This window comes from Camellia sinensis, chromosome 12, assembly GCF_055761805.1.
Source record: "Camellia sinensis isolate YWXY chromosome 12, ASM5576180v1, whole genome shotgun sequence".
Taxonomy (NCBI): Eukaryota; Viridiplantae; Streptophyta; class Magnoliopsida; order Ericales; family Theaceae; genus Camellia; species Camellia sinensis.
In genome coordinates, this window is record NC_138972.1 from 53,319,036 (window position 1) to 53,391,124 (window position 72,089).

General features: G+C 38.5%; 1 protein-coding gene across 1 annotated transcript; it reads left to right on the top strand.

Moving 5' to 3' along the window:
• Positions 1 to 7,303: 7,303 nt before the first annotated feature.
• LOC114288736 (putative disease resistance protein At4g27220) lies at positions 7,304 to 21,931 on the top strand. The gene is made up of 6 exons (XM_082898609.1): positions 7,304 to 10,265; positions 11,465 to 12,124; positions 12,378 to 13,037; positions 13,150 to 13,689; positions 21,342 to 21,383; positions 21,494 to 21,931. The coding sequence occupies exons 1-6, from the start codon at positions 7,470 to 7,472 to the stop codon at positions 21,509 to 21,511; spliced, it is 4,716 nt and encodes a 1,571-aa protein (XP_082754735.1). The 5' UTR covers positions 7,304 to 7,469; the 3' UTR covers positions 21,512 to 21,931.
• Positions 21,932 to 72,089: the final 50,158 nt, after the last annotated feature.

Here is a 72,089-nt window from a genome sequence, read left to right on the forward strand (position 1 = left end):
ATGTTGTTTCGTTTTCACAAGCCAAGGGTTTTATATTTATGGGTCTAATAACCATTTGTTTGTAACCGAGCCTAAATCTTGAAAATTGTAGTTGTAGGGCAGTAAATTGTGTTTTAAATTTCTATATATTAACCGTCTCACGTGCTATAAATTCATACCTTAGAAAATATTGAATTTGTAATAGCATGTGGATTATTTTGTAAATCTCTGGCATATTATGAATACAAGTATAGAGATTTAACGAGCATACAAATGATGGGAACTTATGATTACCAAATTGTTATGGAACATAATTAATGAGAATTGATACGCAATGTAACAACTATTTTGGGTGACCGCTCGAGCGATCATTTGGTCGTTTGAGCAGAGATTTGTAGCTCCTAGTATCTCGCAGGTTTGTAGCAAGACCGCTTGAGCGAAGGAATGGTCGCTTGAGCGTAAAATGTGAGCTCTCAGTATTTTCACTTTAGTTCTACAAAACTTCTGAGACTTTGCGTTCACCACTCAAGCTGTGGAAAGTTCGCTTGAGCGGCCTCTTTGTATTTTGGCACTTCGCTCGAGCGATGGAAAGTTCGCTCGAGCTGTCTGGTCAAGGGAGCAGGGTTATATTGTGATCAAAACACTTTTCTAAGTTATTTTTCTCACACTTCTTCTCTCTCTAACAACCTTCTTTCCAAAACCCTAGCTAGAACACCCTAGATTTCATCTAGTAAGAGAAATAATCGATAATCGATCTTTGGGCCTTCATTAAAGTTGTTATCCTTGTCAAGAGCTAGGGTTTAAACCGATTAGATCGTGGTATTTCGAAAGCTCATTGCGTGGACCTTCATATCTCTTCATGCAACCTTGAGGTAGGAATACTTTTACCCTTGTACATTTATATTTTGCGTAAATGTGAGTGAATCTTAAAGTGTGTTGAACTATTGAGATGGATGTGGTATATATACATATGTGTATATATATATATATATATATGGGCTTTGTGTTGATGAAGTGTTTGTGTGAAATTGATGGTGGATTGTCGAATCAATTATGAAATAATGAGTAAATATACTTGAATCAAGGAAAATAAATAGTTGAAAGAAAATGTCCCAAATTTTCATTTGTAACCCTGAGGGTTGTTTTCGATTTTGACTTAATGGTTAATGGATAAGTAAAATTGGGGAGTCCTTGTGATTATTTGTATTGTGTTTAAAATGTTAATGTTTTGAAATGTGTTTGAGGTGCCCACTTGCCCGGTTCTCGTGAAGGCGGCGAATGTGGGGATGTTGTGAGATGTTCACTAGTCGGTTCGTGTGAGGACGACGAAAGTGAAAGGTTTGTGGTGTCCACTAGCCATCCATGTGAGGATTGAAAAATGTAGAGATTAAATAGTGAATTGTGTGTAGTGTAATAATTTTGAACCAATGGAAATTCATGGACATTAATCATACATATTTAAGCCAAATGTTTATAAATTTTGTTAACGTTATTCTCTATTGGACAATTACTCATTCATATTTACTAACATTTCAGGAAATGAAGAGCCCCACAGCCATCAATGAAGAAGAAGAAAATGACTACCTCTTTTGAAAAATCTAAATTTTTGTGAACTTGAAGTTGTAATGTAATTGTGGAACTCCTTTTCTACTTTTATTTTGAATTTTGTGTTTTTGTATTAAATGTCACAATGTAATTAGTAACTTAAGATGTGTTGAACTATTGAGATGGATGTGGTATATATACATGTGTGTATATATATATATATATATAGGCTTTGTGTCGATGAAGTGTTTGTGTGAAATTGATGGTGGATTGTGGAATCAATTATGAAATAATGAGTAAATATACTTGAATCAAGGAAAATAAATAGTTAAAAGGAAAGGCACCAAATTTTCATATGTAACCCTAAGGGTTGTTTTTATTTTGAACTTAACGGTTAATGGATAAGTAAAATTGGGGGAGTCCTTGTGATTATTTGTGTTGTGCTTAAAATGTTAATATTTTGGAATGTGTTTGAGGTGCCCACTTGCCTGGTTCACGTGAGGGCGATGAATGTGGGGATGTTGTGAGGTGTGCACTGGCTGATTCTTGCGAGGACGAAGAAAGTGGAAGGTTTGAGGTGTCCACTTGTTATCCGTGTAAGGACGGAAAAATGTGGAGATTGAATGGTGAAGTGTGTGTTGTGTAATAATTTCTAAACCAATGGAAATTCATGGGCATTAATAAAGGTCATGCATATTTAAACCAAATGTTTATAAACTTTGTTAAAGTTCTTCTCTACTGGGAAATTACTTATTCTTATTTACTAATATTTCAGGAAATGAAGAGCCCCACAACCGTCAATGAAGAAGAAGAAAATGACTACCTCTTTTAAAAAATCTAAATTTTTGTGAACTTGAAGTTGTAATGTAATTGTGGAACTCCTTTTCTACTTTTATTTTGAATTTTGTGTTTTTGTATTAAATGTCACAATGTAATTAGTAACTTCGAGGACAATGTAATTGTTTTGTAATATTCTCTAGCTTACTGAATCGAGATAAGTTTTTTGTAATTTTGTAAATAAAATCTGTTGTTCAATGAGAAAGAGAAACATTTGCATGAGATTGTGTCATGTGTTTATGTGGAGAATGTTATTTTAATTGTTTATTGGAAATTATATGTGTGGGGTGTTACATGCGTTGATGAGTTAATCTTGATTATCAAATGTTAATTATTTCGGGATGTTACATGTTAATTAATCGGCAACATAGGTTCGAGTAAGGAAATTTGATACGCTTTGAAGGGGAAAAAAAAAAAAGAAGAGCTAACCTTGGCTACGAACGATATCTTCAGCTCTAGAATCGAAATCCCTAATTATAGAAGAGAGCATAGAAGAGAGGCCCTTGGCCACCGAAGAAGAAGAAGAAAAAGAAGAACAATTGTGAAATAAGAATTCAATTATATGCAAATAAATTAAATTTACCAAAAAGGTAAATCAAAGAGGTCCTTTTCATTTGAGAAACTTGTTTTTTGTCCACTATAAGAGAGAATGTGTGTGATCGACGGGGCTTTTCATTAGGTTTTTGTCTTAACTTTTAGGGTTTTGGGAGATAATGATTTTTAGGGGTATGGAGGTGTACATTTTAGCAGGTGTGAAATTTTCGCAAGGATAATTTTGATATAATTTTGGGAGAAGAAATAAATTTTAAGAATTTTAAAATTTATAAATAAAGGTCTAAAGAAATAGAATTCCAAAATAATAAATAAGAAGCTAATAACATTACTCTTATTTTTTTTACGAGCTGTGATTGGGAGCTCGAATGTGGGAGCCCCGAATGCCCCTAATATACAAAAACGTCATCGTTTTTGTATTTTTGTATTTTTTTTTTCAGCAGAAGAAGGAAGAAGACGAAGAAGAGAAGGAGGGGGAGCGGGCCAACAAACTTTGGGCTGAGGCAGGGGGCGGAGGCGGGGACGGCGAGGCAGAGGCGAAGCTGTGACAGCGGGCCTGCTGCGACGAGCTGGAGCTGCTGCGACGAGCGACGGCGGGCGACGATCGTGCGGCTGCTACGACGGGCCGCGAGGCGACGAGCTGCGGTCCTCTTCCCCTCTCTTCTCTCTCTCTCTCTCTCTTTTGAATTTCGGGGCATTCGGGGCGGAGAAAATCGGGGCAAAAAACATTTCTCTTTTTTTACACACATTAGGATTTACTCTTTCATAGATAAAGGAGAAAGAAAAATAAGATCACCCACAATGCCCCCATATGTTTACTGAATTCATAACCTCGATTATAAGAATTGAAGAAGATACCAAAATCACACAAGGGGCGTGTGTTGATTCGCTGGATTAAGGGGGGGACTATCCACTATTTGGATTGTAATCCAAATAGTGCTCCTTATCCGCCGTTTGATTTTTTTTTAGTCCGCCGGACTCCATGTCCGGCCGGACTCCTTATCCCCCATATGGGGGATTCCACTGTCCGGGGGGGGGGGGGTGGGATAATTTTGGTAGGATTATTCACTGTTTGGATTAGAGGGGTGAGATGACCATTTGCCCTCATAATATATATTTTGTGTCCTCTGTAATTGTGAGAGCACAGATCATACAGAGTAAAATTTTACTTTCATACAGAGTAAAATTTTACTTTAGTTTCAAAGTGTAAAATTTTACTTTCATACAGAGTAAAATTTTACTTTCATACAGAGTAAAATTTTACTTTAGTTTCAGAGTGTAAAATTTTACTTTCATACAGACTAAATTTTACTTTCATACAACCTCATCATTTTTCTTCTCCACTTCCAATTGAGCCATCTCCACCACACTCCGAATCTCCCCCATCTGCTCCGAAACCCTAGCTTTCAAATTTTTGTTCATTTATACATTGTTGGTGTGTTATGTTGGACATTTATGGAGTGGTGGAGTATATAATTTTTGTTCATTTATGGAGTGCTGTTGTGTTGGATATAAGACCATGAAGTGCTGGTGTGTTGTGTTGGAGAAATAATTTTTTTGTGTTGGATAAAAATTAGAAGGGACATGGTCTTATTTATATTTAAAAAATGTGACCATTAAAAAATATAAATATTGGAAAAATATATGTTTCAAACTTTGAAAAAAAAACAATGGTTCGAAAAAAAAAAACATTGAAAAAATTAAATAATTAATTGTGGTCCACTAATCAATTATAAATAAAGATTACATTTAAAGACAGATTTAATATTGTTATTTAGTAAACACTTGAAAAAGGGTAAAATAGTCTTTTGTTCATTTATTCTATCCAGTCATCTAATCCCATGAAAAAACAAACATTGGATTCACTGAAAATAGTCCTATCCAGACATCTAATCCCATGAAAAAATAAACACAGGATACATATCTAATCCGACCAAATAGTCCGGGGGATTCACAGTCCCAGGACTCAAGTCCGATGGATTCTAATCCCCCATTTTCCAGTCCGTCCAATCAAACACACCCAAGGATTATTCCTCAAAATGGATGGATATGATCAAATGAAATAATAATTTAGGGGTTAAACGTGGATGGCATAATTTACATCTGCTGTGGTTATTTAGTATAATTTATTTATGCTAGTAATAATGTTTTGGTAAATTATAAATATATTATTTGAGATTTGCTTAAAATACAGATTGGTTCGTGATTCTACATCTCACCCTCTCAAGTTTCTAATTAAATAACAAATGTTCTATTTTATTAATAAATTATTAAGTTAGTTAATTATTTTTAATGATGTCATAAATATATTTAAATTAATAATTCATATAATTTTATTATTGTTTAAAAAAATATTTAATAATTTTATTTTTCTATAAATTTTGTTAAATTAAATTTTTTTGAGAAAATGAGGTAATTGCAATTCCAAACCTATAAGGGTAATTCTGTATTTTTTTATTCTAAAAAACTGTGCAAGACTGTTTAATAAGCTGATTTTAAACGACAATGTTACGTAACTCAAATTTTGTGACTCAAAAGTGGCTCAAATGACCAAAACGACGTCGTTTTGAGTACAAAACAACATAAAAATGGCCAAAACGACGTCGTTTTGGCCATTTGAGCCACTTTTGAGCCACAAAATTTGAGTTACGAGACATTTTCCGATTTTAAATAAGGTTATTTTTAAAAGCTATTGAGAAATACTTTTGAGGGTTGTTTGGAGTGATTACTTTAGATTTTCTTTTTATCATTTTATCTTATTTGAATCATATTATTTCTTTATTAAATTATAAAAATTTTCATAAAAAATAAGAAAACATATTTATTTAAATTATTCCAACCAACCACTTAAATTTGAATCGTCAACTTTTAGCCTCCGTTTGGTGGAGTTTTCAAAATCTAGTTCCACACTCACTTTTGAGTGCGGTGTTTGTTTAGGATTTTCAAATCATAATTCTACACTCATTTCTCAAAACTCAATTCAAAACATAATCATTACTTTTCAAAACTCATAACCAAACACATAATTCAAAACTCTTTTCAAAACTCCATTCAAATCAATATTTTAAAAATATTTTAATTTTGTTAAGATTTTAAATATTTTAATATTTAAATATGTTACGAATTTTTTAATTTTTTAAATTTTTAAATTTTTTGAATATTTTTAAATATTACGATTTTAATTTTTTAAATTTTAAAATATTTTATAAAAATAAATTCAAACTCTATTTTATAAAAATATTTTTAAATATTTTAATTTTTTTGTTATATATTTGGTTACGATTTGAGTGTAGAGTTGTGAAAGTAGTATGGAGTTTCGAGTTATGTGTTTGGTTATGAGTTTTAAAAATAATTTTGTAATTGAGTTTTGTTTTATGTGTTTGGTTACGATTTGAGTGTAGAGTTGTTTTTAAATTTAAAATATTAAAATTTAAAATTATTTTAATTTTTTAAATATTTAAATTATTTAAATTTTTACGATTTAAAATTTTGAATATTTATTTTAATTTTTTACTTATTAAATTTTTTAGATTATTTAAATTATTTAAATATTTATGATTTAAATTTTTTGAATATTTATTTTGAAAAAAAATTATTTCCTTTGTAGTATTTTCAATTAAAAAATTGATTAATGTTATTTTTTGTTAATAATAAATTTTTTTAATTGAATTTTAAAAAGAGTTTGGTTATGAGTGTTGATCAAAATTTTCAATAATGTGAAAGTAATGTGTTTTATTATGAGTTATAACAATTTGAATTAAGTTTTGAAAACTCTTTTCAAAACTCATAAACAAACAAATTTTCTTATTTCACATGTCAAATCAAACTTTTAAAACTCAATTCTACACTCAATTCCACACTCAATTCAACACTTTATTCAAAAATCATAACCAAACAAATTTTTTACACTCAAATTATAATTCTAAAATACACAAACTCAAAATACAACTCATATTCTCAAATCATAATTACAAAGCTCTACCAAACGGAGCCTTAATAACTTCACCAAACAGCACAAATATATCGCACCAATTGATTAACTGATAAAATTTCAGAATAAATAAATAAATAAAAGAGGTCTTTTTTTAATATTATTTTCGAATGCGACTATAAGGGAGGTCCAACTGATCATTTCTACGTTGACCAACTTGGGACGTTGGTGATTAGTTTCCTCTCTCTCTCTCTCTCTCTCTCAAACCAGTGTGACTGCTGAAATTTGCTTGGGTGAAGGCTCTATACCTCCGGTGAAATTTGCTTCTAGTGTGTACGCTTTTTCAGATCTCCCTCTTCATCTTCCAGACCAAGCAAGGTAACTGAACTTGAAAACAGAGCTTTCATTTACTTTCTCACCTCCATTTCCCTTTTATTCCGGCTGTACTGTTTTGCTTTCATTCTTGCCGTCTCCTTTTGATTCTTGTACTCCCTTTGCTTCTTTGCTTTCATTCTTGTTTTTTTTTTTTTTTTTGGCCTTTTGATCTTGTGTTTCCTTTTAATTTCTTAAAAAAAAAAAAAGTCCAGAAAAAAGCCCAAAAATTAAAAAGAGAAAAAAGTGAGAAATGGCTGAAGGAGTTGGTTTCTCCTTTTTGGGGAAAGCTCTGGGGGGAATTGGAGAGTACTTGGTTGCTCCGATCGGCAGACAGTTTGGTTATCTGTTTTGCTTCAACACCAACATTCAAAATCTTGAGACTCAATTGGACAGCCTAAAAGTGACAAGAGAAGGGGTTCAACTAGGGGTGGATGAAACACGCAACAATGTCAGAACCGTTGGACCTCATCTTGAGGCATGGCTGACTAAAGCAAATGACAACACAGCAGAGGCAGAGACAATTATTAAAGACAAGGCCCAAGTTCAAAAGGGGTGTTTCAATGGGTGGTGTCCAAATCTCAAGTTGCGTTACTCACTGGGCAGGAAAGCTGTGAAGAAGACTCAGGAACTTGCTCTTCTCCATGCTGAGGGTAGCAACTACATTCAGTCGTCCTACAATCCACCACCACCAAGCATAGAACCTATACCTACAACAACAAAATTCCAGGGGTTTGATTCTCGAATTCTGGTCATGAACGAGATCATTGAGGCTTTGAAAGATGATGGGATCCACTTGATTGGGATATGCGGGATGGGTGGAATAGGCAAGACAACAATGGCAAAAGAAGTTGCAAAAAGAACCAAAAATCTCTTCAATGAATTTCCAATGGCAGTTGTCAGCCAAGAGCCAAACTTAAAACAGGTTCAAAGTTGTATTGCAGAAATGTTGGGTTTACAACTTGACATGGAGAACCCAATAGTACGATCAAGTCGGCTACGTGAGAGACTTCTACAGAACGATAAGAAAATTCTAGTCATATTGGATGACATTTGGGAAGAATTTGATCTAGAGGAGTTGGGATTTCCTTTGGAAGGAGGTAGCAACAAGAGTTGTAAGATCCTTTTCACTTCACGAAATCGAAATTTGTGGAAAGGAATACAAAATAAAAGGTATATCCAACTTGAAGTCCTAGTGGGTGAAGAACCATGGCATCTCTTTAGAGAGAAGGTAGGCGATTGTGCTGACGACCTTGATCTGCTACCACTAGCAAAACAGATTGTAAATGAATGTGGAGGTTTACCACTTGCCCTCATAACTATCGGAAGGGCTCTTACAAACGAACACAACCAACATCATTGGAATAATGCACTTCAACAACTAAGAACCCCTTGTTCAGAAAGTTTGTCATCAGAAGTGCCTGCAAAAGTGTATCAAGCTCTATATTTTAGTTACAATTTTCTACAAGATGAGAGAGCCAAGAAGCTGTTTCTACTCTGTTGCTTGTTTCCAGAAGACTATGAAATTCCTATTGAACATTTGGTTAGATATGGAATCGGATTGCGGTGGTTTGAAGGCATCGACAAAGTGGATGAAGTAAGAGATCGAGTGAATGTCTTAGTTGATCAACTTAGAAGTTGTTATTTATTGTTGGATGGTGCTAGCGAGTTGCTAATAAAACTGCACGATGTAGTGCGCGATGTCGCCATATCAATTGCAGCTAAAGATAAGCATGGTTTTATGATAATGCATGGTGCGAAATTGAGAGAGTGGCCAAAGAAGCCGACATATGAGCTTAACACTTCCATTTCGGTGATATCAAATGAAATTGAAGAGTTTCCAGGAGGATTGAGATGCTCAAAACTTGAGTTTTTACTAATACGATGCGAGAATAGTTTGCTGAAAATACCAAGCAATTTTTTTGAGGGCATGGGGGAACTCAAAGTTTTGGACCTGAGAATCACGGAAGACATCTTGATACTGCTGTCATCACTGCAATTCTTGACAAACTTGTTGACATTGCATCTTGATTACAGTCAGAAGTTCGATAATATATCTGTAATTGGAAAGCTATTGAATCTGGAAATCCTCAGCTTTCGTTACTCCAACATTGAGGAGTTAACTGAGGAAATAGCAGGACTGGTTAATTTAAAGTTGTTAGATCTGACAAGATGTGGTAAACTTAAAAGAATAGCACCTGGTGTCATATCAGCCCTTGTCCAATTACAAGAGTTGTACATGGGTGGCTGCGAAATCATTTGGGAACGAGAAGGCAAGGAAGGAGGAGAAAATGCGAGCTTAAGAGAGTTTGAATCCTTGTCCAATTTGAATACTTTAGAGATTAATATAAAAGATGTCATGTGTTTGCCAAGAATCCCATTGTTTAGCAAATTGACAAAATACTCAATTTTGATAGGTTATTGTGCCAACCCCACTTTTGGTAAAGAATACATAACAAGGATCCGAAAGCTTTTTAGTCTCAGACTTTGTGACACGTGTACTATCCCGTTAGAATGTGGTGGGATCAATTCGTTGTTAAGGAGTAGTGCACTTGTAGAGTTATCAGGGGAGGGTTCGGGGGATGCAGTGCAAGAGTTGTTTCGAGAGGGAGTTGAAGCACTCCAACACTTGAAGGAGCTAGAAATTGATGATTGTGCTACACCAGAATGTTTTGTCAATACAATGGAATGGGTCCCGCGTACACCTAATGCTATTCCTCCTATTTTTCCTATCTTGGAGGAATTAAGGCTCTATAATCTACCCGTTTTAAGAAAGATATGTCACTGCCAACTTCCAACCGGCTCTTTTGCAAAACTAAAACATCTTGAAATCGATAATTGTGATAGAATGGAAGAAGTTATTTGGAAGGAAAAAGGAGAAGATGATGCAACAAACAGAGGGACTGACGAGATTGAGTTCCCTCAATTGAAGATATTGCGTCTTCGGAAACTACCACAACTCAAGTGGCTCTTCCTCAATAGCAGTAATCCGTTTTCAGAGTCAATGGAACACCACAATGCTACCTTCCTATCTCTTTGCCCCCACAAGGTATGTCCACACGGCTTCCTCAATAGGTACATCTATTCTGGATGCATCTAAAAAGTAAATATTTATGAAAAAATCTTTTAAAAAATTAACTAAAGACAAAAAAAATACAAAAATATACCGGTTTTTTCTCATCTTGAGTGAATTTTTAAAAAATATTTCACAAATATTTACATTTTAGGTGCATCTAAAATTTTTAATTTTCTTACTAAATTTTCTAACCAAGGATGGATCTAGGGTGCGGGTTGGGGGCAGTCGCACCCCAGAAGTTTTTAAAAATTACAGCAAATTATCAATAGGTCTTGATAATTAGAATTAATTCTCATCAAGTCCTATTTAAAATAAATCCGAATAAAATCATCATTAAAAATAATTTTTTGTGATGATTTTTTGCTTGTCGCTAAAATTTGACAATTAGTGACTTTTTTTTTACAATTTTTATAAATTGCCGTTAAAATTTATAATTAGTGATGTTTTTCTGTGATGAATTTTTTAAACTGTCGCTGAAAGTTAAAAATTAGCTACTTTTTTTGTGACAAAATTTTCAAACTGTTGCTGAAAATTAACAATTAGTGACTTTTTTTTTAATAGTATTTGATAAAAAAATGCCATTAATTCTCACAGGATCTAGTGGATAATAAGTTCACCTATTAAGACCTACAAGTAAATCTCCTTAAAAATCATATATATTGTACTAGTAATTAGGATGATAATTATAAGTTGAATACTTCACATTTACAAAATTTCAATAGTTTGCACCATCCAAATTATTTACATTACAAAATTTTAAAAATAGTTTTAAATTGAATTTTATCAAATATTGATCTATTCTATTTGTTATCTGTATTATTTGTTATGTTTCAATTTGTTACTATTCATGGTCATGGATGGAAATTTACTATTAGAACGTGGCTTATTCTATTGTTAGTTTCTTTAGTTGAATGGCACAATCATTTGTTTCTCTTCTCTCTCTTTTCATTGTCAAGGATTAGTATTTTTATTTTTATTTATTTATTTATTTTTATCTCAATAACCAAATGAAAAAAAGGCAATCATATCTTTTTTCATTCATTTAAACGTTTTGGCTGTAAAAATTATTGGTCATATATGGAGACTACAAGAGGAGAGACAGAGATAGAGTGATATTCCATAACCATTCCTACAAATGTTATAACTACCATTGACAAGAGTTTTATTTTCAGGTTGCATTACCTGGTTTGGAGGAGCTAGAACTCAAGGATCTTAACAATCTGGAAGGGCTGGAACACATTCCAATCTCAGTGGGTTCCTTTTCTAAACTTAAAAAAGTACACGTAGAACTCTGTGGCAAATGGCTCTGTGTTTTTCCATCACAATTTCTTACGAGGCTGCGAAATCTTGAAGATCTAACTGTAGAAAATTGCAGTTTACTAGAGAAGGTGTTTGAATTGGAAATGAGGGACTGTAAGGAACAAGAATCAGAGATGGTCTCGCTCTTGAAATCTCTAAAATTAAAACGTCTACCCCAACTGAATTATATTTCAAAGAGAGATCCCATTGGATTTACGTACATTTCACAATTAAATATTCTACATGTCCATGACTGTGATAACTTGGGATATCTATTCCCACATTCCATAATGAAGTGTATGTTACAACTCCAAGAATTGGACATAAGGAGATGTAAAATGATGTCAATGATTGTTGCAGACGAGAAAGGGCAAGGCAAAAGCTCGGTGGATAAAATTGAGTTCACTCAATTGAAAATTTTGCGGCTTTATGATCTACCGATCCTTGTGAGTTTCTTTCCCAAAGTGATTGCTACTTCGGCTGCATCAGCAGAATGCCTCCAAAATGTCAAGCAAACTCTATTCAATGAGAAGGTACAATGAAGAAGTAGAATGCTGGTGAAACCAAAGCTACTTAACTTTTACAATGATTTGTATGATTTTTTTTTTTTAATTTTTGTTTTGGTTCAAGTAACAAAATGAAATGGGCTACCATATCTTATTCCAATAATTTGAAATTCACGGTTAAAAAAGTTCTAGGTAACACATACAAAGTACAGAGAGCTGTATATCTCATAACCATTCCTACTATCATTATACTACAACTAAAAGAATGAGTTCTTTTCAGGTCGTATTCCCCACTTTGCATGTGCTAGAACTTGAGCATCTTGACAATTTGGAAGGGTTGGGACACTGTCCACCTTCATTGATGTCCTTGTCCAAACTTAGATATGTACATGTACGACACTGCAGCAAATTGCCCAAAGTTTTTCAAGTACAATTGCTTAAGAGGCTGCAAAATCTTGAAGAACTATCTATCAAGGATTGCAGTTTGCTGGAGAAAGTGTTTGAATTGGAAGTGGTTGACTGTACGGAACACAACTCAAAGATATTCCTGTTATTGAAATCTCTCAAATTAAAAAGTCTACCCCAATTGAACCATATTTCAAAGAGAGATCCCATTGGATTTATGTACATTCCACGATTAAGTATTCTACATATTGATGATTTTGACAACTTGAGATTTCTGTTCTCACAGTCCATGACACAGTGTATCCTACAACTACAAGAATTGAAAATAAGGGGATGTAAAATGATGTCAACAATTTTTTGGGAGGAGGATAGCCATGGTGAAATTTTGGTGGATAATATTGAGTTCACTCAATTAAAAATTCTGCAACTTTATGATCTGCAAAACCTTGTGAGTATCTTCCCCAAAGTGACTACTGCTGCGGCGACATCATTTGAACACATCCAGAACCCGGGACAAAGTCTCTTCAATGAAAAGGTGAATGGTAGAAGTTGAATACTCCAATGACACTAGAGCAGTAAATCTCCTTTTTAAACATTTTATATTACTTTTAGTAGTATGGTTGTTAATGCAATTGTTTGGTTTGCAGGTTGCATTCCCTAGCTTGGAGGAATTGGAACTCCATGGATTTCAGAGCATGAACGAAATATGGTGCAATCAACTTCAGACCGGCTCATTCAACAAACTAATTAAACTATCTGTCTCAGATTGTGGCAGTTTGAAAAATCTGTTCTCTCTTTTTGTGGCCAGATATCTTGTGCATCTAAAAGAGCTAGTCATAAATAAATGCTCGATGATGGAAGAAGTAGTTGCAAAGGAGGAAGATGAAGAAGAAGGAAGGATAAACAGAACTCCATTGCCTAAATTGGAGTATTTGAAACTCGAAGATCTACCAGAGCTCAAGAGTTTTTGCCACATTACTCATGTTTGGGAATTGCCACTGGTAGAAAACATCACTGTCCTCAATTGCCCTGAAATGAAGACCTTCTCTCCTGGAATCATACGCACCCCAAAGTTGCAATGTGTATTTATGAAGAAGGGAAGGTTCAACTGGTTCCCAGGAGAAGAAGGAGAAGACTGGCTATGGATAAGCGACCTCAATCAAACCATACTGCGCCTAATTGAAAAGGTATGTTGTTTAGCTGAATACTTTTGTTTTTCTCTCTCTTTTTCTTCCATTAAGTGCATAAGTCACATTTTAACTTCCAAGTATCCAAAAAGGAAAACAAGCTTCAGACAATTGAGAAATAAGTATTTTAAAACTATCAAATCATGATTTTTTCAAAAATTAAAATTTTGTTTACTATATTGCTAAATTTGCAATTAAAAGAAGTATTAAATTAATATATCTGAAGTACATTTTACATAAAATTGTCTTCCTTTCAGTTATAAAAGATCAAAAGTTCGTTCTTTCTAAAGTATGAAGGTTTCTTTTAAGCTGTGTTTGGATCATAAACTTTGATGAAGATTTAAAAAAAAAAGAAGAGAAACTATATGTGACAAAATATAACTACATTTTACACACTTTTTCTTTTTTCCTTTCTCAATCCATATTCAAATCTATCATTCAATCACAACCGTAAAAATTCAAAAAAATTGGATTTACTGCACAGGGCTATTAATTCTTGTGCTATTTAATATATTACTTGTGAGAATTAATCTTGAAATTATTATTTAAATTCATGATTAATAATGATATAGCACACCTGAAATGTACCCAAAAATTCACTCTCTCCTTTTTAGTTACCAACTAATACACTATCCTGTATAAACTTTAAGATCTACTTGCTTATCAAAGCATTGAACTTGTATAATTCTTTATAATAAAAGTAGAATAATTTTTCATATACTAACAATGTTATTAAAAATTTTATTAAAAATATAAGAAAGAAAATATAATTGATTGTTAAAAAAGTAATGATACTTAAAAATCCAATAATGTCGTGACATGTACGTTTTTAGTAAGATTGTTAGTACGAATTTAAGTATATATAACATTGCTCACAAAGATAACTACATGGCCTCAAGTAGGAGTATTGGTTGTTAATGCCTATCCAAGTACAAGACTTTCTAAACTTAAATCTTAGAATATTGGGATATATCCAAAAGTTATGTGGACATGTCAAAATGCATATATATAGATATATATTTCATATTATAATGAGAAACATTATTGGGGAATTTATTAGAAAATCCTCTTTCAAATATTTGTATTTCAGTTAGTCCATAAGATATTATTGTATTCTAATAAGACTTATTATTTTGAATATTTGATCTACCAAATCCTAATTCTTATATTTACGGTGTTCTATTGTTATTTTATGAGAAACTCGCATCACAATTAATCTTCATGGAGCCAGGAACTAGGCAACTCCACTTAGGACAACTAGCTGAGGAGGCTGGATCTCCTTGGTTGGACTCTATGATGGGGTTGAGAGCCCGATTAAACTCCCTCCAGTAGGCAGAGACTTGATTGACGACTAAGGATGGATCAATCCATGCTTGATTGAAGACCCAACAATTTCGAGCTCTCCAAATATACCACCCCACAGTGGCAATCTTCCCCAACAAATTCTTCCTCTCCTTCACATTAGGACATCCCTCCAGCATGGACATAGTCCACTGCAACGCTGAATCAGTGAGTCCATCCCAGCGCGAAAACCCAAATCACACCCAATCCAAATAGCACGAGTCCAATTGCACTGAAACAGGAGATGTTTGATGGATTCCAAATGGGCAAGACAGATGGGGCACAATTTTGAAACAGTACAATAACGTCTAAACAAATTCTTCTTTGTGGCTAGTTTATTGCAACAAACTCTCCACCAAAAATTCCTAATCTTAGGAGGGACCGGAAGAGACCAAATTAGCTTCCTGAAGCCCTTCGGAGGCATGTTGGAGAAGGACGCCATTGTATTGGTAGCATTATGTTGTTCCATAAGCGCTACCTAGTACCCACTCTTGACCTCAAACTCACCTTTGCTAGTATGGTGCCAAACCAGGGAATCAGATTTGCCTTCCGAAGATATAGGAACAGTGAGAATTTTATAAACATCTTCCTATGCAACTATGGCCTGAAGAGCAGTTTGATACTACTTTGCTCGAGACTGAGTTATGACCTCCGTGACCTTTTGCACAGGACAACCTGGGGGCTTGAGGGACTGAAGCTTAAAATCTGCGGATAAGGGAACCCACTTGTCCTCCCAGAAATTAATAGAAGTGACATTACCGACCTGCCATCGAAGCCCCTTTATAAGAAGGTCCCTGCCCTGCATAATACTAGACCAAGCCCACGAGGCCCGTCTACCCCTACTAGCTGAAAGAATGTTGTAATGTGGGTGATAAACACCTTTCAAGATCCGAGCACAAAAGGAAGTATTCTTTATACTTGCTTCGCAAGGAGAGCAAGATTAAAAGCCTTAAAGTCCCGAAAACCCATCCCGCCCTGAGATTTAGTAATAGATAGTCTCTCCCAACTGGCCTAATGAATTACATTTTCTTCTGGATCCCCTCCTCACCAAAACTTGCTCATATACGAGTTGAGTTTATCGCTGAATTTTTTTAGAAGAGCAAAACAGGACAGAGCATAGGCCGGGATAGCTTGCACAACCGACTTAAGAAGGACTTCACGGCCAGCTTGAGATTACGAATTGTGTTTCCAACATTGCATCTTGTGAAGCGTTCTATCAATTAGGTAGGAATACGTATCAGGTTTGGACCTACCTCAGCAAAAGGAAAGGGTGAGATAATGCACCGGGCAGAGTTGGAGAGATGCCCAGAAGAGTGCAAGCATTAAGCCTCTACTACTCAGGCATATTAGATGAAAAAACAATGCCTGATTTCTCATAATTGACAAGCTGACCTGAGGCTTTACAGTAGGTATTCCAAAACACATTGCAGCACTTGGCATTCCCATCTACTCACTTAAGCAAATAGAAGGACATCATCCGCAAAGAAAAGGTGTGATAAAGTGGGGCAGCCCCGCCGCAGAACTAACCCCTCAAGATGGTTTCCATGATTTCCACTTGAAAGAGCGAGAGAAAGGGCATCAGCAATACGAACAAAAAGGTGAGGGGACAGAGGATCCCCTTGTCGGAGTCCCTGAGTATGAATGAAGGCCCTCTTTACTCCATTGGCAAACACTGAGAAAGATACCATGGTGACAACTTCCATGACCCATTGAATCCACACTGGACTAAACCCCATTTTGATGAATATTGCATGTAGAAAATCCTATTGGATCCTATCATATGCCTTGTTAAAATCCAGCTTTACTGCTATCACGCAGCGGTTGCCTCGCTTTTTGAGCTTCAGGTGGTGAAAAGCTTCGTGGGCAACAATAACGTTGTCTTGAATCATCCTCCTAGGAACAAAGGCCGACTGCTGCAGGGAGATAATCTTCTGGAGGATAGGTTTCAATCTATTTGCCAAGATCTTGGTGATAATTTTCAGATTGAAATTACACAGACTAATCGGGCGGAATTGTGTGAGCTTCACCGGATTCAGGATCGTAGGAATTAAAACCAAGTTGGTCTGGCTACATTCTCTTAAAAGATAGCCATTGATAAAAAAAACTACGAACAGCTGAACAGACTTCTTTTTCAATCACATCCTAGTACTTCTGATAAAAAATTTCTGAATACCCATCAGGTCCCGGGGCCTTCAAAGGCCCTAACTGAAAAACCGCAGCCTTTATTTCAGGATCTATCAATGGCCTAGTTAGTTTGGAGTTCATATCTGCCGTTACCAATTGCCCAACTGAGATCAAAGCCTCATCTAGATTTCTTGGATTATTACTGGTGAATAGCTTAGAAAAATAATCCAGAAAATGCGCATTAATATCCTCATCAGAAGTCAGCCGTTGGTCACTCTCATTAAGAAGCTGAATCACTTGGTTTCTCTGGGTAATGGAAGCATGAAAAAACATAGAATTATGATCCCCACACTGAAGCCAACGCACCCACGACTGTTGATGTAAAAACATTTCTTCTCTTACGGACCTATTATTCCCAAATTCACTCAGACTCCAGGCCTTCAAACTGACCTTGCAAGTCTTTAGTTGCTGGCACAGACTAAACATGGGTGAACCTCGATGCCCAATCCTCCATCTAGATTAGATTACTTAATTGCAGTGAGGTGAAGTCATCCACATGGATTTGAATTTGAAGAGCCTCATAACTCTTTTTGGAGGGATGCACACTTGTAAGATGAGTGAACAGTGGTCAGATCCAATCAGGGCCTCAAGGATAACCTGAGCATAAGGAAATAATTCCCTCCAACTCACTGTGGCCACAGCTCGATCTAACCTTTCCTGGACATTATCAACTCCATCTTGCTGGTTAGTTCAAGTGAAAGCTGGGCCCTTGAATTCTAAGTCCATGAAAGCACAATTGTGCAACACTTTCTGAAAATTTTCAATTCTCCATAAATTGGGTCCTGAACCCCCTTCCTTTTCCCAAACCGACCCATAATCATTAAAATCACCTATATAAAGCCAAGGTAATTGATTCTACCAGGCAATACGCCAAATGCAATTCCAAAGAACTTCTCGCTGAGAAGCACGGAGAGTGGCATAAATGAGTGTTGTTAGCCATTTGGTATTAAGCATTGAAATGACACAACGCAAAATAGCCCTGCTCTTCAACCTGATGTCAATATCCACCTCATCCTGCCACCACAAAGCCAGGCCACCAGCAGTTCCAACGAGATCAACATAACAAGAATATGGAAACTGAAGACGTCGACGAATCCTTTCCAAAACACCCAACTTATTTTTTGTTTTCATCAGAAAGACCACACCAAGACGATGGGTTGTGTACAACCCTCAGAGGATCTAGACTGTCAGGTCACCCAATCCCCTGACAGTTCCAGCTAATGATCAGCATTGTTGTTGTGGCTATTGGCGGCCAGCCATCAGAGCCTTATTAGAATCAAAGCAACCTTCTTCAACTGGGAGTGTACTCGGTACCTGAGAAACACAGTCCAGCTCCTCCACACCCACTGAAGTATCAGTACGAACCTCCACATCAAACAAGTCAGTGAGCCCATGCTCCAATTGCGTCGCCCGACCCCCCTTTGGCGATCTACCCACTTTGTCTTTCCTAAGGGAATGGCGAGCAATCAAGGCTGCAGGGTTGGAGAAAAGGTTAAGGGGAGATTGAATTCCAGAAAGGTAGCCGGGTCACGTTTCTGAAGCTTGGACGATGGTGTAGTTAGGTGGTGTTCATCACAAACTTTCCGTTTTTAAGGATAACTCACCAAAGACATTGGTTAGGGCAGTATCAGGAATGGATTGAAGGGCTTAGGGTCAAAGGCCTGGATGAGGGAGGTGGGATAATTTAAATCCCTGAATGAGGGTGGTGGGATAATTAAGTGTTTCGGTGGAGAGGACAAGTTAAAATGTTAATAAAATATAACTACATTTTATACATGTTCTTTTTTTCTTTCTAAATTTCTATTCAAATCTATGATTCAAACACCACCATAAAACCTCAAAAATTTTGGATTTATTGTACAGGGCTATTAATTCTTGAACTATTTAATATATTATTTGTAAGCATTACTCTTAAAATTATTATTTAAATTCATGATTAATCATAGTACACTTGAAGTGTACCCAACAATTCACACTCTACTTTTTACTTACGAACTAATACACTTTCCTGTATAAACTTTAAAATCTACTAGCTTATAAAAGCATTGAACTTGTCTGGTTCTTTATAATAAAAGTATAATAGTTTTTCATACGATATAAGAAGTTAAATGTGATTGGTTGTTAAAAAAATAATGATACTTAAACATCCAATGATGTGGTGACATGTATATTTCTAATAAAATTGTTAGTAAAAATTTAAGTACATGTAACATTACTCATAATAGTATCTATTTTACATCCTATCCAAGTAAAAGAGTTTCTAAACTTAAATCGTAGAAAATTCTCTTTCAAATATTTATATCCCAGTTAGTCCATAAGATATTCTTGTATTCCAGTAAGTACTTTTATTTTAGACATTTGATCTATCAAATCCTAATTCTTATATTTAATGTATTTTACGAACAACTTTACCCTTATAAATATTTTTTGAACCCTTATTTATCAACATATATATATATATATATATATCTAATTGTGAACCCTTAGCAACTTATGATGTGAACATTTACATTAAATAAATTTGACAGTATGAATGTTCCCGTTGACAATGTGAACATTAATGCGCGCTTTACTTTATTATTATTTTGATAATTATGCCACTTATAGGACTTATTGGAATATAAGAAAATAATTTGTAACAAGTGGAACATATGTAGGTGAAGAGAGATCTATGAATAAATTTTCTGAACTTATTTGAAAATATATGTGAAATTAAGTTATATTTAGAAAAAAAAATATATAGAATTTTTAGCTCTCAGCCATGTGAAAGACAAAATATTCTTTACTAGCAAATATGAGCTTGTTCCTCTTCAAACATTATATAAAATTACAGAATACAAGTGTCTAAGTTAGATACGGGTGTCAGGCACATATCGCACACTCATAAAAATGATCACTTGAGACCTTGCTACTTTTTAGTGAAAGTGGATGATTAACATAGTTTTTTTTATATATATTATTTAAATCTAAATATATTCAAGGGTTTCAAAAGGAAAAATATAAAATAGTAATGTAGAAATAAATTTCCTCTACTAATCAGGAATGTTAGTCAATGTAGCAATATTGGTCTAATAAATTTCTAACTTTCATCAATTTTGGAGAACAATTACACGCATTCAGACACAAATCTCTTACATAACCCTTGTGAGATGAAAAGAAAAATAGAGAATAAGAAACTTAAATTTGAGAGTGCGTAGCATTATCTTATTTATAGGTCATGTTCTTTTTAAATTTCATCCTAAATAATATATTGAAAGGGCTTGATGAAAAACCAAAATTATCACCAATGAAGATGCCAAATCAAGTATGAAGTTCATGTGCTGCTTGGAAATTGTAACTGTAAAGCCATTAATCTCCCATGTGTTAGAGGGGAGCTTCTAAATACACCCCGTCCCCTGGCCGCACCCCAAACCAATTCCTTTAGCAAAGCCACTAGTTGTGTGCGCGTGATTGGGTGTATTTAGAAGCTCCGGTTTTTGAAACCGAACTTTCCTTTATTATACTTTTTATCCTAAAAACTAAGAAACATTCAAGAAACCTCCATAATTCTATGGTAGATTGGTGGTTGTGTGCGTGTGATTGGGTGTATTTAGAAGCTCTCGTTTTTTGAACCAAACTTCACCTTTATTATATTTTTTATCCTAAAAACTGAGAAACATTCAAGAAACCTCCATAGTTCTATCGTAGATTGGTGGTTTTCCCAAACCACATGTGATTTTTTGGCGGATTTTATAATTTGTTGTTTGTAATTTGAGTAGGCTTTCTTGTTTGGTCCTTTGGAATTTTGTTGTTGTTTTTCTTTTGAACTAACAACTTTATAATTTTTCTCAAAAAAAATAATTATGCCCAAATCCACTTGTATGTTTTTTTGTTTCCCTTCATCTATTCATATTAATCAACTTCATGTATATAGAAAATCTTCTATCATAAGAGTATAGTAAGTTGTGGCTCTTACGGACCATGTTGCCCCAAATTGTAGTTGCAACTCTTATGCACCATGCTGCCTCAAATGGTGCTTGCGAGTTCTGGTGTTATTTTTTTCTCCTTTTTTTTTTCTTGTTAAATTTTTGCATATTAGTTTGTCAATCAAACTTGTCTAAATTTTTATTTGTATTCTTGTGTTGTAGCGGCAACAACAAGAACAATTGCAACAGGACCTGCAGCAACAAGTGAGATTCTTTGCATTTCATTTTTCTAAATCTTTCCTATGAGTAGCTTCTCTATAAAAAAATTTGTGCATCCTTTTTTTTTTAAATTTTTTTATTTGTATTTCTTGCAGCATGAAAGGCAGACCTAGCATAGCGGTAAAGCTACCTCTTGGTGACCTGGTGGCCATGGGTTCGAGTCGTGGAAACAACCTCTTTGCTTGCAGGGGTAAGGTTGTACACATCAACCCTTTCCCAAACCCCACTTAAGCGGGAGTTTTGTGTACTGGGTACGCCCTTTTTATTTCTTGCAGCATGAGGTAGGTGAGGAAGGAAGAGACTAATAACAACAATGATGGTGGTGGTGATATGTACAAGGAGGATGGAGATAGCCATAATTAATGAACATGTTGATGACTTTTGATGATAATGATGGTAACAATGCTCAATATTGTGATTATAAGCTCTCTAAACATTTTGAATACAAAGTGTGTATTAAAGTATCTTTCATCAATATTATTTTCCAAGCAAGGTGTCTTGTGCCTTCTCGAAACCATAATTCTCAGTTTATAGTTATATTTCTCAGGATAAAATATGAAATATCTTCATTTTCTTTCAATTTGATAAACCTATTATGACTTATTTTTTTAATACATCGGTGATATTGTTTAACTTTTAAATTAAAATTCTATTTATGAACATATTATTATTTATTACAAAGCACATAGAGTATATCTAGCATATCATATATTGATAGTCATAAAATTCTATTTGTGTCATGCAAGCATTGAATTCAAAATGTTTAAATGCAAGTCTTTAAATTGATTCATAATGATGTAGATTGATAACTTTGGGTTGGAGAAAAGCTAGATCCTTTTGGGTTTCAATAATTTGTTGCAAGCTTTAGTCATTGAATTGAAAGTGTACGTTATGACAAACCTTCTTGAAAAGTTGTTTTGGGTCACTTTGTCCCATTAGTAGATTTGATTAATTTGTTTGGTACTCTTTTCACTCCAATTAGAGTATGTAAATATCACATATAACCTAGAAACCAACAAAGTATTACCCAGTCTTGCAATCACTATGATAAAATGATTGACAAACTATTCACTATTGATATGTTTCCCCGTACTTTTTTAGCCATTATGGAGTGAATCCTCCATCATAGGGATAGAAATCATCAAATACAACTTGTATATATTTGGGCTATAAACCACCTATTATTCATGGATGAAAAGTTATTCTTCTATAAAGCTAATAAGGGTGATGCTTGCAAAATTAAGATCACTGGGTCAAATGATAAATAGTAACAAGTCAGTTTTGTTTTTCTGTAAGAACACTCCAAAAGAGTCATAGGGAAGTACAAGAAGTACTGAACATTCTTGGGAAGGCTAAATTGGGTAAGTAGTTTGGACTTCCGATAGACTTTGGTAAATCTAAGGTGGAGCTCTTCAATTACATCAAGGAGAGGGTTCACTTGCATTTAGTGGATTGGAAACAATGTTTTCTGTCTCCAGCTGGGAGAGAGATCATGGTCAAATTCATGGCTTTTTCTCTACCAATGTATGCTATGGGTTGCTTCAAAATGTCCGTCTTTTTGTGTAAGTTTCTTACTTCTTCTATGGCAGCGTATTTGATGGGACAAGTAAAGGATGAACGTCGAATCCATTGGCCGAAGTGGAGCAAGTTGATGACAAATTTAAATGGAAGGGGATTTAGAATCTAGGATATAGTGGCTTTTAATTTGGCAATGCTTGCCAAGCAAAAAATGGTGGTTGATCTAGGATAACAAAAATAGTTTGGTTGCTACAGTCCACCAAGCTAGATATTTGGAGGGTCATCATTGCACCACTTGATCAATAAGATTAGGATTGAATGGTGGAGGGAGGTAACACGTGATTTTTTCCAAACTAATGACATTGATTGATCCTAGGAATGCCACTACCTATGGTAGGACAAGCTAGTCTGGCTTATACCCATCTAGAATGTACACTATAAATTTGAGGTACGAAGTGGTGATCATGTTGAAGCGCAACAACTGGTTAGGTTTAAAAGGGGAAGGGGAATGTAGTGATCGAGATGAACATATATGTTTTTGAACACAGTTATGGAGTACCTGTACCTTGGGCAAAGTTGAACATTTTCTTTGGAAATGTGTATGGGATATTGTTCATATTAGAGGGGCCTTGCAGCAGAGTAACTGAAAACAATTATGCATGTGCTAGTCCAATGCTCATTTGCTTGGGTAGTGTGGTTTGCCTCTTTACTTTGGTGGGGTGATTGGGGCGTGGATTGTAGATCCTTTTATCATTGGTGAAAGCAAATTTTAGCGGAGTGCAATGTTGTGCAAGAGGGACAACGAGCGATGGCTTACCTTGCATCCATTGCCTAGGGAATTTGGAGGGGGTATAGATGAATGCATATTTCATAATGAACAGTGTGATCCTATATAAGTTATGCAACATACCATAGCCAGGGCCAATGAATTTTTTTAGCCTCAAGTGAAGGCTAAAAACAGAGTTATGGAAAAAGGGTGAAGGATGAAGCTGAGCTACATTGTGGATGGAAAGCGCAAGAGGATGGATGGGTGAAGGTGAATTTTGATATAGTCAGGTTGCAATGTCAAAAAAGAAAGTGGTAGGAGTTTGTGTTGGCAAGCTTGTTAAAGCTCGACCGTTGCGAATAAAGAACTGTATCAATTCAAATGGTTCAAGGTTTTGGTACTTCAAATGGCAGTCCTCTTAGCCAAAGATTCCTAAATCCAAACAGCCATGTTTGAAGGAGACGCCCAGAATCTCATCAAGATGGCATTCATCAAGATGTAGAAGTCCTCATTGCAAATGTTTTGCATTTGTGACCGTCATTTTAGCATAAACAATGGCCCACAAGTTTGCCAAGTTTGGTTTGGGTGGGGTAGGTTGTTGCAAATGGGACACCACCCCTCATCTGTGGATTATTGAGGCCCTTAGGGGTGATGGAAGTCTTTGAGATGGGAACAATAATTATCTATCTATTTAAAGCTATTTTGCAGAAAAAAAAACTTTTATTTATTTATTTATATATGCGAAGCCTTAACAAGATGGTGTTGACACAAAATGTCTCATATTTCAAGTTTTCCTAAAAATACCCTTAGAGTTGGTGTTTGTGTAAAATTAATGTTAAGAGAATAACTAGACTTGAAACTATGATCATAATTTCGGTAAAGAAAACTCTTACCACTTAAACAACACATAATTTGTGTGCATTTTTCTGCCATTATTCTTATACTATTAATTTTTTTTTTTTGAATTGCACACGTGTATAGACTGTTAGTGTATGTATATATATAATAGCATTTTGACATGAAACAATAAAACGTTTTTCACACGAAAAACAAAAAAAAAATCGCTAAAAATGTTCTTTTATTGCCATTTGTTCTATAGTTAAAACAACTATGTTCGCTCATCTCTAATCTCTCTTGTACAAATTAAAGAAAAGCGGAATATAAATGACTGGTTAGGAAGAGAGACTAGATGAGAAGCCTCTCTATATATACAATGAAAGAAAGCACCCAAGTTGTTGCAAGGGAATAGTCGTCCTCCTATTTAGACCTGCACTTTGTAGCTCGACTTTTTCGTACTCCCTTTCGGAAGATGAATAGCCCTACAGTTCAGACTCTACCTGTGATTCTGAATCTAATTTCACAAGTGCAATGTGAAATAGTGAAAACACAAAAAGAGTCCAAATCCAACAATTTTATTTTGGAAAATCAATGTTTTAAATGAAATGTCAAAAATGGACTGCTTTGCCAGATTTCAGAGTCGCCACCTAAATATTTTGTTTTGGAAAATTTAGGAAACCCTAGACTCGTGCCAAAGGCCACTTATCCGTTATCACCAAAGCGTCTCGGCTCGGGAACTTAGGTACAAGAGGGGAAGGTCATGAATTGGGCACCCACTCGCCCGATCAAAGATTAGCCTCTATTAATCATGATGTGATTTTTATTTACATTATATGCTCTTATTCCAATTATTAGTCTAACTTTGCTATGTGATGCATATAAGTATAGACTAATTTTGCAAACATTGGAACACTTGATTCACGTTTGTTTTGAAATGGTGTTTTGAATATGTACCACTTGAAAAAGTGATCGCATATGAACATTACTCAAATTATTCCAATTCAAGCAAATAACCTTCATCCACATGCATTCAAGCAATTTATCAATTAAGCAGTTAGCCTCATGGCAAGCATGCTAATCATACTCATGCAAAGTGCTAAAGCAAATAAAAGCTTACCTCGTACTTCAAGCCAAAAGAGAAACTAGTTAGAAAAATGCATGATTCCTATGCAACATGACTAATGCAGTACATACGATATGCAATTACTAGGTTCAGCTACTAATTTGGCATATGGATCAATTTGATAGTGAAAAATCTAGAAATCCGCTAGTTATTGATTTGTGATTATGTATCAATTTAAAGTAATAAAACAATCCCAATCAAACAATTAAGACAAATCGACACAATGATTTTAACGTGGAAAAAACCACAATTGCAGCACCTCTAATTGTGATAAAAAAACCACGGGCAACAGCCACAAAACAATCCACTAAGAAGATATAAAAGAATTACACAGGTATACTCTCAATTACCTAGCGAATCCATGCCCAAATTGAACCAACCCCTATGTGTCTCTTCCAGCCTCGTCTTCACCTCGGAATTGTCTTGACGATGAGCCACTCCAGAATCCACCAAAGCTTCAGGCTCAAATTCTTCAGAATCTACCGAAGAACAACTCTCTCTTTTGTATAGAATGAACAAACAAACCTTTGATGTATTCTTCGTAACCCATGAGTTGAATACTCAATTAAACATCAAAGAAAACTAGCAAAATATCCCCAGATATAAACCTTAATATCCAAAAAGAAGATCTGGAGTAGTAATCCTAATTTTGGACTAAAACAAATACTTAAAGAAATCTGGGACTGCGAAGCTCGCTCGAGCGAAGACTCTCGCTCGAGCGAGGAACTAATATCATGTGTTTTTCCATAAGTGGTTTCGCTCGAGCCACACAACCTTTGCTCGAGCGTACATTCATCATTCTCAGGTTTTTTGCTAGACGCAGCCTTCGCTCGAGCGAGAACTCCTTCGCTCGAGCGAGCAAGGACGGACATGCAACTTCGAATGCAATTTTGTATTTTGCTTCGGGGGCGCTGCCTCTCGAACCCGCTTGGGTGCTGCCCCCTGGACCTCTCGTCATAATCAGCGAAGTGGCAATCTTGAAAGTATTAACATCACAAACTTCTCTGCAACGCATAATTTAGGTTGGATTCGCATCTAAAAACTCATAACCTCACTGAAATAAAAAGTGCGAAAGCAAGTACAACTGAAAGGAGTTTTGTCAACCGGGATTGCCAAGAATAAAAACCTAACAGATAGCATGCAGTCTAAGCACATATTCAAAGAAGTATAAGCAATAACAAAGCGAGTTAGAATGATGAACCAAGCCTTGATGCATGCAATATAAATGGATGCAAACATGAAGTATGCTAAACAAAACATGATGTCCCTAAACTAACCATCATAAGCAGTTAAATAAAAGGGAGAAAGACGTGGGGTTGGAAGACATACACATTATTATAACATTTTGATCCCTCATGCAGGAGGGTGCGAATCAATGTCCGATAGTCCGAATTAAACTAACTATTACAAAATCGAATGAATGAATAATAATTAACTTAACTAAGCTAATTAACTACTTTATTACAACAAATGAATCAACTAACTTTTCTAGTTAACTAACTAATTAAAAAATGAAATTGAATAACTAATTGACTAACTAATTAGTTACAACACTTTACAAAACTAGCTAGTTATAACTAATTAATTACATTAAGATTAATTTATAACTATGATAATGATAACTTTAATGAAACAATTAATCGCATTCGACAAATGCGTAAATAAAGATGGATGAAGGTTGCATGCACAACGCCTGAGAGCTACTCTGTCTGTCTAAGCCAACTCTATTTCACCTTCAGCCACTACCTCTGTTTTCTATAAAACTGCACTACTGGCCACACACTGAGGGCCAGCCGTGCATCAGTGATGGCTGATCGGGTCCACAGATGACTGGCCGTGCATCAATTTGGTGCAAAACTCTGTTTTTGTGTTATGAGGTGAACCAGTGCAGATAGAGTGTTCTCAAGCTCTGTTTGTCCCTTTCTTTCTTCTCTGTCATGGGAAAGTCTCAAGAGAAGGTTGAAATTAATTCCAAAACCATCAACGAGCAAATTAATTGCTTGATGATCTCGAATACAATTTTGGACAAAAACCAATGAAATGCAATGAATATGACCACTCCTCCCTCTTGTCATAGAGTGAACTCAAAGAGGGTGGTAGAGACGCTTCAAGAATCATCAAAATGCCATGAATTAGCGTATGATCACTCTTGACTCAATTAACTTGGCATAACGTCCGGCCAAGCCTAAGCAATTTAAGCCATTTTTTTTTATATGCGTTGATCCAATTTTAAACCAATTTGTTTAGTCATTGCCATTCATTAGTCTATTTGTCCATGGTGATGTTAAGTCCTCTAAAAGGAGAGAAGCATCAAATGGGAAGTAATTCTCAACATGAAAGAGAGATTACGCCATTGAAAATGAATCTCCGTAGAAATTAAGCCATTAAGCTCGAAACTCTAGTTCATGTCTTGAATAACCATCAACCATTTGAAATAAATGTCGAATGAAATAAAGGAGTGACAACTTGATTATTAAAATGAGGTTATTAAATATGGAAATGGGTTAAAGAAAAGTTAGAACAACATGCAACAAGTTATACAAGTGAACTTATGAGACAACAAATGAACTAATCAAAGCATGAACTAATTAAATAAATTAAAATAGCTCTAAAACAGCCCCTAAAGTGTAAAAAATAGGAGCTAAAACCATGTTAAAAGAGCACAAAAAGATAGGCAAGAACAAAGAGATACAAAGCTAGTAAGCAAAGCTAAGGAGGAGTGGCTAACCCATCCACTTTTGGGACTTCTAAACCATATTTTAGCCTCTGAAAATAGTCCAAAAGCAGCCCCAAAATAGTGGCTCAAATCAAAGAAATAAGTGGGAAACACTAGGATATAAGCTTGGAATAAGGTTCAAGGAAGAGTGGTTAACCCCTCCGCCTTTGGTAACTCTTAAATCACAAGTTTCAGCCCACAAAACAGCCCCAAAACAGTGTATAAATCAAGGAAAAGAGAGGAAAAGAGTAAAACAAAAATAAGGAAGATGATGCAAAAGTTATACCTCTTGAAAGAGAGGATGTTTGTAGTTAAACAAACTTGATTCCAACGCCCTCAAGTTTTTGAAATTTAGTTTGAAATCTCAAAAAAAAGCTCCAAGAACCAGCTCTAATGGTATATGTATTGTGTATGTATAGCTAAAAGGTGATATGAAGTCAAGAAAGCTTTTGGATGGAAGATGGATGCTCTATTAATGTCTATGCTTTTGGAAGGTTTTCTAACCTTGAATTCTGAAGGAAGAGGTCCTATTTATAGAATTTGAGCCAAAAAGGTTGAAAATATCTTCAAATAAAGATATTTGGTCAATTCCCACCAGCTATCTATTTGGCGGTGACACCTGGCCAGGCCTCAATAATGCACGGCCGGCCCAAAAAGTAACTCTGGAAAAGTTTTCATTGAAGCCTGGCCGGGCCTCAACACAGCCGGTTCTCAATGGACCCAGCCGGGTCTCAATGACTACACTTCAGGCCCGACTTCAAACGGGCATATCTCCCTCATCCGGACTTGGTTTCAGGTCATTCTTGAGTCTAAGTTGAAGCCCCGGAAGTCTACTTTCCAATAGTGGTGGCCTCACGTCTAAATTCTAAGTGTTCAAAGAGATATATCTATTTTAGTGAAGACTAATCATTTATATCTTAACCGGATTGATGCCTAACTTCTTCGAACTAGTTTGCTTCCCTACCCTCCTATTTTCTTGAACTCCAAACCTATAAAGAAGATGTTTTGAAAGATTTTTCAAAGATTTCACCTCTCTTCCATGTATTTCCACTTTGTCCTTACTCGATTTACCGAAAGGTGCAATGTTTTAAACGAAATGCGAGCCTCAGACATCGTAAAAACATTGGAGAAAGATTTTGAAAGGAGGGTTTTAAGATCTAAAATAGTTTGGCCAAAATGAGGTGTAACATTTGGGATTAAAACTTGAATCCAAATTTCTTCGCTGAGAATTCAAAAGATTGCACAGTGTAACTTTTATCATTGGGTGTTCAGAGTAAAGTGCCCAAGTCTTAAGGGCGGTAAAAAATGGGGTGTCTACACACTCTAATCCTTTGAGCAACTTACATCAGGAAATGCAATGAGATCATTATTGTATCAAGCCTTTAAGATCGTGATTCATGCCCGTATCCATTCCCAATTCAGCAACTTGATTGAGTAAACCTAAAAACTATACATATTTTAACTTGAACCAACTTCAAATGAAGCAACTAAAATAACTCATTGAAAGTTGAGCATAATTTAGAAACATTGAATGTTTAGTAGTAGCCTTGTGAATCTCAACATACACCGTGTACACCTTGTAAACAAATAGCCTAGTGAAACATAAGCAACTCTTTTAGACCATAGACCACCCGTTCAAACAAAAGTTCACCACATTAAAAAATTTAGTCATCATAATTCTCCATCATAAAACATAATACATACTGTATCCTCACAACTATTTTTCAAATATTGCCGTTTTATAATGGCTAAGATCCTTTTTTTTTTCTTTTCATTTTTCATTTTTTACTCGTTAGAACCTACACTGAAAAATATATAAAACCCCAAGATATTGATTTGTGATTATGTATCAATTTTAAACAGTAAATAACAATCCCAATCAAACAATCAAAGACGAATCGATACAATGATTTAATGTGGAAAAAGCACAATTGGAGCTCCTCCAATTGTGATACAAAAACCATAGGCCAAAGCCACAAAACAATCCACTAAGAAGACAAAAAAGGAATTATACAAGTGCACTCTCAATTACCTAACGAATCCACACCCAAATTGAACCGACTCCAATGTGCCTTTTCCACCAATGTCTTCACCTTGGAATTATCTTGTCCAACGTTGAATTCATAACACTGATGTTGAATCCATAACGATGAGCCACTCCGAAATCCACCAAAGCTTCAGGCTCAAGTTCCTCGGAATCCACCAAATCTTTTGTAAACGAAACAATAATACCAACCTTTGAAATTCAACAATATGAAGTTCGTTGATCAAACGATCACCTTCTATACGCCAAGGAAACTCATATAATGTGAGGCCCCTAACCTTTGTAAAACCTATTAAGTCCTTGACTTTTGAATTATTTCAATAAAGACCCTCCAATCCTTATTTGTCTTCAATTCTAGTTATAGAATCGAACATGCGTGCCAACCGAAAACTCAAAAATCTTGATTGAACCCGGAACTCAAGAACCATTTCTAAAACCCAAATAATAATTAAATTAAATTTCTAGGTATATTTTCCATACAAGAAACCTTAGGTTACCGGTTCTCAGTACAATTCGCCGTTTAATTCAAAACTGAGAAACTTTATCCGAATTAAATTTTTAGACCTTAAATAAATTAAATACTACACTTAATTAAACGTTAAAATTCATAAATTAAGATTTTGGCCCTCATATTCTTCTTAAATCACAAGTTGACCCCAAGTTAGTACCATTATATATATATATATATATATATTTCTACCTTTTATTCATCAAATCTTTTTGTACACAATATCTATGAAATTTGTACACAAAATAAATAGGAAAATCCCCCAAATCTTGAGCACATGGCCAGCCACCCTAGCATATACACTTGTTGTGTACTTTTGGAGACAATATTGCATGATTCATGGAGGAAAATTTGACCTTGGTACTATAATTCAAGGAAAGTTGTCTTGTACTTCTAACTATCTTGGTTCTACTTAAGCCTAAGCCTAACCCTAACTAGATAATTCCTTAATACATGATTAGGTTCCCTAATGATCCTTCATTCCATTACATTCCAACTAAATACATCTCAATTCCATTCCATTCCAACCAATGGGCATTTTGGACCTTTTACACCAATTTTATTATAAAAATACCACCACCCTCCACACGTTACATATCTCATACACTCACACACCTACATATTCAGTTGAGAGAAAGAAAGAAGAGGAAGAGAGTGAACTTTGGTAGTGAAGGAGAGGAAAAGAGAAGAAATTGTGTAAACACTTCACTAGGCAATCAAGTAAGCCACAACACAACTCTCTCTTTTATTTTCCTTTTCCAAATACATGTTATTAGAGGTTTTATATAATATTTTTAGATGTTTTGTAATGGTGTTCATGTGTTCAAAGTGGATGAATTGGGCTTCAATCATTCTTCTACTCATAGTTCCTCTTAATAGATTCAAAACTACGTTTTCCTTCCCATATCTCACAATTTTTTAAGGCATACCACCACTGTAAAAATCTGAGTTATTGATACATTATTTAGTATGTTTTCATCACAAAATAAGTGGAAAATTTCCCTTAGTTGGCCTCTTTTATCACCAATCTTCTTATTTTGAGTGTTGTGTATGAAAAATCTATTTTACAGCGAACTTTCGAAAATTCTAGAAAAATGTATAAAAATCTTATGGATCTAATTTTTACATAAAATTCTCCCTTAAGGAGTTATCTTTCAAGGAAAAATCATTTCATTGAAAAAGAGTGAGCGGTTTGCAAGAAAATCCAATTTTCGTAACGCTCGATGAATCTGGAAAGCGCTGGAGTGTTTCTTGAATAACTAAAAATCTAGAAAAGCTATCACATTTCTGAAACATGTTCTGAAAACTAGATTAAATTATCTACGAACCATACAAAGGCCTAGTTCGGGAAAAATCTAAAATATCCCTTTCGATTTTAATATTTAATTGGTACTAATCTGGAAATTTAGTTTTGCATAGGTGTTTTATGCTCTTGTGTTCATGAATATGCTTATTAGTACACGATCATGTCTTGGTATGATATTGCATGTATTATGGTTATGTTCCTCATCTTCTTCATTTGATGGTGCTCATGTTTATGTGGATTTTACTACCTTGTTAAGTTGTTCTAACTTTAATTTAAAACATTTAACTTAACGAGAAACTTAATTGGGGTGGTGTTAGGTTTTTGATCACTTGGATAATGAAGAGATGATAATGTGTTAAGCATGGATTGATGAGATGTTCTCCCTAATTGAAGGTTAAGTCTTGCACAAGTGGTTGTTGCGTAAACCCTAGAATGGAACGGATGTATTCGGACTCTTTGCGATGGTTTGATTGGTGAGATAAGGCTGGGTCCGGATGGGACATTTAGGAGGATAAAACTTTTTGGAAGGATAAGGTTGGATTTAGGAGATAAAACCTTTATCTTTTCGCCGTTCCTTTTGAGGCCCTGCGGTTGGCGCTACCCGGTATACAACCGTTGGTAGGCATCTGAGGTAAGTTCTGCAACAAAGCAGCAAAAGGGAGAGTTTCGAATAGTCCGGTGTCCAATTCTTGTGGTTGGAAGGATGAAATCTCTTTGGGGGATTTCTAGAATACTAACCACTAACATTATAATCTTTGTTATCTATTTAAATGACATGTTCTTTTCCTCTATTATTAAAATTGCTGTTATTGACTTGAATATCATGCTTCACTACTTGCTTGCTATAAATATGATTGTGTATTATATTGGGAAAAAGGGACGGGGTGTGTGTGCGTTTACTGGGCATTCAAAGCTCATGACGTTTTATGCCAGGTATTGAAGACTATTAGACTGGTCAAAGGCAAAGCTGAAGCATTTAGGACGTATGGCTACCCTAGGAGGATTAGAAACTAGTTTGTAGACGTGATTTGAGGTTATAAGTGATAGATCCCATGTTGTATTTAAGACTTGATTTTGTAATTATTATATATTTATACATATCTTTTATATTACCCATCCCTTATGTTTCATCGACTTATGTAGACCTTGTGTTAATATCTTGTTAAGATCTGTCAAAAGGGTAGTTTTGCTATCTAAGGAGATTGGACTTTGAAGGGAGGCTAGTTTGACTCCTCTAATCTTTCTTGGGATCTTACTTGGTTATTGACCAAAGGACTCTTTGGTGACATTCTCTAACTCGTTATCTTAGATAAACCCTATATTTATTTGTTAATATATTCTCTGATGTTCTCGATTTTTGGGGTGTCACAACTTGGTATCAGAGCCTAGGTTCAACCCTTACACATGCGTTTCAACTTGCAGTTAGAGATTTCCCTGCCTCGACTATGTTGTATTATTACAAAACTATTTACTTTATCAACTAAAAGACATTAAAAATGAAATTTTTCTTAACTGACCTTAGGATGTTTCTTCAGATTTCGGGCATGGCAACGTCTGTTCTTGAAGGTGTATAGTGGTGCTCTAGCAATTCCATCATTGAAATCGAGGAGCTGAAGAAAACATCTGAATATAAGACCAATAGAACCAGAATTTCACAATGAAGAAGGAGAACCTTGATCAATAAATCAAGACATGTAGTTTGTCCAGAACGATTAAGAATGGTGACGAAATCAGTAGTTGAGTAGGACTATGTTAGGAAGCATAATAGGAATTACTTGAATTAGAAGCATTTCACCTTAGTAATTCCCTTAACTAACCGCGTTAGCATAACCCTAACCTGCACTTAACTGTACGTTGGTAGATGGTGAACCACACAGGAGCAAAGAATTACACTGGTACCAGTGACAACTGTAACCACAACGATAACGTCAATATTAACAGGAATGGGACAGCCGGGGTTAATAATCACATTCCTACACCCATAGCCAATTTACCTGGGAATATCAAAATCAAATTTTGGAAGAATTAGGAAGGCTGAAGAGCACACGTCAGAATGAGAGGACACATCTATTCTCTGAATTTCGCAAACAGAGACCGCTGATCTTCACTGGCAACCCCGATCCTAAGATCGCTGAAAATTGGATTCGACAAATCGAGAAGATGCTGGAGACAATGGAAATAGTCAAGCATATAGACAAGATCGCTCTGGCCATTTACCAGTTGGAAGGTGAGGTAGACCATTGGTGGACCTTAATCAAGGAATCTAGGGACATCACGACTATGACTTGGGTACAATTTAAAGAATCATTTATGAGGGCGTACTTTCCACACACTGTTAAACAGGAGAGAATTCGTGAGTTTCAATTGCTAGAGCAAGGCACGATGATGGTGACCCAATACGTGGCAAAGTTTGAGGAATTGGCTCGTTATGCGACTTGATACGTAGGTGATAATGAAGAGAAAGCACGAAAATTTGAGTGGGGTCTAGACCCTATAATCAGAGGAAGGGTTTTGCCCTTGCAACTTCCTACTTTTGCAGATGTGGTGGACACAGCACTAGACGCAGAACGGGCAGTGGTAGATACCAGACGGATTTGGAGCTTGAAGAAAGAAAGTCAATCCCATGTTGGACCAGAAAGAAACAGTCGAAGACATGCAATACAAAAACCGTACACTAGGGCACCACAACAACTGAAACAGCAGTACTAGAAAGAAAGCTTTTAAACATGATCAGCTTAGCCAATCTAGTGTTACTATTGTCAGCAACTGGGGCACAAGAAGAATAAGTGTCCCCAACTCGTCCAGTTAGGAAATCAAGGAGAAGGTACAAAAGCAAACGCATAAGGGATTGACGAGCAGAAGACATAGAAGAACAAGCCAGGTCTAGCTAGTCAACAATACCAGAGGAAAGAAGGCAACAAGAGGCATGGGCTCAATAATAATCAGAGGCCAACTGGCAGAATATTTGCACTACAAGGGAAAGAATACGAAGACCTCACTAAGCAGTACCGTGAGAGCGAGAAGTACAACACATGAACTCGAGGAACTGCAGTATGAGCCTTGGTTAACCTGGAAGAATGTAACTAAGCAGTTAGAACTCCTTTGGAATGACTTTTTGTAACCTGAACGTAGATGGTGTAAATTTTCTTTATTTAATCCAATCTTAGAACTTTTGGGTATGCATTTTATTCATCGCATTCCTTTATATCTGCAATATGTGTTAGGACATAGGAATTATTTGTGCAATTTTCGAGGCATGAAGATACCCGACTCCGACCTCATCTTAGAAATAGATTCGTTACTTGTACCTTAGCAATTATCGATAGTGACCAAAAGAAGGACATGACTTACCCATCCAATGGAACACTTTTATTATTTAAAGGGGATAGATTAGTTTCTATGACTCAACACAACAACTTGACAAATGCAATGGCATCAGCAAATTACCAAGGGATCAATTCTTAACAAGAGTATAGATCACCAAATCGAGAATTTGGCAATACAAGCCCTCACACCGAAGTAACAACGATTAGTTCAGAATTTTAAATAACATAAAAGATTAACACATCTCCTTATCTCATTAATTGGGGAGGAATTCGATTCAAGATGCTATTATTAAAACGAAGCCATTGGTGGCTCTGGACAGAAGGAAGAAGAACTTAAGAGAAGAAGATGATTCGGCTAATTGATATACATTGGCAGCACTAGGATGCAATTGCCCACAACATTTGAGACATGAAGAATGTTTGAAATTTCGAGGATGAATTTTATATAAGGGGGGTAAGCTGTGAGGCCCCTAACCTTTGTAAAACCTATTAAGTCCTTGACTTTTGAATTATTTCGATAAAGACCCTCCAACCCTAATTTGTCTTCAATTCTAGTTATAGAATCGAACATGCGTGCCAATCGAAAACTCAAAAATCCTGATTGAACTCGGAACTCAAGAACCATTTCTAAAACCCAAATAATAATTAAATTAAATTTCTAAGTATATTTTCCATACAAGAAACCTTAGGTTTCCGGTTCTCAGTACAATTCGCCGTTTAATTCAAAACAGAGAAACTTTATCCGAATTAAATTTCCAGACCTTAGATAAATTAAATACTACACTTAATTAAACGTTAAAATTCATAAATTAAGATTTTGGCCCTCATATTCTTCTTAAATCACAAGTTGACCCCAAGTTAGTACCATTATATATATATATATATATATATTTCTACCTTTTATTCATCAAATCTTTTTGTACACAATATCTATGAAATTTGTACACAAAATAAATTGGAAAGTCCCCTAAATCTTGAGCACATGGCTAGCCACCCTAGCATATACACTTGTGTACTTTTTGGAGACAACATTGCATGATTCATGGAGGAAAATTTGACCTTGGTACTATAGTTCAAGGAAAGTTGTCTTGTACTTGTAACTATCTTGGTTCTACTTAAGCCTAAGCCTAACCCTAACTAGATCATACCTTAATACATGATTAGGCTCCCTAATGATCCTTCATTCTATTACATTTCAACTAAATACATATCAATTCCATTCCATTCCAACCAATGCGCATTTTGGACCTTTTACACCAATTTTATTATAAAAACACCACCACCCTCCACATGTTACGCATCTCATACACTCACACACCTACACATTCAGTTGAGAGAAAGAAAGAAGAGGAAGAGAGTGAACTTTGGTAGTGGAGGGGAGGAAAAGAGAAGAAATTGTGCAAACACTTCACTAGGCAATCAAGTAAGTCACAACACACGCTACAACAAAATGCAACTTTGGCGACTAAAAAAAATTTAGTTGCCAAAAGTTGTGGAATTGGCGACCAAAAATTTTTTTAGTCGGCAAAAGTATAATATTTAGCTACTAATTTTTTTTAGTCGGGTATATTAATTATTGGCGACTAAAAAAAAAATTTAGTCGCTAAAAATACTAGAATTGGCGACAGAAAAAATATTTTAGTCGCCATATATTGAGTTTTGGCTACTAAAACCATTTAGTTGCCGAATGTAAAATAAAAAATTATTTTTTTATCTTTGGCGACCAAAAGTTTGGTAGCCAAAAACATATTTTCAGCGACGAAAAATTATTTTGGTTGCCGTATATTGAGTTTTGGCTACTAAAGCCATTTAGTCGCCGAATGTAAAATAAAAAATTATTTTTTATCTTTGGCGACCAAAAGTTTGGTTGCCAAAAACAAATTTTCAGCGTCAAAAAATTATTTTAGTCGCCGTATATTGAGTTTTGGCTACTAAAGCCATTTAGTCGCCGAATATAAAATAAAAAATTATTTTTTATCTTTTGGTCGCCAAAAACTTATTTTTAGCGACAAAAAAAAAATATTAGTTGCCAAAAAACTAAAATATTTAGAGGGAAATATTTCAAATTTTGGAGGGATTTATAAAATTAATTGGCGACTAAAAATATTTAGTCGCTAATGGTGTAATATATATATATATATTTGGATTGTTCTCATTTATCCTGAAAACCTATGTACTTTTTCTCTGTTTGTTTCCAAGCAGTAAACTCAAGAACAAAGAAGAGGTGAAAGATAGAGAGAGAGAGAGAGAGAGAGAGAGAGAGAGAGAGAGAGAGAGAGAGGGGAACTCACATGCATCAGCAACAGCCTCTTGACCCCCACTAGCTTAGGTGGGTTCTTTTATTTTTTATTTTCCTTTTGTAGCAGAACGGAAGTGAGTGTGAGAGAGAGGAAGAGATCTTTCATTCCAAAAAACGCTGAAGAAATGACTAAAGATGAAGACTTTAAGCTTCTCAAGATCCATGTTTTTCTCTCTAAAAAAACATTCTTGTCTCTCCATCTTTAAGCCCCCTCTCCTATCATGCATTTTTATTACAAAGATTAGAGGAAAGTTGGGTGTCGATCTTTTCGTCACAATCTCTGTTTTCTTGTTGTTTGCTTTTGTTTCCTTCCATTTTTTTGTTTTTATTTTTTTGTCTTTTTACAGACTTGTGTGCTCAAAGTGAACATACACTGTGATGGGTGTAGGCAGAAAGTGAAGAAACTTCTTCAGAGGATTGAAGGTTCTCACTTGACCATGAATTGCATAGCTAACTCTCCCTTCTCTGTTTTCTAGTTTATTTTTCCCCATTACTAGTTCTCTCTGTTTTTCAGCTCTTTAACTATGTTTGAAGAGTGGTGTTTTGGTTAATTTGTCCACTAATATTCTTTACTCTGGACCTCAGTAATGTGGGTTTTGTGTGAAATGGATAAATTTTAACAATATGCTATGGTTAGTGCATTCAAATTCTTTTTCTTAATTATTTGATTTTGATATGATATAAGATAGTAGTGCAGTTCCCTTTTAAGCAACAGATTGGAAAGATGAAAAGCATGTTGTGGACAATCACTCAGTAATTGAAGTCTAAAATTTGACCTTTGTTTTTTTTTTTTGGCCAAAAGTTTTGTACTTTTTTATGTGCATTCATGACTTGTTTTTCTGTTGTTTCCCCAATTTGTGATAGGTGTTTACCAAGTAGATTTAGATGCAAAGCAACGAAAGGTCACAGTTTCAGGAAGTGTAGATTCTGCAACTTTGATCAAGAAACTGATCAAAGCAGGCAAGCATGCTGATCTTTGGTCTCAGAAAACCAACCAAAACCAAAACCAAAACCAAAAACAAAAGGTCAAAGATGACAACAAAAACAACAACAAAGGCCACAAACAACAACGGCTGGCAAAGGGCCTTGAAGCCTTCAAGAACCAGCAGCACAAGTTCCCCACTGCATTTTGCTCAGAAGCCTTCAAGAAATTAATGAAAAATATTCAATTTGTGCATTTTAAAAAAAATTAATAAACAGAGTTTGAACTTTTGGCGAATAAACATTTAGTAGCCAAAAAATAAAAAGGAACTTATTGGCGACTAAACAATTAGTAGCCCAAAAAAAAAAAAAAAAATAAAATGAAAGCTTTTGGCAACTAAAAAATTGGTAGCCAAAAAAGAGTGTCACATTTTTAGTGACTAAAAAATTGGTAGCTAAAAAACTAAAGATGGAAAATATTTTCTTTTTGGCGACTAAATATTTTATTTTGGGCGACTAAATTTTTAGTTGCCAATTGGTGACTTTCGGCGACTAAAAAAAATTATTCGCCAATACCTTTCTTGACAATCATCTAGCGAAAAAGCTGGTGACCAAAAAATTTAGTCGGCAAAAATCTTCGGCGACCAAAAAAATGATTTTTCGCGACTAAAAATTTAGTCGCCAAAAATGTAATTTGTTGTAGTAACAACTCTCTCTTTTATTTTCCTTTTCCAAATACATGTTATTAGAGGTTTTATATAATATTTTCAGATGTGTTGTAATGGTGTTCATGTGTTCACAGTGGATGAATTGGGCTTCAACAATTCTTCTATTCATAGTTCCTCTTAATAGATAGAAAACTACGTTCTCCTTCCCATATCTCACATTTTTTTTAAAGGCATACCGCCACTATAAAAATCTGAGTTATTGATACATTATTTAGTATGTTTTCATCACAAAAGAAGTGGAAAATTTCCCTTAGTTGGCCTCTTTTCTCACCAATCTTCTTATTTTGAGTGTTGTGTATGAAAAATCTATTTTACAGTGAACTTTCAAAAATTCTAGAAAAATGTATAAAAATCTTATGGACCTAATTTTTACGTAAAATTCTCTCTTAAGGAGTTATCTTTCAAGGAAAATTTGTTTCATTGAAAAAGAGTGGGTGGTTTGCAAGAAAATCCAATTTTCGTAATGCTCGATGAATCTGGAAAGCGCTGGAGTGTTTCTTGAATAACTAAAAATCTAGAAAAGCTATCACATTTCCGAAACATGTTCTGAAAACTAGATTAAATTCTCTACGAACCATATAAAGGCCTAGTTTGGGAAAAATCTAAAATATCCCTTTTGATTTTAATCTTTAATTGGTACTAATCTGGAAATTTAGTTTTGCATGGGTGTTTTATGCTCTTGTGTTCATGAATATGCTTATTAGTACATGATCATGTCTTGGTATGATATTGCATGTATTATGGTTATGTTCCTCATCTTCTTCATTTGATGGTGCTCATGTTTGTGTGGATATTACTACCTTGTTAAGTTGTTCTAACTTTAATTTAAAGCATTTAACTCAACGAGAAACTTAATTGTGGTGGTGTTGGGTTTTCGATCACTTGGATAATGAAGAGATGATAATGTGTTAAGTATGGATTGATGGGATTTGCTCCCTAATTGAAGGTTAAGTCTTGCGCAAGCGGTTGTCGCGTAAACCCTAGAATGGAACGGACGTATTCGGACTCTTTGCAATGGTTTGATTGGTAAGATAAGGTTGGGTCCGGATAGGACATTTAGGAGGATAAAACTTTTTGCAAGGATAAGGTTGGATTCAGGAGATAAAACCTTTATCTTTTCGTCATTCCTTTTGAGGCCCTGCAGTTGGTGCTACTCGGTATATAACCGTTGGTAGGCATCCGAGGTAAGTTCTGCAACAAAGCAGCAAAAGGGAGAGTTTCGAATAGTCCGGTGTCCAATTCTTGTGGTTGGAAGGATGAAATCTCTTTGGGGGATTTCTAGAATACTAACCACTAATATTATAATCTTTGTTATCTATTTAAATGACATGTTCATTTCCTCTATTATTAAAATTGCTGCTATTGGCTTGAATATCATGCTTCACTACTTGCTTGCTGTAAATATGATTGTGTATTGGATTGGGAAAAAGGGACGGGGTGTGTGTGCGTTTACTGGGCATTCAAAGCTCATGGCATTTCATGCCAGGTATTGAAGACTATTAGACCAGTCAAAGGCAAAGCCGAAGCATTTGAGGACGTACGACTACCTTAGTTGGCTTAGAAACTAGTTTGTAAACCTGTTTTGAGGTTATAAGTGATGGATCCCATGTTGTATTTAAAACTTGATTTTGTATTTATTATATATCTATACATATCTTTTATATTACCCATCCCTTATGTTTCATCGACTCATGTAGACCTTGTGTTAATATCTTGTTAAGATCTGTCAAAAGGGTAGTTTTGCTATCTAAGGAGATTGGACTTTGAAGGGAGGCTAGTTTGACTCCTCTAATCTTTCTTGGGATCTTACTTGGTTATTGACCAAAGGACTCTTTGGTGACATTCTCTAACTCGTTATCTTAGATAAACCCTATATTTATTTGTTAATATATTCTCTGATATTCCCGATTTTTGGGGCGTCACAACTTGGTATTAGAGCCTAGGTTCAACCCTTACACATGCATTTCAACCTTCAGTTAGAGATTTCCCTGCCTTGATTATGTTATATTATTACAACACTATTTACTCTATCAACTAAAAGACATTAAAAATGAAATTTTTCTTAACCGACCTTAGGACGTTTTTTCGTATTTCGGGCATGGCAACGTCAGCTCGTGAAGCTGTATAGTGGTGCTCTAGCAATTCCATCATTGGAATCGAGGAGCTGAAGAAAACATCTGAATATAAGACCAACAGAACCAGACTTTCATAATGAAGAAGGAGAACCTTGATCAATAAATCAAGACATGTACTAGATGATGCCATTCACCGCTCGAGTGCACAAATCACCGCTCGAGCGGTCAAATAACTTTGACAGCAGTTTTTCTTTTTTGGGGGCACTACCCCTCAACCCCACCATGGGACGCTGCCCCTTGGGCCCCGCGAGTTGACCAAGCAGCTCAACCCCTGTACATAGTCATCAAAATAGCAAACAAGAAAGGATCAAGATCACAAACTTCTCTGTATAAACACAATTCGAGTTGGATTCGCATCTAAACACTCATAGCTTCACTGTAATAAAAGAGCGAATAAAATTACAACTGAAATGAGTTTTGTCAAACGGAATTGCCAATTACAAAAACCTAACATATACTAGACTAATCAAAGGGGGAAGGGGATCACCCCATCGAACGCACAACCTCCACTATAGGGGTTAGAGAGCATATACTTTGCCCCAAAGCCATGGGTTAAATCCACACTTGATTTTGATAAATTTGCCTTCTCTTTTTTTAATTTATTTATATTTTATTATAAGTAACCTCTGGACCCCACTTTCAGTGAGACCGCATAAGAACCCAAACAACCCTGGAATAAATTTGCCTATCTATGTTGAACATGTACAAGACATGTTACTAATCTCACGCCCCGAAATAATTGCAATAAAACTATCCACAATATTAATGAATAATCATACCATACTGAATACATTTCTCGTTCCATTCCATATGATCTCATACTACAAAAGGTAACACATGCGGTTATACATTCATAATTTCTAACCCAAAATCTATAGCATGTGTTACATTGTTAATGATATGAAGGCAAGTTAAACAATTAATAAATGCCCTATAGGCTTGCACCTTTCCAAAACAATGCTTGGTTACATCAAAAGTTAGTTTAAACTTAATACGATTAAAGCCTTAGGCTTGTACAAAATAAATACACAAATAAACAAAAAGAAGCTCTGGCTCCAAGTTCTCCCAAGCTATTACCTTAGCGAAGGCATATCATTAGCACCTGAAATGCTTTTCCCACATAGGGTGAGCCAAAGCCCAGTAGGTATGTGTTTGCTAGCAGGCTATACAAGCATTACTCTTTGTTATTTTTATCGGTATTAACCTGAAGGGTCGACACCTATTCATGCAGTTTTCTCGTCTTTCACTAAGGACACACAGGCCAACTTAACATTTGCAACCACACCCCTACCCAGATTCACCAAGTATTCACATTTTTTCTCAAAACAGTATACATTTTCAATGTGATAATATACAATAGTGCTCAATGCAAATGAATGAGAAAACGACTTCAATCCTCTTAGTTCTCATGCAAAGTCTACAACAATCATAGTTATCCTCTACCGATAGCTGAAATAGGTAGAGATAAATAAATTACATAAGATAGATTTTCCAAATTTCAAAATGCGAGTGATAGTAGATATCCAACTCCACCATCCCCATTCATATCCACATTCTTTCCCAAAATTTTACAACACCAACATCATTTTTCAATGTTTTCCAACACTAGTCAAAACTCATAGTTTTGGAACAAAATCTCATTTTCTTTCAAAATCACTTCCGAGTAAAGAAGACTACCATTTTCCACATAGAACAATCATCAACACATCCCCACAACCTTTCCCATGATTCCATTTAACAAAACTCCTCTTTTAATTTCAAAGCCAAAACCCTAGATTTTTGTTCAAATCCCCAAATCAAAACATTGTTTTAGAAATAACATATAACTAAGTTGAAATTCATAAGCAGGTGCAAAGAATCCCTACCTCAAGCTTAGAAAAGTGGAAGAGAAGAACTCGAAAAACTCAAAGTTGGTGAAACCACAAACCTCTTGGATCAAAAGAAGGCCCTTGACCCGATCTACAATCTATTTCAAAGGACTAAGATAAGGTGGTACCTCTAGGTGAGTAGATTTGAAGATCTAAGTGAGAAAAAATGAGTTTAGATAGAAAGAGAGGAAAGTCACGGGTAAGAGGGAAAAAGAGAAGTAATGAAAGATATAAAAGTGTTTTTGGGTTTATTTATAGTGACTAGGTATTAATAGAATAATTGCTCCAAAGTCAAATGAAAAGAACAAGTAAAAAATCCCCAAAGGTAAGGCCCAAGCCGAACAAAATGTTGAAACTAACTCACAGGGGTCGACCCTCACGACAGTGGTGTCGACCCTCAAGAAGAAAAGCCGAGACACTTGTGTTTGGCAATAGACAAGGGTCCACCCTTGGAAGCAGTGGTGTCGACCCTATATTTTAGTGGAGAACCTAGAACACCATAGGAAGAGAAGGGTCGACCTTGGGAACCTATTGTGTTGGCCCTATATTTTAGTAGTGAATTCCAGGAACACAGAAGACAGGTGTTGACACCACCCAGATTGGTGTCGACTCTAGAGGCCAAAAATCAGGACAAGTGTCGACACCACCAAGACTGGTGTCAACCCTATTTTTTAGTAGCTTTACCAGGAACACGGTAACAAGGAGGTGTCAACACCACCAAGATAGGTGTCGACCTTGGGAGTAGAACAAGACAAGGAAAGAGAGGCAGTGTCGACACGACTAAGGATGGAGTCGACCCTTGAAGCCAAAACCAAGCAAGAAAACAGAATGAAAAATAGCTACAGACATGGTTTCCCAGATTCAAAAGCATTAAAGGGGTTGATTCTAAGCACGGATCGCTATAAGCTCCCCCCTTATGGAATTTCATCCCCAAACTTTTAAATTAACAACAATATTGTATTTAAGCCAATTGTGACAATGATAGCAATTCAATTTCATCACCATGACCCATCCACCAGTCATTCATTCTCATCATTGAGATAAACACGTGCCCAGTACTGAATATATAATTTATATTTTCAAAACACATACAATGTTTTTATTACATTAATATGACAAGATTTTTGATATATGTTCAAACGTCAACAAATAGGTCCAGATACTTCTCATGGACTTTCACCTCACATTCCCAAGTTGCTTCCTCAATCCCATGATGTCTGCACAACACCTTTACCAAAGGAATTGTCTTGCCATGCAAGAATTGGTCTCGTGTATCTAAGACTGTAACTGGTTGCTCTTTATGCAAGGCATCCTCATCTACCTCTAGCTTGGTCCAATCCAACACGTGCAATGGATCCGACTCATACTTTCAGAGCATACAGATATGAAACACGTCATGAACCCTAAAAAACTGTGGCGGTAAGGCCAAATGATAAGCTACCTCTCCAATACGTTCTAAGATCTCAAAAGGCCCAATAAACCTAGGGAACAACTTTCTTCTCTTCTCAAACCTCATCAAACCATGTCTAGGTAATATCTTCAAAAAGACGGGATCTTTTACCTCAAAGGATAATGGTCTCCTCCTATGGTCGGCATAATGCTTACTTTTTCTAGCTTTTTCAAACTAATTTCAGCACTGTTTTTTTATTAATTTTGGTGCTGTTTTAATTGTTTACTTAGTTATGCTTTGAATACTATGCTTATGGTGTTGTAAGTCCTCATTGATTTGGTGCTTTAGGCCATAGACACCAATCTATTTGAGTTGATAGCTGTAGACACCCCATTTTTGACTGCCCGTAAGACTTAGGTGCTTAGTTCGGAGCACTCGATGATGAAAATGGCATTGTGTATTGTTCGAATGCTCAACAAAGGAATCTAAGCTCGGGCCTTGAAATAATCCCAAACCTTCCATATTCACCTTTTTTTTTTACCCCAGAATTTCCTTTTTGAACCTTTTGCCACCATGCACTAGGCTTGAAATAGAGAAATAGGGGAGCATATTTAGTGCCGGTCGTACTCAATTGGGAGCTGGCTGTAGCCATGGGGAGCCGGCCGACTCTTTTTGGCAAGAAACACTGTTCCAGAAGGGAAATAGCCACCTGCCCATTTTTGGAGATATTTATGATCTTTTGGCCAAAATTCTATAAATACGAGCGTCAGCCATTGTATTGAGGGTTAGAAAATTTTTAAAGAAGCAAAACATAGTTGAGAGCCTCCTTCTTTTTGCGCAAGCCAACTTTGAGAGACTTGATCATCCTTAAGCTATATTCATACACCATACACACCCTCAAGCATTGACCTTAGAACCTTGGTTGAGCTTTGAGCATCCCAATTCAAGCTTGAGAGTTAGTTTGAACCAAGTTTGACCAACAAACAAGAGCTTGCCTTCTTTGAAAGGTATAAGCTTACCACCTCTTTTCTTTCTCTCTTTCATATCTCTTGTTACATATCCCTTGTGTTTTTTGTATTGTTTTGAGCCGATTTCAAGTGTTTAAACTTGGTTTGGAAAGCTACCAAAAGGGTAGAGAGAGTTAACACTCTTTCTTATACCTTAACCTGTAGCTCAAGCCTTTGTTTTTACACTCTTTTCTTTGCTTTCAAAATGATTTTTAGAGTTCAAAAGAGGCCAAAAAACATGCTTTGAAGTTTAAAAAGTGGAGGGGTTAGCCACCCCTCCTTGTTCTTGCTTACTAGCCTTTGTTTCCCTTGCTTTTGTTTAGCTTTTTAAGCTCTTTTCATATACTTTCAGTCACCATTTTTTTTACATATTAGGGGTTGTTCTAGGGTTGTCCTAGTTTATTCAATTAGTTCAAGCTTTGATTAGTTTGCTTGTTGCCTCATAAGTGCTCATATCTTGTTTGTTCTGTTAGTTGTTCTTAGCTTTCCTTTGATTGTTTTTTTTAATGCCAAGAGTCTCATTTTAATAACCAATATAGCATTCATCTCTGCAACCTCCCCTTTTTCTTATTTTCTTTTGTTGTTTGAGAGTTATTTCAACTGGTTGATGGTTATTCAAAGCATGAGCTAGAGACCCATGCTTAATGACCTAACCTCTATGAAGGTTCATCGTCAATGACATGGTCTCTCTTTCATGTTGAGAATCACTTCCCGTTTGACGTTCTTCTCATATTAGTTTACTTAAACATCACCTTGGACAAATTGATTAAAGAATGGCAAAGACTAATGAATTTGGCTTAGAATGAACCAACCCACGTAAGGAAAATGAGCTATATTGCTTGGATCCAGCTGGATGTTATGCTGAGTCCATCGTTCTGAGAATTGTCATGTATCAATCCATGATAAGTTGACAAGACTTAGAGCGTGTCTACTTCCCTTTTTGAGTCTTCATGATAAGAGGGAAAGGTGGTCTTTCATCACATTTATCGATTTTGTCCACACGTGCTCGGGATCATCAAGCTATCAACTTGAGCTAATTGATGGTTCTAAATGTGAATTTGTCCATCTCTTGAGTTTTCCATGACAAAGAAGGGAAAAAGGGACAAACAGAGCCAAGAAAGGCTTTGTCTGCATTGTTCTCACCTCAGAGCACAAAAACAATTTTTGCATGACATTAGGGTACGGCCGGCTCTCAATGTGTGGAAAATAAAGGCATTTTGTAGAAGCAGAGAGCAGTGACTGAGGGTGAGGCAGAGCAATCTGAGGTAGACAGTGCAGTTTCTGGACACTACGCATTCAATGCTTAGGCATACTTTATTTATCTTAATGTTGTAACTTAATTCTTAGTATTGTTGTGCTCCATTATTAGTGTTATAATTCATAATTCTTATACTAATGCTTTGTTGTAATAATTAGTTTGCTTAGTTGTGCTTGTCATAATTTGTTCATTATTAGAATTGTTGTACTAAATTCAATAATTAGTTCATTCAAGTTGTAATAACTAGTTAGTTTACTTAAAGTACTTAGAATTCATAATAATTAGTTTATTTTGGACGCTCAGACACTCATTCGGACCCTCTTGCATGAGGGCAAAATATGTAATAATGTGTATGCCTTCCAATCCCACGTCTTTCTCCCTTTTATTTGCCTGCTTATGATGGTTAGCTTAGCACATTATGTTTCTTTTAGCATTTCTCATGTTTGCATCCACTTGTCTTGCATGCATGAAGCTCGGTTTATCATTCTAACAAAGCATTGTTATTGCTTACATTCTTTGAATACGTGCTTAGATTGTATGCTATCAAGATTGATTCACAAGTCATAACTAGTAACCGACCCTATTAGTTGCATTTTGTATGTGTTACATTAGTCATTCACATAATTAGAGCATGCATTTTTCTAACTCTTTTCTTTTTGGCTTGCCTTGGAGTACTAGGTGAGCTTTTATCGTTTTAGCATGTTACATGCGTGTGATTGTTGCCATACTGAGCATGATTCCATGAGGCTAACTGCTTAAATGATATAACTGTTTGAATGTTGGTGAATGAAGGCTAACTGTTAAAATTGTGATGAATTGATTAATGTACATGCAAACTCACCTTTTTAAATGAAGCATATTCAACACATTTTTCAAACAGACATGAAATCAAAACGTTTAGCTTTTTTTTTTTTTGCAAATTAGTCTATACTTGCGTGCGTATCACCCAGTAAAAGTAGTCTAATAATCAGAACAAGAGCATATAATGTAAATAAGAATCACGTCATGATTAGTAGAGGCCGATCTTTGATTGGGCGAGCGGGGGTGCTCAATCCTTGACCTTTCCCTCTCATACCTAAGTTCCCGAGTCGAGACACTCTTGGTGATGACGGACATGTGGCCTTTGGCACGAGCCATGGGTTTCCTAAATTTTTCAAAAATATTTAGGTGGCGACTCTGTTTTCGGCAAAGAAGTCCATTTTTGACATTTTGATTCAAAATTGGTTTTCCAAAAGATTTGCTGGATTTGGGCTCTTTGTGTTTATCTATTTTGCATTGCACTTGTGAAATCAGATTCAGAACCACGGGAGTCTGAATTGTATGGCTATCGTATCCGATAGGAGCACAAAAATTCAAGCTACAATAGCTTTCTTTACTTAATTTTCATACATATACTCGCACTTGTAATAATCACCTTTGCATAATTATCTCTACAATCTCCCTTCATTCTTTATTTTTTTTGATTAAAGAGTTGTGTTTAACAAAAGGTTGTTGTTCAAGCATAAGAAAGAGACCTTCCATGCTTATTGGTTTAATATCTTCGGAGGTTCATTACCGAGGTATTACATCTTTCTTATGCTAAGCATAACCTCTTGTTTGTCACTTCTCTTTATCACCGGTGCATTTACTTCTAAGGGACTAACTTTTTAGTTAGACCCTTGGAAATCACCAAGGAAAGGGTCATTATAGCTTGTTATCAAGTTTGGATTTAGAGTCATTATCGCTCATTTTGGGTTTGATTAGTCATTACCACTCTTTTGAGTTTGACTAATCATTATTGCTCATTTTGGGTTTGACTTGGAATTCATTATCGCTTGTAAATGAGTTTGCCTCTTCCTTTGTAATTTTCCCCGTAGAAAAGGGTTTGAAAAGCTCATTTCTCGGGTTAAGTCAATGCTAGATGCTCTTTATTGCTTTTTGGATATAGTGGACGTAATTGTCACTTTTGGACAAAAAAATGAATAAAGAATGGTGTAAACATCCCATTTTTGACCGTCCTCAAGACTTAGAGGTCACCGCTTGAACACTCGGTGATCATCCATGTTTGTGTTCGTCTTGAGTTCCTGGAGGTCTCGGTTGCGCGCCTTGCCTCAGGATCTCTCGACTCGACTGTTTTGTGTCTGGTTTTGCACCAAACACTTGTGTTTTGCCTTGAAGGGGCAGGGAATGCCTTGTGAGGCATCCCCACACATCACCGGTCATGGCTCGAGGCCACCGGCCAGTGATTTTATGCCATCGACAATATATATTGCCGGTCGGCATTCTTTGTTGTCGATCGGCCATTTATTTTGTCAAAATGGCAATTTTGGATGGCCGATCACTGTTCATCTACTTTTAGTAGATATTTTGTGCCAGCTGTGATAGCTGGCACCCACTCTGTTCCCCTCCATACACGTGTATGGAGGGATTTCCCTCTTGGATGGCTTATTTTGGAAGCCTTACAAGAGGGAGTTGCCTATAAGAAGAGGCTTCCTCTCATGGAATTAGGGTTAGAAAACATTGTTAGAGAAGCTCTGGTTCTAGGTTTAGGGTTTTATATTTATCCTATAGCTATATCTCTCATTCTCTTGATTTGTGTGTGTTTTAGGCCTTAGTTTTCCACTAAGACACACACTACCACACCTTGCTTCGAGTTTGAGAGACATTGAGGGTTGATTCTTAAGGTTTTGGACTGATTTTGGTCAGAAAAGAGTGGCTGGACCAACTGTTCTTGAAGTGTTCTTCAAGGGTGAGTTTCTTGCTTTATTTTCCCCAGTCTTGCATTGGCTTTTGACCTATCTTTCATATTGATTTGAGCTTTGTGTATAACTAAAAAAAGTCTTATATTTTCATGCTTAAGAACTTTCATTAAGGGTGTTTTGGCATTGGGGGTCGAAATCCCCCTCTTAGGTCTCTTTTGGCCCCTTTTGGTGTCTTTTTCTTTAAGCCTTATTTGCTTTGTTGTATTAGCCTTCTCACCACTGAAATCCAGTGGATTTTCAGTGGTGAAGAAGATGGTTTGAAGTCTTATATAGGGGAGGGACACCTCTCTCCCTTTGTGTCTCATTTGTGCATGTTTTGGGCTCATAAGGGTAGCATATATGCTTGGTTGTTTTTGGCTCCATATCAGATGTTTTTGGTGCTATTTAGGTCACATGTTATCTCTGTTTTTGGTCGGATTGGTGGCCCTTTGCATGCTTAACATACTTGCTTTGTATTCCCTTGTTTGTGCCTAGAAATGCATCATGACTTTTGACTACCATGCTCTCATATTTTGGCTTCACTTTGTGAAGTTCTTGACCATATTTTGTCATGCATAAGGTCTGTTGGCCACTGATTTGGTCTTGTTTAGCATGCTTGATATAGTTGCTTTGCATTTTGGATCATGAGCCTTGAGTGTATGGATCATTAACATGCCTAGCTTGGCCTATTATCATCATTTGGCATTAGTTGAGATCATATTCCAGTCCATATAATGTGGTCTTACATTGTCCTTTGTGTCTCTTTCAATGCCTTGAAGTGTTGTGTTTTCATGCCTTGACATGTGCATTGTGTATGCCTATGTGTTTGGGTCATTTTAGGGCTGCCATACCAGCGGGTTTTGTAGCTATTTTGCATGCTAAAATTCTATTTTTGGGTTGTATAGTTCATGCCATGCTTGTTTGGGTTAGTGGTAGTGGAGTGCTCTATTGTTATGCCTTAGCCTTGGGCCCTTTTTGACTTGCATGCTTGTAGTGCATTTTGTCCATCACTTGAGACACTTTTGGCCACTGTTTTGGGGGGTGTTTGAGGCCTCCCATTTCATTCTAAGTCCCTTCTCGGACATGGTTTTATGCGTGACTTGTTGCCTCTAATCGCATGCTTGCATTGTACCATATTAGCATTGCATGATGAGTTGCATTGTAGCATTGCATGTTAGGAACATTGCATGCTTGCCATGATATGTTGCATTACATTTGGCATGCTTTGCATTTTAGTGATATGTTGCATTTTCGAGCCATGTTTGCATAACATGCATTGCATTGCTTGGTTTGGGGTGTCAAACCAAGTGAGAGGGGGGAGAAGTGTTCATACTACAAGTGATGTAACGCGTCTCAACTCTCGGTCACCGAGCCCCTTGACTTTGGCATGATAGGGTTTTGGTATTCATTTATATGTTGCATGCATTTTCATTAAATTGCAACCTTGGCTCCTTAGGCCATCACGCATCAAAATGCATGATTGATGGCCCGAGGGTCGAGGGTCATGTTCCTTTGAGTCCCTCGCATGATAGGGAGTGTGCCCGCGCATACATTTGATTGAAATTCCATGCCATACACTGTTTGTTCTTGTTGCTGTCAAAAACCAATTTCTGCAGGGAGTTTTTGCCGACCGGCAGTGTAGAGTGCCGATCGGCCATGGATTGGTGGCCGATAATATGAAACCCCAGCCGATGGATAAGTTCCATGGCCAGTGGGTATTCCCTTCAGCCGATGGTGTCCTACAGGGTTCAGGGAACCTGTCCCAGGATTTTGGCAGTTTTCAGAGAAGCAGGGCAGTGTAAACAGAGGTAGTAGTGGTATGGTATGGGCTTTCGGGGCAAGATAAATTCGAGCATGCATCATTCACGCATCCCGAGGCGGGGGCTGCGGCCATCTTCTCTTTGCATTTAATTTGTTAATTAGATTAGAAATTTTGTAATAATTAATTTAGTATTATTTATTCAGACTGTAATATTTATTTGGACTCTCCGAGTGAGGGAAATTGTGTAATAAGTGTGGGTGCGTGTGTGTATGTCTTCCAACCCCACTTCTTTCTCCCTTTTATTTACCTGCTTATGATGGTAGACTAGGACATATTTAAATTAGCATACCTTATGCTATGCATGCGTGCATCCACACATTTGTCTTACATGCATCGGGCTCGGCGCATCACTCTAACTGCATTTGTATTTTAATTTCAAATTGAATACGTGTTAGTTGTAGGATTTCACATGTCATTGTAGATTAGCCGAGCCTATCTTAGTAGTATTTTGCATGTGTTGCATTAGCCATCTTAACATGAACTAGGATCATGCATATGATTACTAACTAGTTTCTGTTTTGGCTTGGAGTACTCTGTAAGTTCTTTTACTTTAGCATCCTTGCATGCGTGTGAGTGTTGCCATGATAGCATGATTACCATGAGGCTAGCTGCTTATGTGATATAACTGCTTGAATGCCTGTGGATGGAGGTGGAATCACCTAAATTGGAATAATGCATTAAAACTGTGAGTTTTAAGCCCACTAGATAGTGGCAAAATCATTTTTTTTCTAAAGCCCACTTGAGGGTGGCAAAATCTGCATTTTAGCCTACTTGTGAGTAGCAAACCATTTCCGAAACAAACATGAAATGTTTTGTTCCAATTTAGGCGATTTGGTCTATACTTGTCTACTGTGCGCATAACATAGTAAATTTAGGCCAATAACCGGAATAAGAACGCATAACGTTTTCAAAATTCGATATCATGGTTAGTAGAGGCCGATCTTCGGATCGGGCGAGAGGGGGTGCTCATAGCTGACCTTCCCCAATCGTACCCAAGTTCCTGAGCCGAGGCAACTTTGGTGATGACGGACACGTGGCCTTTGGCACCGAGTCAGGGTTTCCTAAATTCCCCCCAAAATAAAATATTTAGGTGGCGACTCTGTATCTGGCAAAGCAGTCCATGTTTGGCACTTCTTTCAAAAATCTGTTTTCTCAAAACGATTTGTTAGATTTGGACTCTTTGGTTCAGATTAAGAACCGTGACACAAATCGAGTCCGAACTGTAGCGGGGTCCCTCACGGATGTGTTACAGTTTCTGGCGACTCTGTTGGGGATTTTAGAGAGCTTGACTCGAACTCGTGATATCCTGTTTTGATTTCATTTATGTGTTTCTTTGCATTGCATGTGCATTGGTGCGTCTAGGACACTGTGTTTGCCATCTGCCATTCCTGAACGGTTTGTCGGAGGCTTGTCTTGTCAAGACATGACCATAAGGCTGACCGGTTGTGGGCTCTGACAGTATGGGAACACAAACCCCGGTTTTACCAGGGCACCCTTTTTGACCATTCGACCTAGTGCATATCGAAATCCATAGTGACCATTCCAAGCTAGGGTAGGTTGCTTACCCGATCATAGGTTGTTTGAAACCGCTGTGTGCATAGTGAAACCCTTGCTCCTGACAAAATAGGACAGGGAAACCCTACCCCAACATAGGGGTGTTTTGGCTCTCACTTATCTGCTATGTGCTTTAGAGTGTATCTCTACAGGAACGTACATATCAGTTTGCAAGATTGAGTATTAGGCCCGAGGGCACCGGTATCAGTGTTGTTGAGAAATCAGTAATCTGCAGGTATCGAGTTCAGTTTTGGGAACGGTGATTTGAGAATAATGATCAGTATCGAGGAACAGTGTGTTCGGCTTACCAACTGTGTGTTATAAATACCCAACTGTGCGTTGTGTGTGTTTATTTTACGCCGTTATGCTGTCCGATTGTCTGGTTATTTATTGCTTTATTTATCTTTTTGCTAGGTAGTTTAGCACAATTGCTTCCAACCCGGTAGATATTTCCCAAGCACTCTGGGCTAGAGGTCGTCGACTCCATTGTTCCGAGGATCTGGTAGGCGGACAACCAGTGTACCATTCTTTACCCCCGGTTACTAAACGGAGGGCAGTTAGGCCAAGGGCATCAGTTCAGCAGTCAGTTCAGAGGGCCTTATCTACCCCACCAGAGTACAGTAGGGATCAGGGTTCTATTTCACCCACAGAGAGGGAACATATATCGATAATTTAGTCAGAACAGAACAGTATGGCTAGTTTAGAGGAGATGGTGCGCCAACTCCAAGAAAGCATGAAAGTGATGCAGCAGGATGCTGTCCGACAGGCAGAGTTTGCCAAACAGCAGGTCACGATTATGAATAAACAAGCAGAGTTAATCATGAGGTTACAACAGCAAACCGGAGCATCTGCTTCACAGCAAGTCCCTCCCCTACTAAGGGTTCCGATACCCGAAGAAACACCGAATGTCTGGAATGTCCAAGAGGATACAGACCTTCTAGCAGGGCCAGCTCCATCCCCGATTCCACCACAACTATCCAAGGCGCCCACGCCTGTCAATATACTGGACTCTCCTTTTGAGTTCGAAGTGGACCCCACAGCCTTAAAATTAAGCAAGTTGGAAAAGATGTTTAAGAAGTCCCAGGGAGTCAAGACCATCCCTGACATCGAAGATGGATACATCGACACAGCTGTGACGCTACCTGACAGATTCAAAATGCCGCACATTGATCGATTTGATGGGTCCAGGGACCCCATGGTGCACCTGAGGTTGTTTTCAGATATCCTAAGGCCAATGGGCCTCACTAGACTGCAGAAGCTGTCTCTATTTGGCCGGACCCTGTTGGGTGTAGCGGCCATATGGTATGCCAAATTGGAGGATGACGTCAAGAGAAGCTGGGACGAAATGGCTGAGGCCTTCATCTTGCAGTACTCATACAATACACAAATTGAGATTATGACCTGGGATCTCGAGACAACGAGGCAAGAACCTAAAGAGAGCTTCTTAGAATTCGTGACCAGATGGCCGGCTAAGGCTTCGATGATGACCTTAAGGCCCACGGACAAAGATCATATTCGAATGATTGTGCGCAATCTTCAGCCTAAGTCAATGCAGAAGATGATCGTACTCCCCTTTCCTGCCTTTTCCGATTTACATGAAATGGGGGTACAGATTGAGGATGCACTGAAGCAAGGCTTAATTGATAATGACCGGGAGTAACCCCACAGAACTTTCAATCGTAACACTAATGCAGGCCCGAGTGGCGCTACAACTACCAGGACCTCCGAAGTGAGTATGGTCACCACCAACCCTCCCCCAAGAACCATGGCGGCCGCACCATTCTCCGGTGCATCCGGAAGCAACCCACAAATAGCCAAATACCCACCCAAAAACACCAGAACCTTCGCTCTGCTTTATATGCCCCTGTCGAAAGCTTTGGGGGTTTTAATCAGAGAAGGGCATCTGAAGCCCCTAGAGCCGCGGCCCTTACCAGAAAGACTTCCCGCTACCCACAACCCAGCCAAATATTGTGCATTTCACCAACAACACGGTCATGACACCGATCTGTGCTTCCGATTACGTCATGAGATTCAAGATCTCATCAATAACGGGGTGATTTTACCTCCCGAGAAACCCAACGTTACTACAAACCCTCTCCCCACACATAACCAAGCTCCACCACCCAAAAGAGTCAACTTCATCCAAACTGGGGTCATGCCTTACGATCCTAGCATCTATATTACTCCTTCCCACCTGCCTAAGCCGGAAGTGTTCCTTCCCGATTGCACCGATTTGTGCATGATGGATATCTCCGTAACCCAACCTAAGCCAGCGGTGATGACTGTCGAGGACAGGAGAGAGAAGATTCCAAAGGAGAAGGGGGTTGTTGAGGCAGAGTCTGCGGAATTTGGGAGTGGTGTTGAGAAAGCTTATAGTCCAGGTGACTACATTTTGTCAATAGGCCAGGATAGGCCAGATATGGAATTACCAACAGAGGGGGAGCTGCGTGTGATCCAAGGGGACAGTCTGGGACAGGGAACGGATGATTTAATGGCTGTGGAAGAGGACCTTGCCAAGCTCCAGTTTTACAGTAACCAAGATCCAGGAGACTCAACCGTCAACTGGTTCGATTATGAGGAATCAACAGAGGCTACGGGATGGTTGGACGATCAACCAGATGTGGTAGAAGAGTTTCAGCCACAACAAGGCCCGGCAGGGGCAAGAATGTCAGTGACAACCGGAAGGGTTGAAGAACAGAGTGCATCGCCGGAGAGTGCCGGTGTCAAGAATTTCGCTCGGGATTGGAGCATTTCGAGTACGGGGATTATTAAACAGTCGGCTGCATTGACACAGTCGGAACAGGAAAGATTCGAAGATTCCGAGAGAATCAGGAAGGCAAAAGCCCATGTGGGGACTGAGACTGCTGTGAGCATAGAAATGGAGAATGCCGCGAGCATAGGGATAGAAGGTACTGCGAGTATGAGAACAGTCAGGCCAGAGCCGGATAGGTGCCTGTCGGCTGCAGATGGAATGTGGTGGGAGGACGATGATCTATGTCTTGCCCACATAGACGAATATTGGGGGAGTAACCAACCAGATGATACCTGGTATATCGGCGAAGTCGATCACATGACTAGGAGTGGACGGTATTTCAAGCCTCCACACCTAGATCAACCAGAGGCGTTTGGAAAAGATAGGGAGACAGAGAAGCAAAAAGAAAAGCAACTCGAGGATGAGGCCGTATTGAGACAATTGAAAAAGATACAAGTAGACATCTCCATCTGGGGGCTACTTATGGCTTCTCGAGTACATAGACAGGCTGTCCTTTCAGCCATGGACAAGGCCAAACTCTCGATAGAGACTACGCCGGAGCAGTTGGTTGGATTGGTTTTTCCGGGAGGAGCTACCCCGATGCTGACATTTTCCGACAAGGAATTACCACCCGGGGGGGAAAACCATAACAAGCCACTCTACATCTCTGTGGAGTGTAGGAATAAATGGATACCGGTGGTCCTTGTTGACACAGGGTCCACCATCAACGTCTGCCCGGCAAGGACAGCCTATGCGATCGGTTTGAAAATCACGGACTTTGTGCCAACAGCCCAGGTGATTCAGGCGTATGACAACACAAGCCGGGAAGTACTGGGAACAGTTAAGATTCAAACAAAGGTTGGGCCGGGACAGCATGAGATAGATTTCCATGTCTTGGAGGTTCCTGCAATTTTCAACCTGCTTTTAGGGCGGTCATGGCTGCATCAGGTAAAGGCAGTCTCCTCCACCCTACATCAAGTGGTGAAATACCCCTATGGGAAGGGAGTGGCCATTGTTTTCGAAAATTCATCGATTCATCCGCCGTCGGAGGTATCTACGCCTGTTCTAGAAATTGGGCACGGTATGGAGGATGTGTTCATATTAGGTTTTACCTTGGCTGAGGCTCAGGTTGTACAGAACATCATGGCAGCTAATGAAGGGATATATGTTAGTGCTCAAGCAGTCTATCTCATGAACAAGCTCCAACACATCCCCTGGATGGGATTGGGAAGGAGCAGCCAGAAAGGCGTCGCAGCATTGGCCGAAGTGCCACACAACCCTCATACCTTTGGATTGGGTTATCTACCCGCCAAAGAGGAGTGGATAAGGAAGGGAAAGAAAATGGCTGGAAGAGCCAGAGCAAAGCAGGCTGGGAAGCCTTTTGAGTTGATGTATAGGCCCATTCAGGGTACCCTAAACGGACGCTTCGTCCGGGAGGGGGAGGATTTTCTGTTTTGCGGCTTCCCAGAGCCGTGGCTGACGCGGAAAAGAAACGGGTGCCAGGTTTCGAGATTTTCTTCGACCTGCAAATATCCAGGGATGACGTTGCTGAAGGGCAGACAGACCTATCAGCTGAGGTTGAGCAATGTAAGGAAGTGGATTCCGAAGTCGCTGAAATTGAAACGGGGGTAGCGCTGGCTTGTCTACTTTCAGATCCTCCAATCGTACAAAAGTGCTTGGGGGATAACTCCTCGGTATCCATGATTGGGAATGAAACGGCTGCGGGCCTACCATCAACTATTTTGGACGCATCCATCGCACCCTCCCTCGTTTGGCAGTACGAAGAGGGATTTTTATCAAACAGCACCGGGTCAGGTAGTGAGCCGGAATCTGATTCCACCGAGTCTTGTGAGTCGGAATCAGGTTCCAGCTCGACTGAGTCTAAGTCCGGTATTCCTGGGGGTGATAACCCGGATGCCACAGTCCTGTCTAGGTCGTCATTTTCTTTCTCTTTTGAGTCTGTTGTAACAGAAGAACCGGACGGCTTGGAAGTATTTAATGAGAATGATGTGGATGTGGTTTCTGAGTATTTTTCTGTGCCTTTGATTTATTGCTTAAATCAGGATTTTCAAAATTTTAATGAAAACGACGAGGAAGAAATTCCTCCGATTTTGCAACGATTAATTAATCAAGAGCAGGAAAGATTTGTTAAACCCTTAATGGATGAAATCACTACTGTGAATGTTGGTACTGAGAAGGACCCGCAGCTGGTCCAGATCGGGTCCACGTTGTCTTCGGAGGAACGCGAGCGCTTAGTCGCTTTATTAAAAGATTTCAAAGACGTTTTCGCTTGGTCCTACGAAGACATGCCTGGAATCGATCCTGAGATTGTACAGCACCGGATCGCTCTTGAACCCGAGGCCCGACCGATCAAACAGAAACTCAGGAGGATCCGCCCGGACTGGGCTCTCAAGATTAAGGAAGAGGTCACCAAGCAAATCGACGCAGGCTTCCTGTTAGTATCCGAATACCCGACTTGGTTGGCCAACATTGTTCCAGTGCCGAAGAAGGATGACAAGATTCGAGTATGCGTGGATTTCAGGGATTTGAACAGAGCTAGTCCGAAGGACGACTTTCCCTTGCCACATATTGATGAGTTGGTGGATTTTACAGCGGGGCATGCTTTGCTCTCATTTATGGATGGTTTCTCAGGCTACAATCAGATAGTGATGGCACCCGAAGATCGGGAGAAGACTGCTTTCACCACCCCGTGGGGGACTTACTGCTACAGAGTGATGCCGTTTGGGTTGAAGAATGCTGGAGCTACGTATCAACGGGTTGCGACCACAATATTGCATGATATGATCCATAAAGAGGTTGAGGTGTACGTGGACGACATGATTGTCAAATCCAAGGAAAGAGAGGGCCACTACACCACCTTGCAAAAGTTCTTTCAAAGGATCAGAGAATTTCGGTTGTGGCTAAATCCTCAGAAATGTACATTTGGTGTTACAGCGGGAAAAATGCTGGGGTTTCTAATTACACAAAGGGGCAACGAAGTCGACCCTTCCAAAATCAAGGCCATCTTAGAAATGCCACCACCGAGGACTGAAAAGGAGGTGCGAGGCTTTCTGGGTAAAGTGCAATTCATAAGACGGTTTATCCCAAAATTAACCTTGACTTGTGAACCACTTTTTGGTCTCCTGAAGAAAGGAAAGAAATTCCAGTGGAACGGCCGATGCCAAGCTGCTTTTGAACAGATCAAAGAATATTTACAGAACCCGCCCGTGTTGTCGTCGCCAGAGTAGGGGAGACCGTTGATATTGTATCTTTCAGTGACTGAGACCACGATGGGTCGCATGCTTGCGCAAGAATCAGAGGACAAAGTGGAGAGAGCCATCTACTATCTGAGCAAGAAAATGCTAGAGTATGAGACTCGCTACACATCGTTGGAGAAGGCTTGCTTAGCCTTAGTATGGGCTACCAGGAAGCTGCGGCACTACCTATTAGCTCACTCCGTAATGTTGGTTTCACGACTGGATCCCATCAAATACCTTTTCGAGAAATCGGCACTTACGGGTAGGCTAGCTCGTTGGTTGCTGTTGCTTTCCGAATTCGATCTAAAATATGTGACATGTAAGTCAGTCAAGGGAAGAGCAGTGGCAGAGTTCTTAGCCGACCATCCAGTGGAAGGGGGTGAAGCAGTTGAGTACTCGTTCCCAGACGAGGCCATTTTACACGTTGACGACGAGTATTGGACGATGTACTTTGACGGAGCATCAAATCAGTACGAGTATGGGATAGGAGTGTTGCTGATAGCACCCGACAATTCCCGTATTCCTCTAGCCTTCAAGCTCTGGTTCAAAGTCTCGAACAACGAAACAGAATATGAGGCATGCATTGCTGGTCTAGAAGCAGCCCTGGAACTAGGAGCAAGACGATTGGACGTCATCGGGGACTCGAACCTTGTTGTGTCTCAAGCAAAAGGAGACTGGAAAGTCAAAGAAGAAAAGATGATGATTTACCACCAGACCTTGGACTTGTTAATTCCTTGGTTTGAGAAGCTAACTTTCACTCATCTAGTAAGAGAGAACAACAGGTTCGCAGATTCGTTAGCAACTCTATCTTCCATGATAGACATCCCGTCTGGAGTCTGGATGCGTCCGGTTATCATTGATCAGAAGTTTGTGCCGGCGTATGAATCAATCGTTGCCATAGACGAAGTTCAGGACGAAAACCCCTAGTATTACGACATTTGGAACTTCTTGGAGAAAGAGATGTATCCACCAGGGGCAAATGCCAAGGATAAGAGGGCGATCAGAAGAATGGCTGTTCACTTCATCATCTGTGGGGGTAAGCTGTATAAGAGAGGTCATCTGGGAATGCACAAGCTGTGTGTCGAAGCCGAAGAATTGAAGCGCCTGATGGAGGCCATCCATGGAGGAGAGTGCGGTGCACACATGAACGGAGTAATGCTAGCACGAAAGATCCTCAGACAGGGTTACTACTGGTCCACCATGGAGGAGGATTGTATCGGTTTTGTCCGGTGATGCCATAAATGTCAGATCCATGCAAATCGCATGAATATCTCGCCATCGAAGCTGTACAACATGACGTCGCCATGGCCATTTTCAGTTTGGGGAATCGATGTGATCGGGGCTGTCACTCCGAAGGGGTCGAATGGGCATGAGTTCATCCTGGTCGCGATAGATTATTTTACAAAGTGGGTCGAGGCCCAATCATATGCGGTGTTGAAGGCGTCGCACGTTGCAAAATTTATCAGAAACAACATCATCTGTCGCTATGGGGTCCCAAACGAGGTCATTTTGGATAATGGTTCCCACTTTAAGAAGGAAGTGATTGACTTGTTGGAGAAATATAACGTGGCTTTTCATAAGTCATCCACATACCGGCCGCAAACCAACGGAGTGGTCGAGGCCGCCAACAAGAACATCAAGCACATATTGCAGAAGATGGTGGAAACCTACCGGGATTGGCCAGATAAGCTGCCGTTTGCTCTGTGGGGCTACAGGACTTCAATTAGAACTTCTACCGGAGCGACTCCATATTCTTTAGTTTATGGGATGGAGGCCGTTCTACCTATCGAGATTGAGGTTCCGTCATTGCGGGTATTGGCTGAGGGCCAAACAGCCGAAGCAGACTGGCAGCAGAGCAGATTTGAGGAACTCATGCTCTTTGATGAGAGAAGACTGAAAGCATTGTACCATGTTCAAGGTTATCAGCGCAGAATTGCTCGGGCTTTCAATAAGAAGGTTAAGTCTAGGAATCTGAAGAAAGGAGATTTGGTGCTCAAGGACAACCGAGCTCCCATCCACGACCCTAGGGGCAAGTTCAGACCCAATTGGACCGGTCCCTACATCGTCAAGTCTATCTGGTCAGGTGGAGCTGTGGTTCTGATGGATCTAGATGGCCTAGAGTTCTCCCAACCGATCAACATGGACAAGTTAAAGAAATATTACCCCTGAGAGGCTCGCTAGGCCGAAAACTCAAAAGGGCGACTTAGGCAAAATTTAGAGCATATAAAAAATTGAAAAATATAAAAACTGAGCTCGCAAGGTTGAAAACCCGCAAAGGGCGGCCTTGGCAAAAGTTAGAGCGCAAAAGGAGAGTGAAAATACCCGAGTGAACCCCAGGCCTGAACTACGTAAGGCTTGATTCCCATCTTTGGGATACGTAGGCAACTTCATCCTGGAGTTTAGCCGTAACCTTTTCCCTGATCAACTCTGTCCTTTTGATCATCTCGGTCATCTTTGTCTATCAGCATTCAAGAACTTTGATTAAGGTCCCCAGTATAGTGCTTTGCAGACTAGAGGCAACTTTCCGTTGCTATGCAGTGCTGCGGCACTATTCAGACTAGGGGCAACTTTCCAGTTGTAGAGATCTGGGGTTGTACATCTCAGAGACAGATCTCAGGTGTGTCCAGTTCTGATCCATATCGAAAATGATTCAGAAAAGTTTTATTAAAAGTTGACTTTGTTCAAATTAATCTTTTTACAACTAAGACCATTTTTGGACCAAAGCGGAAAATTTTCAGTGCCACAACCTTCAATTTCATTGATTTCAAAACAGAGTTCTCCTGCTCTTGCATTCAATTGAAGTTGCTTTTTATTACATTCATAGTCAAGTCAGGTGCTCCTGCGCCCCCTCCCAGAGCCGGTCGAAACCTCTGACGCCAAGATGGGCCTGACCTGTGCCTCCTCATTAAGCCAATCCAAGCACTCATCAGATAAAGTGCAATTGAAAGTGGGAGCGGGGGCCAGGAGTTCTCTCGTCCTCCACGCGATGGCCTGCTGAGCAAGCTGTGCGCCTCGGGCTGGGAATGCAGCAGGATACTATCCCCTCTGGCGGGCAGGTCTGATCATGGCCAAATTGGCGTCGAATCCGGAATGGGAAGTAGAATACACAGTGAGTGAGACCAATCAATTGAATCCCAGTCTGCCGGGACATGTTGTAACTCATTGCCGGAAGGTTGAGCCAAGGGCACCGCCAAGCAATACGGTCTGCGGACAAGCGGCACATCCAAGCGAACCACCATCCCTCATCAAGGGCATTGACTAGACGGCGCCAGAAGAAGTAGCCGCGAGCTGAATATGCTGGGCAAGAGTCCACAACCTGCAGTTTGTCCATCAACCATACCTGGAAAGGGATGAAAAATGAGAGAATAAAGAATAGAGAGATGTACGATGAGAGAAAAGTGAGAATAGGGTTTTTGTGAGAAAAACCGAGCTTGAGGGCCGAGTGATGTGAGCAATACATATGTGAGATTGGGTGGGAAACATTACCTGTAGTAGTAGTGGACTCCCTGCTAATCTGGTCGTCTCACGACGATAAAAGGCGTCTAAGCCCATCAACGTCTCAGCCAGAGTCATGGCAATACAGCTCTTGCCCTCCTTCAAGCCTTGGGCAACCTCGGTCAGCCGGACACTAGACCCTTCGGAGCCTGAGACAAACAGAAAATGAGATAGCATACACAAACAGAGGGCGTGTCGCCGGAAGCCTTGCCAATGATGGTTGTTGCGATCACCGGCATCAGAAAATCGATCGATCAAACTCGGAATATCCAGCATCCCGTCACAAATCAGAGATCGAGCGTCACGCATAATGAGTCCACACATTTGCCCTAAGGATTGGGCATGGCCAAAATTAAGTTGGGGCAGGAGCTCCTCGTTGCGCTCGGACTCCATTAAGGCTCGAAAATCTTCGAAGGTAGGACATATCTCTTGCCCAGCGAAGCTAAAGACATGCATCACCGGATTCCAAAACCTTGCTGCGGCATGGAGAAATGGAAGGTGCAACGGGGTACGACCCAGAGTAAATAGTGCATTTATGTCGAAACCCCGGAAATTCAACTTTTCCGAGCCATCCAAGCTAGCAATCCAAGCTGTGATATTTTGAGCAAGAAACTCTTCCATTAGAGCAAATCAGTGTGGAATTGAGAAAAACTACGAAGCTGAGGTCTTTTGTAGGAGATAAGGTTGGGTGGAGGACAGGTGTCAACATTCTGGTGATTCCTTTATTCATGGCCGGCCCGTCCAAATATTGTGCCGACCGGCCATCACTTTTTGCTGACCGAACAAATTTCTGGCCGATGGCCATTTCTTGTGGCCGATGGCCTCTACCCCTGGCCGATGGTCTTCCTCCTTGTTCCCTGAGCTGTTTATGCTAGGGATTGGGGAACTCCACCACCTCCAATCCCCCCCCGGTGATCGATTCTTGCGGAGTCACACCTGTCTGCTTATCGAGTTATTGTACGTTTTCTTATCGAGTTGTATTTCACTCTCTTTAAGTCTTTGATTTGTTTATCGAGTTGTACTCACACTTGATTGGTTATATCATGCCTTTGATTTGCTTATCGAGTTGTAAGTCGGTTCACTACCTGATTATTACGATGCAAGTATTCAATGTTCAAAACAGGTTCAATTTCGTTCACATTATGGTGTGATACCTTGCGATGCGATGCATAGAAAATTTACAAATGCAACATCTTTTGAACAAAATGGTCGTTTCATTCCCATCACGTGTTTTGCAAAATATGTAATTTTGAGAAAGAATAAAACTTGCTCGAGGCAGTGCAATGTGCTTAAACTACTAGTAAAAAGGAAGGTAAAGCATAGAATGGCAGGGTAGCAAAGTGTCGGAATTGATACCAGTAAAACTCCCCTCGCGGTCAACGCACCTTCCGCACCTTTGTTCGGGTTAACTACATGGTTTGGCACCTTCATCACTCGAGACAATGCGGGAAAGCACACTTTTGGAATGTGAACCTTCGAGTTGACCTCAGGCCATAACTTCTACGAGCGATGCTCGGTACGTACGAAGAACGTCCCTTCCCGTATCCTTTTCATGTCTTGTGGATTCCACAAATCGTTTCAATTATGCTGTGTTACAGTACTTTACATTCCAGCATCGTGAATAACATGTTTTCACTTACATGTGTACATTCAACTCTTCTCATACACACTACTTGCATAGACCGGATGTTTGTAATCAATTTCATTACTTGCGTAGACCGCATGTTTTGCTTGCGTAGATCGCATGTTTATAATTAATTACATTACTTGCGTAGACTGCATGTTTGTAATCAATTTCATTACTTGCGTAGACCGCATGTTTTGCTTGCGTAGACCGCATGTTTGTAATCAATTTCATTACTTGCGTAGACCGCATGTTTTGCTTGCGTAGACCGCATGTTTATAATTAATTACGTTACTTGCGTAGACCGCATGTTTGTAATCAATTTCATTACTTGCGCAGACTGCATGTTTTTCTTGCGTAGACCGCATGTTTGTAATCAATTTCATTACTTGCGTAGACCGCATGTTTTGCTTGTGTAGACCGCATGTTTGTAATCAATTTCATTACTTACGTAGACCGCATGTTTTGCTTGCGTAGACCGCATGTTTATAATTAATTACGTTACTTGCGTAGACCGCATGTTTGTAATCAATTTCATTACTTGCGTAGACCGCATGTTTTTCTTGCGTAGACCGCATGTTTGTAATCAATTTCATTACTTGCGTAGACCGCATGTTTTGCTTGTGTAGACCGCATGTTTTGCTTGCGTAGACCGCATGTTCTGCTTGCGTGGACCGCATTTTTATGTTCAAATTCATTACTTACGTAGACCGCATGTTCTACTTGCGTAGACCGCACGTTTGAAACCAATTTCATTGCTTGCATAGACCGCATGCTTATGATCAATTTCGTTGCCTGAGTAGACCGCGTGCTCCACTTACATGTCTGTGCCTTCACAGCATTGTTATGCTTCCCACTTGCTTTGCGTTGTCACGCATTTTCAAGTACATTAATATGCATGTTGTTAATCACATTGTACCTGTTAAGTTTGTTTTCTTTGCAGGCACGATATTGTATGTACGGTTCATTTAAGGCTGGTGCAACCCGACGAACCGGACAGGTATGGTACACTCCGAGTGAGACATATCGAGAATCGTATAATTCTCTTACATCCTTTCTGCAGTATAGTGTAGTTCGGTGTATGCTAGCTTAAAATTGTTGCATGTGTGCTTCGTTATAGCTTTCTTTGCATGATCATAAGTTATGTTCGGCTTTGTGCATTGTTTTGCATTTTGCCCCTGCCTTCGGGCGCATATCTTGTCTGTCTTGCATGTTTGTCTAAGTCTTTGGCCTTGTCAAAAATGGGTCGTCTCTGGGCTTTGACATTCACTCCCGTCATTTTTATGACTTTCGAGTTCTGGCAAAGAGGGGCAACTGTAGGCACCCCATTTTTGACCGTCCTCAAGACTTGGACGTCATCGCTTGAACACTCGGTGATCATCCATGTTTGTGTTCGTCTTGAGTTCCCGGAGGTCTCGGTTGCGCGCCTTGCCTCAGGATCTCTCGACTCGACTGTTTTGTGTCTGGTTTTGCACCAAACACTTGTGTTTTGCCTTGAAGTGGCAGGGAATGCCTTGTGAGGCATCCCCACACATCACCGGCCATGGCTCGAGGCCACCGGCCAGTGATTTTATGCCATCGGCAATATATATTGCCGGTCGGCATTCTTTGTTGCCAATCGGCCATTTATTTTGTCAAAATGGCAATTTTGGATGGCCGATCACTGTTCATCTACTTTTAGTAGATATTTTGTGCTAGTTGTGATAGCTGGCACCCACTCTGTTCCCCTCCATACACGTGGAGGGATTTCCCTCTTGGATGGCTTGTTTTGGAAGCCTTACAAGAGGGAGTTGCCTATAAGAAGAGGCTTCCTCTCTTGGCATTAGGGCTAGAAAACATTGTTAGAGAAGCTTTGGTTCTAGGTTTAGGGTTTTATATCTATCCTATATCTATATCTCTCATTCTCTTGATTTGTGTGTGTTTTAGGCCTTAGTTTTGCACTAAGACACACACTACCACACCTTGTTTCGAGTTTGAGAGACATTGAGGGTTGATTCTTAAGGTTTTGGACTGATTTTGGTCAGAAAAGAGTGGCTGGACCAACTGTTCTTGAAGTGTTCTTCAAGGGTGAGTTTCTTGCTTTATTTTCCCCAATCTTGCATTGGCTTTTGACCTATCTTGCATATTGATTTGACCTTTGTGTATAACTAAAAAAAGTCTTATATTTTCATACTTAAGAACTTTCATTAAGGGTGTTTTGGCACTGGGGGTCGAAATCCCCCTCTTAGGTCTCTTTTGGCCCCTTTTGGTGTCTTTTTCTTTAAGCCTTATTTGCTTTGTTGTATTAGCCTTCTCACCACTGAAATCCAGTGGATTTTCAGTGGTGAAGAAGATGGTTTGAAGTCTTGTATAGGGGAGGGACACCCCTCTCCCTTTGTGTCTCATTCGTGCTTGTTTTGGGCTCATAAGGGTAGCATATATGCTTGGTTATTTTTGGCTCCATATCAGATGTTTTTGGTGCTATTTAGGTCACATGTTATCTCTGTTTTTGGTCGGATTGGTGGCCCTTTGCATGCTTAACATACTTGCTTTGTATTCCCTTGTTTGTGCCTAGAAATGCATCATGACTTTTGACTACCATGCTCTCGTATTTTGGCTTCACTTTGTGAAGTTCTTGACCATATTTTGTCATGCATGAGGTCCGTTGGCCACTGATTTGGTCTTGTTTAGCATGCTTGATATAGTTGCTTTGCATTTTGGATCATGAGCCTTGAGTGTATGGATCATTAACATGCCTAGCTTGGCCTATTATCATCATTTGGCATTAGTTGAGATCATATTCCAGTCCATATAATGTGGTCTTACATTGTCCTTTGTGTCTCTTTCAATGCCTTGAAGTGTTGTGTTTTCATGCCTTGACATGTGCATTGTGTATGCCTATGTGTTTGGGTCATTTTAGGGCTGCCATACCAGCGGGTTTTGTAGCTATTTTGCATGCTAAAATTCTTTTTTTGGGTTGTATAGTTCATGCCATGCTTGTTTGGGTTAGTGGTAGTGGAGTGCCCTGTTGTTATGCCTTAGCCTTGCGCCCCTTTTGACTTGCATGCTTGTAGTGCATTTTGTCCATCACTTGAGACACTTTTGGCCACTGTTTTGGGGGGTGTTTGAGGCCTCCCATTTCAGTCTAAGTCCCTTCTCGGACATGGTTGTATGCGTGACTTGTTGCCTCTAATCACATGTTTGCATTGTACCATATTAGCATTGCATGATGAGTTGCGTTGTAGCAATGCATGTTAGGAACATTGCATGCTTGCCATGATATGTTGCATTACATTTGGCATGCTTTGCATTTTAGTGATATGTTGCATTTTCGAGCCATGTTTGCATAACATGCATTGCATTGCTTGGTTTGGGGTGTCAAACCAAGTGAGAGGGGGGAGAAGTGTTCATACTACAAGTGATGTAACGCATCTCAACTCTCGGTCACCGAGGCCCTTGACTTTGGCATGATAGGGTTTTGGTATTCATTTATATGTTGCATGCATTTTCATTGAATTGCAACCTTGGCTCCTTAGGCCATCACGCATCAAAATGCATGATTGATGGGCCGAGGGTCAAGGGTCATGCTCCCTTGAGTCCCTTGCATGATAGGGAGTGTGCCCGTGCATACATTTGCTTGAAATTCCATGCCATACACTGTCTGTCCTTGTTGCTGTCAAAAACCAGTTTCTGCAGGGAGTTTTTGCCGACCGGCAGTGTAAAGTGCCGACTGGCCATGGATTGGTGGCCGATAATATGAAACCCCAGCCGATGGATAAGTTCCATGGCCGGTGGGTATTCCTTTCAGGCGATGGTGTCCTACAGGGTTCAGGGAACCTGTCCCAGGATTTTGGCAGTTTTCAGAGAAGCAGGGCAGTGTAAACAGAGGCAGCAGTGGTATGGTACGGGCTTTCGGGGCAAGATAAATTCGAGCATGCATCATTCACGCATCCCGAGGCAGGGGCTGCGGCCATCTTCTCTTTGCATTTAATTTGTTAATTAGATTAGCAATTTTGTAATAATTAATTTAGTATTATTTATTCGGACTGTAATATTTATTTGGACCCTCCGAGTGAGGGCAATTGTGTAATAAGTGTGGGTGCGTGTGTGCATGTCTTTTAACCCCCACTTCTTTCTCCCTTTTATTTACCCGCTTATGATGGTAGACTAGGACATATTTAAATTAGCATACCTTATGCTATGCATGCGTGCATCCATACATTTGTCTTACATGCATCGGGCTCGGCGCATCACTCTAACTGCATTTGTATTTTAATTTCAAATTGAATACGTGTTAGTTGTAGGATTTCACATGTCATTGTAGATTAGCCGAGCCTATCTTAGTTGCATTTTGTATGTGTTGCATTAGCCATCTTAACATGAACTAGGATCATGCATATGATTACTAACTAGTTTCTGTTTTGGCTTGGAGTACTCTGTAAGTTCTTTTGCTTTAGCATCCTTGCATGCGTGTGGGTGTCGCCATGATAGCATGATTACCATGAGGCCAGCTGCTTATGTTATATAACTGCTTGAATGCCTATGGATGGAGGTGGAATCACCTAAATTGGAATAATGCATTAAAACTGTGAGTTTTAAGCCCACTAGATAGTGGCAAAATCATTTTTTTTCTAAAGCCCACTTGAGGGTGGCAAAATTTGCATTTTAGCCTACTTGTGAGTAGCAAACCATTTCCGAAACAAACATGAAATGTTTTGTTCCAATTTAGGCGATTTGGTCTATACTTGTCTGCTGTGCGCATAACATAGTAAATTTAGGCTAATAATCGGAATAAGAACGCATAACGTTTTCAAAATTGGATATCATGGTTAGTAGAGGCCGATCTTCGGATCGGGCGAGAGGGGGTGCTCATAGCTGACCTTCCCCAATCGTACCCAAGTTCCCGAGCCGAGACAACTTTGGTGATGACGGACACGTGGTCTTTGGCACCTAGTCAGGGTTTCCTAAATTCCCCCCAAAATAAAATATTTAGGTGGAGACTCTGTATCTGGCAAAGCAGTCCATGTTTGGCACTTCTTTCAAAAATCTGTTTTCTCAAAACGATTTGTCAGATTTGTACTCTTTGGTTCAGATTAAGAACCGTGACACAAATCGAGTCCGAACTGTAGCGGGGTCCCTCGCGGACGTGTTACAAATGGCAAGGTAATGTAAAAGAGGTTAAAATTGAAACAAAAAAAAAAGTAAAAGAGCAATAAAATTGAGTTGGGTTCAATCAGACATTATATTGAACTCATTGAGTCTTGAATCGTTACATACTCTTTAGTAATGTTAATGGTTCGAGAAGCAATGTCTACCGCTTCCCTTGAGGTAACTCCATGATATGGAAGAGGTTTTGTTGGTCTTTCATTTTCATTTATTGAGCTTTTATCCTATTGGTTCATGGATCGTCATGCAACAACTTTGCGACAATTGATAGTTTGTGAATCGGGTCTACTCCTCTCTTGATCTGTTTCATGATAGGGAGAGGTAGAAATGATAAACATCTCCTGGAAACACTTTGTTTTTGCTATGTTTTGAATCTGTAGCAGTAGGACATCCCTTAAAAGCAGTGGCCAGCCAGCCAAAACTCTATATGGCCGACCACTTTTCAAGGCTGGCCAGCCAACTTTTTGGCATTTTTGTGGCAGAACAAAGCAGAAGCTAAGGCACAAACAGATTAATTTTCTAACTGCAAGTAGAACAGTTTTTGGCACCAAAATAGAGAGGTTTCTGGGAGGATGTTCTCATTCGTGCGCTTGCGACTCTTCACTTCTCGTGGTGCTTTAAATTAATGCTTTGATAGTAGTTTGTGTAATCAATTGGATTTGTTCGAATTTGTAATAGCTAGTTAAATTTAGTTATTGTAATAGTTAGTTCAATTAGTTAATTTGGTGTTGTAATAATTTGCTTAAATTCGAACATTCGAACCCTCTTGTATGAGGGCACATTTATAATATTGTGTATGTCTTCTAACTCCCATTATTTCTCCCTTTTATTTGCTTGCTTACGATGGTTGCATGTAGCATCATATTTTGGTTTCATACCATTACCATGACTTGTATCCATTTTTGCATGCATTGGGTTTGGTTCATCATTCTAAACCTAGTTTTTTATTTCCTACTTAATTGAATACGTGCGCTATTGCATGCTTTGAGTTGGGCCATATGCCATGTTAATAAACCGAACCTAGTAGTTGTATTTTGTGTGTGTCACATTAGTCACTTGCATATTAGAGCATGCATTTTTGCTAACTATTTTTTTCTATTTTGGCTTGCCTCAGTTAAGTACTACGTGAGCGCTTTTGCTTTAGCATATTGCATGTATGTTAGTGTCGCCATATTAAGCATAATACCATGAGGCTAAGTGCTTATTTGATATACCTCTTGAATGCTTGTGGATGAAGGCTTTTTTTTCGCTTATATTGGGATGATTTGATTAATGTATATGTGAGCTTACTTTTTCAAAGTAGCACATATCCAAAACTCTTTTCAAACAAACATAAAATCAAAGCATTCCAAAGTGGTTGAAATCGTCTATACTTGTGTGCCTCACATAATAAGTTTGCATTAATAAATTAGAACAAGAGCATATAATGCACATGAAAATTACGTCATGATTAGTAGAGGCCGATCTTTGATCGGGTGAGTGGGTTGCTCAATTCATGACCTTCCCTTCTCATACCTAAGTTCCTGAGCCGAGACACTTTGGTGATGATGGACAAGTGGCCTTTGGCACGAGTCACGGGTTTCCTAAATTTTTAAAAAATATTTAGATGGCGACTCCGAAATCTGGTAATGCAGTCCATTTCTGTCATCTCTGATGATTAAATGGATTTTCTAAACTTTGTCGGATTTGGACTCTCATTTGTGTTTATCTATTTCACATTGCACTTGTAAAACCAGATTTAGAACCACGGGTGTCCGAACTGTAGGGCTATCGTATCTGAGGAGACTAAACCCCTCCGAGAAATTTGAAAAGCAAACTATAGTTTCTGGTGACTCCATTGGGGATTTAGAGGACTTGATTTGAACTTCATGATGTGACATTTTATTTATAGATATATGTTCTTTGCATTGCATTTGCATGGTGTTCTTAAGTCACTGTGTTTTCCATCTGCTATTCCTAGATGGCTTGCCTAAAAAGCTTTCCAAAAGGCTGTTTGGTCGTGGGCTCTGCCATGTTGGAAACGTAACCCTTGGACCTAGATTATCGCTGTACTGCCTGATCCTCCCTTCACTTCTCGGTGATAAGTGTGAGAGGTATATTAAGTAATCTTGCTAAGGTACCCTTTTTGACCAATCGACCTAGTGCATGTAGTAGGCTGTAGTGACTGTTCCAAACTAGGATAGGAAGCTCACCCATATTCAGAATGTTGTGAAACCACTTGTTTGAGTAGTGGAACTATAGATCACTCCAAAGCTAGGATAGGGAAACCCTAGGGGTGTTTTGAATGCTTTTGTGCAAAATATGAAATCTTTGACAATGCGTGATGCATTCCTTGGAGAGTCTTAATCTTAAGGCGATTCCTTTCAAACTTGAGGGTTATATCAGAATCAGAATTTGGGTGAAAATCCAGGGGTTTGTGTTTGATATGGTGGAAAAATATCAGAAACAAAACCAAGGCCAAATTTTGTATCTTGTTTTGTTTTGACCAACATACCTAGTGCCCTGATCTGATGGGGGCATTTGTTTTTAATGCTACGTTTGTTTGAGCCAAAGAAGGAACAATACTCAACTC

Coding starts and splice junctions, on each gene's coding strand:
- LOC114288736 (XM_082898609.1), top strand. CDS start 7,470: ATGGCTGAAGGAGTTGGTTTCTCCTTTTTGGGGAAAGCTCTGGGGGGA. Junction 13,038..13,149: donor AAAGTCTCTTCAATGAAAAG/GTGAATGGTAGA, acceptor TTTGGTTTGCAG/GTTGCATTCCCTAGCTTGGA. Junction 13,690..21,341: donor TACTGCGCCTAATTGAAAAG/GTATGTTGTTTA, acceptor CTTGTGTTGTAG/CGGCAACAACAAGAACAATT.